Here is a 72,089-nt window from a genome sequence, read left to right as displayed (position 1 = left end):
TTATCTATGAGCGAAAGCAAGAACAAGATGTCATACTCCATGCCAACCATGGATCTACTGGCCGGCCTTAAGACACAATTGCACGAGCGCACTTTTCTCGCTCTCGTATTTGCCATTAGTGTACCACTAAACACTTGAGTGGCATTCGGTCAATCTTGGGCTTGGGCCCGCGTCCGCAATGGGCGCGTCACATACCGACAGTGCAATGATCCGGTGCGCGAGTGAAAATAGAAATAGAAGCCCACAGTTATCTATTGACCAATGCTTTCACATTAATGATGCCGACATGTTACATTTCATGTTACATTGGGGATTGTCTCATTCGTATCATATTCGGGTTTTACATCAACTGTACAGTGAACTGTAACAGCTGGGAATGGACCACCCGGTAGCCCGTCCGGCCAGAGAAAGGCACTTTTTCATGTCGTGCCATATTTCAGATAACTGTATTGTGACCGAGCATACCTCTGTGGGCATTTGGAACTGACCTTTAAGAAGCGAGGGACCAACAAAAGCACCCACTTGGTGACTCAAGCCCCGCGTTACTGGATTACAATGTCAAGCCTCTGTCATAATGCGAGCCATTATGACTGCGAGTAACACAGCATTACAGGTAAATGCCACGAAAATGTCTGTGCGTCTATTGGCACAGCAGCACATGTTCATTCCCTGCATTGCCGCTTCGTCCGACATCGACATGCACAAAGTACTTCCAGCATTTTGCACCCAGTACATACAAATTCTACGTCATATTTTGGTTCATAATAAACTGACTCCAAATAAAGAGCCCGCGCAATTAACGGCTCCCACTAACATTACAACTAATCAGTGATGACTACGACCTCACCACCTTAATATCTTCGGCGGAACACCTGATTTCTCCAGAGCTCTGGCATACGACATGCACACCCTACATACACATATACACGACGGCCCCACCATGGGAATGCAAGGGTTATTGGCAGCACGAGCGGCCCCGTCCTTTACAACGGCTCGTGAAGACCACGTGGGCGATGAGAGAAATCAGTCACCCACCGGACCACACTAAGAACACCATGAAGGTGGGACCAGCTGAGAGACCAAGACTACACAGTACTGCATGCCTGATCATGAAATATGCAGCCCAATATCAAGGTGATTACCATTTGCACTGCTTTAAGGGTATGCCATACATTTCGCTATCTCATTTCAGATCTTTGTTCTCGCCGCTGTTCTGTCGGTGGCCGCGGCCCAAAGCTACAGCCAGGCACCCGCCTCACGCCACGCTCCCGCTCCGGCGCAAAGCCACTCCCCAGATTCGCTGTAGGGCCGGGTGCCTTCCTACGCCTCGTCGTACCAGGAGACGCTGTACTACGCCCAGCCGTACCAGTTTGCGTGCGCCGTCAACGACCATTACAGCGGCTCAGTGTTCTCCCAAAACGAGCACAGCGATACCAAAGTTGTACAGGGTTACTATTCGGTTAACCTGCCCGAGGGTCCGGTCCAGCACGTGATCTATACTGCTGACAACCAGGGCTACGGCGGCTACAACGCCGAGGTCACCTACGACGGGGGTGCCCAGCATCCCCAGCAGGGCAGCTACGCCCCAGCCCGATCATACGCTTCTGCCCCTCCCTCTTACAAGGCTGCATCCTCTTACCAGCCGGCCCGCCCTTACCATCCAACTCGTTCTTATAAACCTGCTTGTTCCTACAATTCCGTTCCCTCTTGCACGCCTACTGCTCCCCCTTAAAAGCCCACTGTATCTTACGGAGCTTCTTCCCAGTCGTGTTAGGAAGCATCGAAAGAAGAGGAAAGTGTTCATGACAAATTGTGTCCTCGTTTGTGTGTATTCTACGCCTATTGTGCAAGACATCAAATAGTAATATACTGTTACGTACGTGATTTAGCAACTAAATGAAGAAAGGAGGCAGCTCGGACCGACTGACAAATAACTCGCCGTATTCAGGTCGCTTTCCAGAAAGTACAACAACCGAAGGGATCGCAAAGGCTTAACGAGCACGCATTTACGGTACACTTATCTTGAAGTGCTGTCCCGAAAAAGCCACGCGAACGTCGCTCTGCGGCGAACATACGGACAACGATACAGAAGTAACTCCCTGTGGTTGAACGTTGTGCCTGACATTTTCATCTCTGTATTCCGTGATGATTCCATAACATTCAACGGGAATCTTAAAAGAGGTGGTGTAGATGAATGACATGGCGGGATTTGTTGTACACCATTCTGATTTTGGGGCAATATCGCGAGCACAAGCCACTTTAAACTAAATTTGTTGCTGTCACGTTCTTCCACGATTAGGTTGATCATAGCTCAGGGTATAATCATGCCTTCATGAACGGAGTTCAAAGAATTCATTCTATACTATAACTGTTTGCGTACCTGCTCCTTTGGACCCTAACTATAGTCTCCATGCGAAGGCTTTGCACAATTAATGCAGTTTAATGGGATTTTTTGTTTTTTTCACAGCCGGTGTCATGGAAAAGCACAAATCAGTTCTTAACAGCCCAGTATCTAGCGATCAGTGGCGGTAACTATGAGAACAATGAGAACAATGCACCACATGAGAACAAGTTTGCGGCAAACAAGATTAAAACAAGCACCTGCATTTGAAAGCGCAAAACAACTTATAACCAACACGCAGATGTTTGACCGCAACATGTGTTTCCATAATGACTTCTGAACGGGCAACGTACCGCACCGAACTTTGTGCACCTGTACGGAATTAAATAACCTAACTTTTGATGCAAGACAAATAAGTACACCTCGTTAGCTCACTGACCTATTGGAAGACAACCCATGCCTGCCAGCGAAGGCAATTCCTTGGAACTTGGGAATCGCTCATCCTGATGCGACTACAAAGAGTGAACAGTGACGACGAGTGAACACATTGCTGAGATGGCCTCCTATACACTTCGGCAATTAAACATAAGATCATGACTAATTCATTTGACCTTGGGTCAGGTATGAGGCCTACGCCAAGGTCAAAACAAAACTTTTAACATAGAACGGGGTTGATAAAGTTGTTTCTGCCGACCGTTTTGATGATTGTGATGCAGGGACGTCAATACATCTTATTTGGACTTCGTGAAAGCCAAAGGAGGGCGCTGAACCAAAATGATCCCGTTCAGCCGTTTGATGCACCGAAATCATGCATCGAAATCATGCCCCTAGCGGAATGTTCACGACCATTCGACTTAAAAACAAAAACAATCTTGCACCATTATGATGACCGTGACAATCATAAGGTCATATAAGACCACTTATCTGAACAAAACACTTGTGACCTTTTCCTTACAAGAGATATCTGGGCTGAAGGTGGTCGCATGATGTCTGAGGGCACCTCGGCCACCGACTTTTATTTTAACACTGTCTGACCTTATTCGATTCATAGGAAATGACTTAGGAACTCAACATTTGACAAAAGTGAGCGCAAACGCAGAGCTACCTACTCTGCGAATTCGGTATATCAAATTCTCTTGCTTTTTGATACATCAAGGAGTAAAATTGCCCCACACCTCAGTGTCGCATTCAACCAGTCGCCCTGACAAGAGTTGACACTGCTGAGTATAAATGGGGTATGATCGCGTAAGTAATGTACACAAAGTGTGCTAGAACCTGAGTATGACGTGTTGTTACATAACTTTGTTCTCGCCGCCATGCTGTCACTGCCTGTTGCTGACAGCGAGGACCCAGCCCAGCCCAAGGGTAAGTCCCGACCTCGCACGACCCTAACCTACTTATCCTAACCCTACTTCGTCCATGAGTTCGCTGCGCACTGTAGTGCCGAGGGCCGCAGTACCACGTCCAGCAGCGTCAGTTTGTCTTACACGGCAGACAACGCAGGCTACGCAGGCAACGCCGAGGGCACCTACATCCCCATTGGTCATCATCAGGTCATCAACATCACCATTGTCTTACACGGCAGGCAACGAAGGCAGACAACGCCTAGGTCACCTACGTCCGCGAATGGGGGCGGGGGGGGGGGGGGGAGCAAAACCCAGCACCCAGCCTCAGCTACTCAGGCACTACCCAGCTCGTCCAGCCAGCCGGCGTGCACGGCGACATCGGCCACTCCTCCCTGGACAATGCACTCGTGCGGCGTCTCGGCCCATATGTCCCGCACGGCGTACTTTTATACCCGTCACAGACACGTGCACTGATGCACAAACTACGTGCATCGTTAGTTCGGTGCAACTCAATAACAACCGAAAATAACAGAGAAGGACATTCCGCATCATGCTTTGACGCACAATATTACTCTGTAGTTGTTTTATCCCATCCTTACATAAAATAGAGATTACGCATTGAAACATCGACCCCTAACAATATAATTCAGCGAATGACCGCCATGACTTCCACATTTCCATTCTTTTCACGAGAAAACCTGTCTCTGCGGAGCTCTGGCATACCACTTGCAAACCCAGCTTTGCATGCACATACACACAACAGTCCCACCATGGGAATGTGAGAGCGATTGGCAGACCGAGCGACCCCGCCCTCCACAACGACTCGCATAAAAGACCACGGGGCCAGGAACATAGCATCAGTCACCCACCGAAACACACCGAGGGCACCATGCAGGTGAGGTCAGCTGAGAGGTGAAGACAACACATCACTGCATGTTTGATTATGAAAGGTGCAGTCCAAGATCAGGATGGCTGCCATTTGTACTGCTTAAAGAGCATGTCATAAAGTACGGTATGTCATTTCAGATCTTCGTTCTCGCCGCTGTTCTGTCGGTGGCTGCAGCCCAAAGCTACGGTAAGGCACCTGTCCCACACTACGCTTCGGCTAAGGCGCCACGCTACGCTCCTGCTCCGGCGCCAAGTCACGCCCCGGCTCCGTCGTACGGCCAGGCGCCTTCCTACGCCCCGTCGTACCAGGAGCCGCGCTACTACGCCCAGCCGTACCAGTTTGCGTACGCCGTCAACGACCATTACAGCGGCTCAGTGTTCTCCCAGAACGAGAACAGCGACACCAAGGTCGTACAGGGCTACTACTCGGTCAACCTGCCCGACGGCCGGGTTCAGCACGTCAAGTACACGGCTGACAACCAGGGCTACGGCGGCTACAACGCCGAGGTCACCTACGACGGCGAGGCCCAGTATCCCAAGCGGGCCAGCTACGCCCCAGCCCGCTCCTACGCTCCTGCCGCTCCCTCCTACAAGGCTGCTCCCTCTTACCGACCTGCTGCTCCCTCTTACCAGCCGGTTCGCTCCTATCAGCCCGCCCCCTCTTACAAAGCTGCTCGTTCCTACAATCCTGCTCCTTCTTACCAGTCTGCTGCTCCCTCTTACAAGCCCGCTGCAACTGATGGAGCTCCTTCCCAATCGTACTAGGAAGAGTCCTCAAATGAAGAAGTGTATGTGTCTATAATTTATGGTGTTATCGTTCGCGTGTATTTTACGTCCGTGGTCCAATGCATTGTAAGCAATAAACTGTAATGTCCACGACTGAGGAGCTTTATACGGCCAACAAAGCAGCTAAGACGGCAGGCTAACAAACTGAAGCATTCAGATCACCCACAACAAAAAAGAGTGACAGCGACTGGGCACATAACGACCAGACAGCGAACAAATGCACACGCACAGAGCACTCGCATCGAACTGCCGTGAAGCAGTGCTGCGAGCACTCCACTGTGACGGACACACGGGTTAGTATAATGTTACATCACTAGTACGGGTTAGCATGTAAAACACAAGACACCGCGGGCGTTTTGAACACGAAGACGTGATGAGCTCATGAAAGGGATGGTCTCGAATCCTGCACCCATTTTGTATTCATAAGGTTGCGATTATACAGATTGTTGCATGTTATGCACGTTTAAGTGCATCTCAACCCGCTAAGTAAATGAATCAGCTGCAATCTAACACAGGGGAGGGGGCGAGGATATGTGGGCGTAATCATCGGGTGGCTAGCACCTCCGGATCCCACCTGGGGGATAAAGACGGGTTTGAGTCTCGGTCCTGTCACTTCTTCTGAGCGTTCATATCGCCCCTGCAGCCGCTGAGGCTCCATACAAGCGTTCATATCGCCCCTGCAGTCGCTGACGCTCCATACAAGCATTAAGATCGCCCCTGCAGTCGCTAACGCTCCATACAAGCGTTAATATCGCCCCTGCAGTCACTGACGCTCCATACAAGCGTTGATATCGCCCCTGCAGCCGCTGACGCCCCATACAAGCATTAATATCGCCCCTGCAGTCGCTGACGCCCCATACAAGCGTCAATATCGCCCCTGCAGCCGCTGACGCCCCATACAAGCGCTAATATCGCTCCTGCAGTCGCTGACGCTCCATACAAGCGTTAATATCGGCCCTGCAGTCGCTGACGCCCCATACAAGCGGGCGCGGTGGCGTGTGTCGCGTTTTCTGATATTTCTCCCTTGTCACGAAATATTTTTAGATCTACATCACGTACAACAGGGGGACCCACCTAGTCCACAACAGAAATAAATGAGGTTGAATATCTAACCTAAGGTGATGACATTGATTCCAGCCTTAATATATTATCGTGGTATCTTATTTTCAACGAATGCTTTGCATTCGTTTTCTTCGGCGATCATTTTGCACAGCTTTCAAGGTATGTTTCCTCTCATGAGAGACTTCCTTTCACGTTCTCACATCCAAGCATACAATCAGACAAGCTCGTGAATCTTCAGCGGACATTTTATGATGATTTAAGATGCAGTCCCAATCATTACTTCAGTTGATATAAACATATCCATCTTTAAATTCAGTTCATGGCAATAACTTAGTATAAAACTGAATAAGCGCGCGTAGACATTTGTTGTGTGAGATGGTCGCAGACAACGATGTCACCCGCAACACGAAAATGTGTCGGTGATTTAATTTTCCCGACCGAGGACGCCGTCGCAACTTATACCCTGACCACCTGTCTCTGGCAGACATCAGTGACCTCGATCCTGCAAAATTATCCCGGCCCATGTCCGTTATGACCTTTACCAAATACTGTTGGGTGCCGGATCGTGGGAAGCAATTTAAAGCGGCATTTTATTCACCATGTTTCCGTGCATGGATATTAGAATGTACACGCGCACGGGCACGAAAATTGCATCGAATTATGCGGGGAGAATGCCAGCACATTAAAATATAAGATGACATCGGCCATACTTCAATCCTGTACCTTCCTAACGGTGCTTCTGACAGAAACATTTCAGTTTTTATCATACAACCTAAAATTAAGTGATTAAGTGATTTAGGTGATTTTAATCAGTGATTAAAATCACTTAACATGACCTCATACTAGCCTGGAAGGAAATGGTTGCGTGTTTGTTTTAAACCGACCAAGCTTTATTCTGTAGACTAATGAAGACCAACACAGAAGGGGCAAAACGTGGTTTGGGGAAAGTTTAACGTGACTTTACCAACAGCATTACTGAACTCCGTTTCATGCGCAAAAGGTTGCAGTAAATTCACTTGATTCATTGGTTACCAATATTTGGCTAGGTGTTTCCTCTGTATATTGAAACAGTCTGAAGATTGTTAAGTCCAGCAAGAGACCTACGGTAGTTGAGTAGTCTTAATCTCTTCGGAGTTGTCATGACATTCCAGTTTGAAACACAATGCAAAAGCAGCAAGGCTTTAGCTGTTGGGAATTTCCTAGAATTACTGCTGTTTGAACAGGGGATTGGTCCTTCGTAGCAGGAAGACGGCCAGTAGGACTAAGCTTTTTGGTACGCCCAACATCTTGCTATTTGGCGCCACGCTGCGCAGCCACACATTATGCTCGTACTCCTGGGAATAAGTATGATATGACCACATTAATAACGGATCAAGTCTGTCAAAAACCTGGGCTTCGCGTTTCGTTGCAGAAGTTGGTGCTCCCTGCCATTCTGTCCCTAGCTGCTGCTGACATCATGGGCCCAGCCATGCCCAAGGTTCCGAGTTTGCCTTATACAGCAGTCTTCATTTCATTTCCGTACACGAGACCGCCCTCGCCGCCGTGTCAGGGGTCGCGGTACCACATCCAGCCGTGCCAGTTTGGGCACGCGCATAATGACCAGTACACCGAGTATTCTACAACCAGAACAGCGAAACAAAGGTCGTGCAGGGCTTCTTCCCGGCCAACTTGCCAAACGGCCGGGTCCAACACGTCTTTTAAACGGACTGACAACCGGGACTACAGCGGCTGCAGCGCGAAAGCCATCTGCGACGGTAAAGCAGAGAGCACCTGGGCACCAAACTACTTGGCCAATGTCCCGCTCGTTCAGCCGGCAGGCCTCCACGACCCCTCCGACCCTGTTCTCCAAGCGGGATACTCCTACGTCGTCGAAGCCCTGCTCCTCCGAAAGGGTACTCATACGGATTCTAGGGTCTTATCTCCACATCGCGTGGCACCAACGCCGCCCTGCGCACGCGCATGAACATGACAATCAATCGCGTAGTTAATTCGTCGCAGCTTATTAATCGCGTAGACGTTCAGGTTTTGCACGTCGTGAAAAACGTACTCGCTTTTCTTTGATTGTGGCGTAGCAAACATTACAAAGACCACACATCTCGTACACGTTCCTAGCATGTCACATATCGAGGATAATTATGAATTTTATGCCTCGGACGAAGCATTGCACTGTTACGGAGCTCTACCAAACTGAACACACACCCAGCTCTATATGCGCATGCGTATGACGGCTCCAACATGAGAATGTCGGGGTATTAGCAGACCGGGTGACCCTACCCTCCACGACGGCTCGTATATAACACCACCGGGCCGGGAACAGCGCGTCAGTCACCCGCCGGATTACACTGAGAGCACCATGAAGATGAGGTCAACTGAGAGACCCGGACAACACAGCGCTCCATGATTGTTAATGCCAGATGCGTCTTTAAAAATCCAAGCGGTCTCCGTTTGCGCTGCCTTAGAACGTGTTATACAGTATATCTCATTTCAGATCTTCATTCTTGCCGCTGTTCTGTCGGTGGCTGCAGCCCAAAGCTACGGTCAGGCCCCAGCCCAACGCTACGCCCCTGCTAAAGCACCACGCTACGCTCCTGCTCCGGCGCCAAGCCACGCCTCGGCTCCGTGGTACGGCCAGGCGCCTTCCTACGCCTCATCGTACCAGGAGCCGCGGTACTACGCCCAGCCATGCCAGTTTGCGTACGCCGTCAACGACCAGTATAATGACGCTGTGTTCTCCCAGAACGAAAACAACGACACCAAGGTCGTACAGGGCTACTACTCGGTCAACCTGCCCGACGGCCGGGTCCAGCACGTCAAGTACACGGCTGACAACCCGGGCTACGGCGGCTACAACGCCGAGGTCACCTACGACGGCGAGGTCCAATACCCCAAGCGAGCCAGCTACGCCCCAGCCCGCTCCTACGCTCCTGCCGCCCCCTCCTACGAGGCTGCTCCCTCTTATCGGTCAGCTGCTCGCTCTTCCTAGCCGGTTCGCTCCCATCAGCCTGCTCCCTCCTACAAACCTCCTAGTTCCTACGATCTTGCTCTCTCTTACTAGCCCGTTGAAACTTACGGAACTCCTCAGTCGTATTAGGAGCGTCCACGCAATAGTAAATCTGCGTCGAATGGGCAAAACACCGGTCATAATATACTGTTCCGTAAATGATATAACGAGTATGTGAAAGAAACGAGGGAGTTCGGATCGGCTGACAAACAAATTACCGTACCCGGGTTGTTTTCAAGGAGGAACAATGACGACTGAACCAATATCAACGACTTAACGAGTACGCGTTACTATTTATGTTGTACTGTCCCAAAGAAGCACTGCGAGCGCTGCCCCGCGACGGACACACGGGTTCGTATCGTGTTACAACTCTTACACAGGTTAACCATAGAGAAACAGATAGCACCGGGAGTATATCAAAGAACGACAGGTGACTGACCTAAAGGAGTCTGATTAACAACCTTAAATGCCCTAATTTTAGGGCAACAGTTGGATAGATTACTGTATTTTATGCACGTTGGAATGCGCCTGAGTATACTTGGAGCAAAAGTGCGGATGTTCGAAACGTCAGTGCATACGGTAATTGTTTGTAGCTGGATCAGTCGTAAATGTTTTATCCCTTAATCAGATTTACCTTATTTTTCACGCATACAGTCCAATTGTGGATTATTGGCACAAATTCGTCATCGCTTTCACCAATTTCAGGCCACCAAAATTTTAAGACAGCTACAGTTGGCAACACATACATTTAACGCAAATGTGTTTAACTGTAACAGCCGCGCATCTTTAGCATCGATAGCAAATCTCGGGCAGGAGTTCCTACAATCTACTAGTTCATGGTTTGTCAGCATAACATAGTTATCAGTTTTAGTATTGCAGAATTATTTTACAAAACTTGAATGTTGTGCTTTATGATTTCATTTCTGCTTAGGTGAGTAGGACATTCCTTTACGTCCATAGAGCATCTCAAAAGGTGGAATACATGATGGGATTTGTTGTGAACCATTCCGATTTTGAGACATAAACGTGGGAATTATCATTTTTAAAGAACATTTCGCTTTCCGTTTCTTCTATGGCTATACTGTACAAACTGAAAAGTATAACTATAATTTGATGGGAGAAGTTCGCAAACTTCCTGTCATTGTATCATGTCTGAGTGAGTATACATTTAGACTCTTTCGAGGATCTTTGCCAGATATTTAATGGTTTCAAAATGCAGTCACAATCGCGAGTTCCGTTCACATCCAAACTTAAGCAAGTGAAATTTCTGTTCATCACACTGAACACGTTGCACCGCTAGCCTGAAGAGGCGGATGTTAAAATGAAATGTATGAGAAGTTTGCAGCATTTTACATATTGCACAGATCTTACATCTACGTGCAGATGCACACAGACACTGACACACACACACACACACACACACACACACACACACACACACACACACACGCACATATATATATATATATATATATATATATATATATATATATATATATATATATATGTATACCTAGTTATCTACTGTTATACTGTAGTTGTGCGCGGTTCGTCTTTACACACAGTCGATGTCATACTGGCAAGCTGACGCCAAACGATAACGGATAGGAAAAATCGCGCAGCAATTTGCAGCCTTCATCATCCCAAACAATTCACGCCTGTCCAGCGGCTGTGCACTCACCAGCATATCTCCGCCTGCGCTGTCATCCACGACCACCGGCAGGTCGGCGGAGGAGACCGCGCCGGGCGAGAGATCCAGCGACGACAGCATCTCCTGTGAGTTCTCCTCGGAGCCCGACAGAATGACAGGGTCGCTGTCGTCCTGGTGCGGCCAGTCGTCGCCGGGGGAGACCCGCGTGCTGCCGCTGTCGGCGGGAGGCGCGGTGTTCGCGACGTCACCGCCCGCTTCCAGTGCCCGGCCGGCATCGTCCGGTGCGACAGAACCGGCTGCCGCGTCCTGTCTGGACGCCGCTGAGGGGGAGGCACCAGCGCGCTCCACGCGCTGACTGCTGCTCTCCTCGACAGTCGGATGCGAGTCTGTGCCCTCGGTGCTGTCAGTGAACGTTACAGATGAACTGTCTGCCGAGATCTGACTGCTATTTCCGAGTAGAGATTCCGCGTCAGCGTGTTTGTCCTTATCTCGCGACATTTCAGAATCGCTGCTTTCTTCCGCCTTTGGGCTTTTATCGTCAGGAGATGGTTTTGCCGCTGCCCGTTCGCCGACAGCTTCGGTGCCTACATCGGCGGCCGTCCTGTGGTCCGCGTCGGCTGCCTCATGCCTGGCTTCCGCCGCAGCCGTGTCCTCCACTTCCTGAGAGGACGGCTCGTCTTCCGGCACCGCTGCTGCGTTCTCCGCTTCCTGAGAGGACGGCTTGTCCTCCGGCGCTGCGCTGCCGTCTCCCACCTCCGGAGAAGTCGGTTCATCCTCCGGTGCCGCAGCGCCGTCTCCCACCTCCGAAGAGGTCGGTTCATCCTCCGGTGCCGCAGCGCCGTCTTCCACCTCCGGAGGGGACGGCTCGTCCTCAGGCGCCACAGCGCCGTCTCCCACCTCCGGAGAAGTCAGTTCATCCTCCGCTGCCGCAGCGCCGTCTCCCACCTCCGGAGGGAACGGCTCGTCCTTCGGTGCCGCAGTGCCGTCTCCCTCCTCCGGAGAGGACGGCTCGTTCTCCGGTGTCGCAGCGCCGTCTCCTGGCTCCAGAGAGGACAGCTCGTCCTCCGGCACCGCTGCCGCGTCTCCCGCCTCCAGAGAGGACGGCTCGCCCTCCGGCGCCTCAGCGCCGTCTGCCACTTTCGGAGAGGTCGGTTCATCCTTCGGTGCTGCAGCGCGTTCTCCCACCTCTGGAGGGGACGGCTCGTCCTCAGGCGCCGCAGCGCCGTCTCCTGCCTCCAGAGAGGACGGCTCGCCCTCCGGTACCGCTGCCGTGTCTCCTGGCTCCAGAGAGGACGGCTCGCCCTCCGGTACCGCAGCGCCGTCTCCCACCTCCGGAGAGGACGGCTCGCCCCCCGTCGCCGCAGCGCCGTCTCCCACCTCCTCTGGAGAGGACAGCTCGTCCTTTACTGACGTTACGGATGCTTCCTGTTGTTCTGACATGTTGCCTCTGCGATGGAGATAGGTATAAAACTTTTGTTGTTGTGGATAGGTGCCCAGGTCGTGCTGTATCACGTGCCGGGAAATGTGCGCAAAACAAGCGGGAGGGAAATGGCGGCATAAACCGTTGTCTAAGGCCCCGGAAGCAGCAATTTGTTGAAGATGCACAAAATTGGCAAGACGTGCAAGTCATGTAGAGTGCTTTGTGAGAACTCGTTCGCACCAGCGACAATAACGAGCATCTGAGCTTGTCACAAATGCATCAAATAACGTCTCGCAGTTCATATTCTCGTTTTAAAGGCATTATACATGTTTCTGTCCTCAATTATCAAGCAGAGTTGTATATATTTTTCGGTTGCAAACAATTCGAGTGGTATTGCCGCCATTTATGACTTCCGTTTTTTTGTTATTTCTTAACGTCGGAGAGCAAGCATTTTTCAATACTTGTCGAAGAAAGTGAGTATTAAATCAAGGTTATTGCCCAATACTATATGACGAACCACTTGACGTCGTCATCAGTTTGAAGCAACTTAGGTATTCTACATACACAGAGATCTAATGTGATGACAACATGAAGCATTAATACAATAGTAACACAACGCTTTGTATTATTAACGCCCCAAATAAGCTTTTTGAGTCGCCAACTTAGAGATGGACAACATTACGTCCGCTTATTCTGCGAAAAGTGCGCAGTGGAATCACCACGCATTTAGATGGTTTCATCTACATCTTGCATACGAAGCCGCTTCCGGACATTTAACGCCACCATGAAACTTTGACCACCTTGATCTTGATCTACCTGCTCCTGGAACTAGTTCAGTTTGGATGAAATACGTACGATCCCTTTAAGGCAGTAACATCCACCAATGCACCAAATTGTACCTGCGTTTCTGACAACAGGCAAGTGCAATATAAACCAATCTCACGTACCTTGCTCGGGGTGTCGACTAATCCTTGGGCTAATCACAGCTAGCCCGCGGTGTGCCGTCTTGACCTCGAAGACTCCCACATTCGCGATTTACTTTATACCAAGGGGAATGCAGATGTCAAACCTCCTCATAGTTATAGACGAAACAACGTCCTTTTACAGTCGCAGACAAAGACGCTTTTCAAAGACCTTCAATCAGTCACACAAAGAGTTTACTTCCACGTTTCCCTCGAAAGGCTTCTATGCATTGCATGTTCGGTCTTACATTCACTTTGAATCATCGATTACACGGCAGTCGTCCCGATCGACGCTGTTTCCATGGTAACGGTCGGCAGCACCGACCACTACCGGATGGGGGGATTCGATCGATAATATGCCTTTACACAGAACATATTTCAACCGCATTTAGTTGTAAATCATCCTGCACAACTCACTCATATATGGCAAGAACAAGCGCCAAGATATCCAAACGTCGCAAGAGTTGCAGCCATGTCTTCCGAATCACAGCTACTACAGCAATCAACAGGCCGTGGAATGCCATCTCGTGCACCATATTTTTGTGGGCTATAAAACTGGTTATTCTATATACCAAACACTCCTGTCAGAGGGCTCATGGGAAGGGCCTTTGAAAATCGCGTTTGACTGTGATTGGTGCCAATCATAGAGACGCTCTATATGGATGTGAACGCTGAAAGACGTCGAACGCACCCGACAGCATCACCTTACGCCAATGATCGAAACATCCCTTGAACATCTTGCATAGTCAAGCAAATGAGCTGTTACGTCTGAAAGTGTACTTAATGTAACCAATTGATCATAACGTCACATTTCATCATGCTTCTAGGTTGCATCATTGTCGGTCTTGCATCCACTTTCATCTTTCCTTTGACTCTGTTGGACCGGGATGTTAGTCGGTAGGAAATTAGTGAAATGTATTTCGATGTACTGGAAATGTTCAGGCTGACAGAGGTATGTGTGCATGAGCATCCGTTTATTTTTCAAGACGCCGAAACACATGTCAAGGATGAGTTTAATGTGTATTTCGAATTAAGAGTAAGGCTCGCATTTCATAGCAACAATTTATGCAGTCTATCTGCCTTTTACACACGGATGTTTATCGTTTGCAAGGGCGGATCCAAGAAGGGGAGGGGCAACTGGTCCACGGTCCCCAAGATCACCAAGATCGACCAAAAATGGCATGTTTCCGGCATTTCAAGTAAGCCTTAACAGTTTTTTTCAGAGATGGTTGTGTTAAAACACTTCTTGCACTAACATAAAAATCGAAATCCGGTAAGTGCTTCAACAAGACGACTTTTAGAACTTGACCTTACAAGTCGACGTTAGACCCCGAGACAACGGTCTGGATCCTCCCATGATCGCTTGCATTGTCAAAACAAGCACAAATAATTTAAACAATATCCTTCAGCGTGATCAGAATTCATGCAAATATATGATTTGCGCTTTTACAAAAAGCATGACAAAAATGCGGCGCAAGTACATCTGACGGCTACCGCTCTTATCAGACAGCTCATCGCCATCAAGCACTCAACGTGTTATCCTGGGGATGAAATCGGTGTTGTCGCATGCGGTCCGTGAACAACGCAATCAAATTACATTAAACATGAAAGACGGGCGCTTCAAAAGCCCTCCAGCGATCCGGCAGAGGGCGTCGATTATGATATGTCCGTACAAATCAGCTAGTAAATGCATATGAGAAAGGCTAGATTACACAAACCGTGTCGAAGGCTGTCATGTCGCACCCACACACCACCTGGCGTGCGACACAGAAAACTGAACTTACAGTTGAGCAGGAGCGCCGCGGGTCGCCGTTGCGAGCGCCGCGTCACCACAGTCACACCGAGCCAGTGCGCCAAAGCCGCTTCTCACCGCACGTGGGCACCGCTTCACACCGGAGCCGTCCGGTCCGCGTCGCCCGGCGACCATTGGCTCGACGCGACGCGTCGCAGCCCGCATTCGCACCAGCACGAGCGCCATGATCCGGGTGGCGACGGCGCAGCGGGCGTCCGAAGCCCGCGGTAGATCCGCCCCACGGCTGTAGCCACCGGGCGGGCGCCGCTTCGACAGCGTAACAAGCGCTCCTCACATCATCGCCCGTCGCCCGGCGCCCGTCCTCTGTGCGCAAAGGTCCTTCAGGTACGCACTCCAATGACCGGCGTTTCGTCTGTGTCGCTATGATGTGTGAACTGCATGGTTGTGATCGGCGGGATTGGTAACCCAGTTATGCGTGGTCGTGGACGCTAGTCAACGGTGTCACAAACAAGTGGAGCGCTGGGCCCATGACCGCAAATGGGTTCTTGATATGTTCGATTGGGGCCAGGACCGAATGTGCCTGTGCGTGCTCGCATGGGCCGCCTCATGAGTCCCCGTCACTGGCTCAACTCTCACGGACTGCTGCAGGAATCCCGTCGTTGCGCGTGCTCGCCCAGCCCTCCGAGTCACTGTATGTACTCGCACGGGTCGCTGCAGGAGTGCGTGAGCGTGCGTCCGCTGGCGGTGAGCAGCGCCGAGCGTTCGCCGGGCTCGACGGCTGCCTCATCCGAGCTGGTGCTGCCGCCGGCGGTCAGCGGACGCGGCTTGCGCAGGCGGCGCAGCGAGCGCAGCTGGGTGGCCAGCGTGCGGAACCGGCCGCCGCGCCGGCCACCACTCGGGCCCGCCCCGGAGCCGTCCGCGACCGTCTGAAAACGGGCGCGCAGCTCAGCGACCACCGGGAAGGCTCAGCGGGCGCCGAGGACAGTCTGATTCACGCTCAAACCCGGGTAACGCTGAACAACGTGACAATGCGTGCGCTGGTGGCCATGGCAACCTCGTCGGCTGGAACATGCATTACCGTTTGATGATCGACGAGCGGACGAGAACCGACCAGCCAGAGAACTGCGTGTGCGTTACAATGTTCGAGAGTCGGCGGAACCCAGGATGCATTATACTATGAAGCGACCACACACAGACTGCGCTTCTTATTTGGCCATAGAGTCGTTCAGGAGTGCGGGGATCCAGGAGTCGCCGAGCCTGAGCGTCGGCGTCGGCTGAGCAGACCGTCCGAACTGGTGCTCACCTGGTCGTCGCTCGTGTCCAGCGAGCCCTGTCTCCTGATCCGGCGCCTGTGGCGGCGCCCGCTGCTGGCGCTCCTGGTGCTGCTGATCTCGCTCTCGGACGACTCCTGGTACAGCTCGTGGCAGTCGCCCACTGGGGCCGATCTGGTGGAAGTCACGCGGTCAGCGTGTGGTCCGCCACCGGGGGAAGGGGGGAGGGGAAGACGGAAACGACACGTCCCCCTGCCGCGACATATGTGATTACGCCATGAGTTTGCACGAAAAGAATCGACTTGAAACACGACGTCCCCCATCCAACCTTTAAAGGAAGTGTTCCAGGTTAATATAGCGAGTTGAACTGATGTAATCATCTTGAAGACCTTTAGGTGTTGTTCACAACCCTAGTTCCTGAACTTAACATCCGCAGAAATGGGGGGGGGGGGGGTGGTGGCAATATTTCGGGGGGTGTATTTCAAAGTCACCTCGGCATTAGTAACGTCACAATGACGTCATTCAAATCTTGCCATTCCATAACCTATGCGACTATCAGCGCCAACAAAAATAGAATTGCCGAAGCGTTCATATCTGGCGTTTGTGAGCACGTTTTCAAGATACAACGGCCGTCAAATGGCTCCCAATCAATGTTGTGCAAGGTCTGATGACGTAATCAAACCATGACGCGCTTTGGAGCATGTTTACTAAACAGACAACTGTGCTGTCCCGAGTAGTCTTCCACTTAAAAAATACTAATAGTTATGAGTGGGCTTGTTTCATCATAGCTTATGCTTGCTTCAGTATCTTCAAAAAGCGAAACATTCCCTTTAAGCTGTGGCGGGGTCTATACGGCCAGTATGGGCCGTATAGTGTGCAATGTGCAGTTCCTGGAAGCTCGTGGTGCTTATCAAACTACGCGGCAAACGCTTTCACCACATTGTTCGATCCTCTCATAACTGCTACAGGTGAATCTGATCGGAGAAGCAGTTACATGGTGTCCAGCTCATTAAATGTTAAATGCAACCAGCAAAGTTCTATCCTACCGGTGCATTCCGCTGAATCGCTGCCGAACGTCATAACACCGCTCGACCTCAACAACGCTAGAGCTGTGTGCAGGTAACGGCACATTCTTTACGAATAGCAAGCTTACAGGGCTCACAGCTTGCACCAAAATAAACGGGGGGCATTGGTAACGAGGTGTGCAGCAATGTCAGGCAAAACAGCCCGACGAAAGGCGAGCGTCCATTCCAGTCACGTGGGCTGAGGCACGCTGACGTCATACTGCCCCTCGTGCCTCTGTCTATGTCCTGACCTCCCCTACGTCCGGTAGGTGATCCATACGCCCACAGGGCACGCTAAACACTGGCTCCACGCGTCCAAACGCGCTACAGTTGTGCTTGAGGGCCAACCAGAGGAAGAGCTGCAGCTATGTCGCTTGCTGTATCCCGGACGACGCGCTCGTCTTGACGTTGCACTCACACCCTTGCTGGCTGAAACTTCCGAGTCGGCTCCCAGCGCGGCGTGACTTTTACTGGATCTACATCACCACTGGATCTGCACCATCTGGATCTGCACTTTTACCGGATCTGCATCTACCAGCGCCGTGATGCGTCAGGCAGCCGTGGCAGTTACGTGCATCGAGAAAAAACGATCTAAAGGATACATAAAATGCTCATCTGCAAAGGTCTACAGTCGCACCCACCTACGTTCGGCGAGCTGCCGCGGTCACCACTAGATGTCGGCATTGGCCCAATACGCCAGTCCTAACCGGCTGTAATCGGGCATGGCGTCGTGCGGTGGGTTGACACAGCTGTCATACATCAAACTGGCGAGTTTCCGCGGTCACCCCTAGATGTCAGCATTGGCCCAATATGCCAGTCCTGACCAGCTTTATTCAGGCATGGCATCGTGCGGTGGGTTAGCACGGCTGTCATACATCAAACTGACACATGGGCGTTGGAACAGGGGGAGGGCATGGCCCCGTACTTTTCAAGATGTGGGGGGACAGCAGTGTTAACTGCCCCCCCCCCCCACACACTTTTCAGATTAAGGTTGCATTTGGCTTACTTTGGTACTACATTTAACATGCATGCCGATTTACCTAGTTCACTATCTCCCTTAAGATGCATCACCTTTTTTCGTTTGCTCATCGGCCATCACTTAGTGTTACAGACGCAAGGCCGACGCCGCACGGCCCGGAGACTGCAACGCCGGGCGTCGAGGCTGTTCTTGCAGCATCTTGCGAGTGCGCGTGTTCAACACCATATTACGTAGTTCTCTTGTCAGCAATCAGCTCTGACAGGATCTTTAACATTTTAAGACGAACATGGGTTAGCCATGTTAATGCTAATTAGGAACCCCATTTCATCTACAATCTACAGTCAGGGACAACTCAATATCTCTGAAGAACACAGAAAAAAACACGGAACTGGAGTCTATGTGACAACCATCGAACTACCTGCGGTGATCAGGGATGTTGTTGGGTCGGTGAAGGTTCCTGTGCTGATCCGGGGCTAACTTTGCGGGTCAGAAGGCCTCCCGTGTCCGGAATGGGAACAATGTGATATGATATATCCTTTTAATGGTCTCCGGATCGACCAGGAGATCCCGCCCCGCGTCACCAGAATGATAGCCAGAAGACACTTCGCGATGGAACTGAATGGCCCTTCAGCCCTTGACCGGAAACGGTAATGTACCTCTGGTGTTCTACTCAAGAGGAAATCTACTTGCATGGAAGGAAATAAGAGAACTTATTATTGTTGAGTAAATGGATGTCTCATTATTGTTGAATAGGGTAGGTCGAAATGAATTTAAAAAACGAGCAATGTCATGCCGTGTTTGCCTGAGGACATTCATTTTTTAGAATGTATTACTGAAACAAATTACCTCAAAAGCCTTGAACATGCCCAACCGCATCCTGGAGAGCAAGGACAAGGGTGGTCTGGGTTGCGACTTCCGTAAAACCGAAAAGTTTCGGCCACTGCAAGTGCCACCAGACAGCGGGCGCCGTGTTAATCGGTCTTCTGGATAGATAAATAGCTGCAAAAACACGCAAAATAGAGATTTCACCTTCACTCTTCCAGTTCAACCACCACATTCCAGCCCCACTTCGCGGTGCTTTAAGGGCCAACCCGTTCTTTTCATCAGTCAAAAAACTGCTTACGTGAAATAAGCGCTCAGACCTGCCTTCTAAATGTAAGATCTGATGTTATGAAGCGTTCAAGGATAATTTGTCCAGGAGCGCGGTCATTTCCGTCCACCCGTTGGCCACAACTCTAAGATTTTCGAGCGCGCATGCTCAAAATTACGTCACATAACTTGTATTACTAATCGACTAAAGTGTTTAAAGGTAATCACTTCAGAAGCGTCACTATTTTCGTCCATCGGCGGGCCACGGCTAAATATTAGCTACCGGGCTAACGCTCCGCGGACTATGGAGACTGCAACGCCTGGTGTCGAGTATTTGTTGCTAAGATTTGCGAGCGCGCATGTTCAAAAACACGTTACATAAATTATATTACCAATCGATTCTGACTGCATGGTGAACATTTTCAGACAGACATGGCTTGGCCATGTTAATACACATTGTTGACCACTCGATCTGCAATCAAATTTTCATCTTCAAAATTGGATCAAACATATCGATCTACAATCTACCTTCGCGATGTCCTCAATGTCTGCAGAACCTAGATACAAAATAGTTGACAGATTCTGAATTCTATCGATTTAGAAAGAGTTGACTAAACGTTGTAAATTAAGAGCCTTGGTGATTTATTCCATGTAGTCTTTGAACGCCTGATTTCTGCAGTTTATTTACCTCAAAATACAAACAGTTGAGCTCACGGTAGCTCCTGGTTTCTGTCCTGGTTACGAGGTAAAAATAACAGCAAAACAAAGAAAACCGTGTCGGGGGGGATCACCATAAAGTGGGCTTTTGTCAACCTTGTGATCGCTCTTGGCAAGGCTCTGGCTACGCACCTGCCTACACACAAAAGCAGATCGAGCTGTAAACATTGCATGATGAAAATCAAGTGGCCGTTGGGCCAATTCGCACATAAGGCAGGGAGCTTTCCGGAGGCTATGTTTCTGCGATGGTGTGGTGTTAGGGAAGATAATTCGGAAAAAAGATGCTGCTGTAGGTGTCCAACGCGTGTGTCGTACACCATACAGTAGTAACGCTGGTACAAAAGTATGCAGCAAAGCAACCGCACGATCAGTTCGCAGTCAGTCATGCGGGAGACATCCGGGCCAGGGCAGTGGCCACCGACGGCGGACAGGAGCAGGGTCCTGATAATGAACGTATGGCACGTGGGCCTCATTATGTGGTTGATTCGTAAAACAGAATCTCCAGTTTTATGGTTTTTGTCACACTGTTTCTAGCAGTTTCAAGCTCCCGAATTTGTTTCCGCCTAAAATGCTGTGACAAGTCTTATCTCTTTAAAAGCAGCCAGCGAAATAAAGGCGCATGAAAATCTGTCGCACTGTGAGCCATCGATCCATTTTCAAAATTCTCACCAGCCTATATCCAGGCCGTATTTTGGCATCTACACTGTGGAGGCAGATGCTTCCTCAATGACCCAAAATGCATACCCGCTCATGGAGTTTGGTCTCCCCAGGAAAGACAATGTTAAAATGGACGGATAATATTGGGAAGATGGATAGCCTTATGTGTCGGATGACAGATGAGTCGAATAGGCGAGATTGTGCCGCAGTAAGGAACAGCTCTACAGCCATGACATTTGAATAAAAAGCGATAACAACCTCCATCCCTCCCCCTCCCCGGTCATCGGGCTCGCTTTCCAGAGAAAGCTCCTGAAGTACAACCTGAGCTTGCCCCCCTCCCCCTCCCACTTTTTGAAACGTTCCTACGCCTCTGAACTGACATGCATTACCCTTGGCTCAAGCTTCAGTAAGCGTACATGCAATACATTGGCGTAATAAAAGCAGCTCGTTTATGTAACAGTTAGCTTCTGTGTCACCGTAAGTTTGGCTTGGCTCGCGCCTGTATTGCTAGGAGCGAGGTCGAGGTCGAGGTCGAGGTCGGTCGAGCGAATCTTACTCGAGCTATCATCCAATTTTGTATTTGAACGACCTGGCCAGGCCTGGCCCGGTTGTAACACCGTTGAAAAGTCAATACATCCTTCCGAGCACTGATTGCAAGGTCATTGCAATACGATTGCAAGGTCACTGCAATGTAACTAGGTCATTGATTGCAACAGGAAGCACAGTTCTATGAAAACTGTTCTGTAAAGATTGCTATGCATTCTTATACAAGCTGTTTGATCAGACGGAGATTTCTGCAACATTGCAACATCACGATTCTACCTGCTCATTGGTTAAAGGGAGTGTTCACATTTATATAGGGTTTTGAACTGAAATAGCCATCTTGAAGACCATTCTGTGCATTCCACAGCCCTGCCCTTCTAAACGCCTCGGCGCTCTAGTGTTTGGGCTACACATCCGCGAAAATGAGAAGACCTTATCGGGGAGAGTATTTCAAATTCACGTTGACATTCATGACCCCATAATAATGTCATTCCAATCCTGCCATCTCATATCCACGCGGCGATCCAGACCAAGAAAAATATAATGCTCTAGTCATTTTATTTGGCGTTTGTGAGCACTACTTCTGGATATACGGCCGCCAGTGGGTTCTCAATAAATGTTGTGCAAGGCACGGTGACGTGATACAAAAATGACGTGTAAAGGAGCAAACTTGCCAAGCAGATAGTTATGTTGTCTAGAGCAGTCTTTTCCAGTTTAAGGTATACCAATGGTTATAAGTGAGCTTGTTTTATCATATCTGACGCTTGTTTCAATATCTTCAAATGTGGAGCATTCCCTTTGAAGAGAATGTTTTGAAATATGCTTCCACCTTTGGAGCATATTTCAAAAACATGCTCTGGTGAAGCCTTAAAGCAAGCTAGTCTATTAACAGCACTGGGTAGTGTCGCTGCAGCACCATCAAGACATAAAAAGGATACAAATACAAATTAATTTTCAGTTCAAATTACGCTGTGAACGTTTTGCAACAGCGCTGCAATTCTTCCTGTCGCGGAAGCCCCAGAGTCTATTCCGAGTCTGCGACAACTGCAGTTGTCGCGACCATTGTCGTTATGACAATCGACGTCATGACGACGGCATAATTGGTTGATGTTTACACTAATGCGTCACTACAGACCATGCGATGCATGTGATATCCTTTCCCAAAGCAAAACTGCGTCCCGAAAAGAGCCACTGTGGTAAACGTCATGTCGAAATTCTGAGCGATTCAGAGGGGTGTCAAAAAAATGCATTCGGACATGTCTGATCTATCAGTAGGCTGAATATTTGTTCGGAGCTGAGAAGTAGAAGAACCTCATAACATCGCTTTGTCCACGCGAGCTCTCAGGGTTTAGAGAACAAAAACCCCGTTGATCGGCGTTGTAGTCTTCGTGGGCCGCGCGGTGTCGGCTGGTATTAGGCGGTGACATTTGGATGGGCGAAAACGGCAACATCTCCGAAATAAGTACCTCTGAATGTTCTAGGATGCCAATCCGTATTCCCAGAAGGCAATACGGAAGCGTTTTTCATCTGCGCAATTTATTCCTTTATAATAGGAACGGATTAGCATTCATAGCACTGCGAACCGGCGCTGGAATTGGGTGGTGAAACTAGATAAGTAAACACAGAATCTTTCATGTTTTGTTGCTGGCGCAATAATCTGTCCAAAGAACATCCTCCAGGTTTTGCATGCCTAGTTTACGCCCCAGTCTTATTTTGAACGGTACGAATTCATTTTGAAAGACTTTCGGAAGAATTGTTTGATGACGGCTGTTTTCGCTCGTCAGCCGTGTGCCACCCGGTGTCGGCCAACCCACGCCGCTCGGTGTAATGGAAACTCCAGTTCCCGTCATCGGTGTTCCTGCCTCTAAGATTTCGAGCACGCAGGCTCAAAGCTTATTTGTTTCACACGTTGCACTGTAACAAGGATGGACGCAGGGGAATACCTTTCTTAGCTACCTTCTAAGTTGCCTTCTAAGCTCGGGTATGCATGTGCAAGAGCACCACGAGAGCCAAAACACCAGCACGTAAAGGCTCAGCGGACGCTTCCAGCTCCGCTGCTGCCATCTTTCGGCGAGTTGAAGTACTACATGAGAGTGGTAAGGTAGCAATTTCGCACACCTACTTTGGCAACACCTCAGCGTCATAGAAACGTTCCATGACGCTATCAAATAATGACGCATTTAGAAGCCTTTTTACTAAATTGAGAGTTTTGCTCGTGTAGCGAGTGTTTTCAGCTTGAAAGTATATTGATAGTTCAAGTGAGATGATTTCATCATATCGGAGGCATGCTTTAGCATCTTCAAATGTGGATCATTCCCTTAAAGGTTGCATTGGGGAGAGGGGCTCAGAAACTTCGAAAGTGCACAAATTGACACCTCTGGATGGACTTCCCTGTTTGTGTTGGCCTCTCATTTACATGTCATTTTGATGCGCCTCATTTAACACTAAAGAAACTCCCTAACTTTTTCCAGGCGAGGGGCCCAGTAGGTAGACGCTGGGGCACGTTATGTTTCCCGGTCAAATGCTTAAACACCGGTCCGTCCCAGCCCGGTGCGTCTGCCGGCTGCCTTTCTGGCAATACAGAGGCGTGCCTGCATGTATATTGGTCGCCTGCCTGACGCCGGAGGCCCCTGACCCGGCAATTTGGACCCGGATCGACGCAGGGATCCTCATTGACGAAAAACAGATCTCTTATCGACACAGGTGTCCAATAATTGGCAGAGAGGCTCCGGTTCAGAATAACGGGCCCCAGGCTGAAATGAGGTGGAGGCATCGCAAATCACCATACATCCACTGTCATTGCCAGAGGCCTCCGATCAACGCAAGAGCCTCTCTGGCATTCAGGGTCCAGTATCTGTCCCTGTTCAGCAAATGATGCCCCGGCCAACTCGGGACCCCCTGCCGACACATGACTCTTTGTAGGGCACTGTGGGCCCCTGACCAGCACAAGGGTTTCATCATTCCAGGGGTCCCGACCAACGCAAATAACGGGTACCGGCCTTGTCCTCGCCTGAGAAATGGGCTCCGAAAGCTCATACCGACACGGAGCCGGCTGTTCGTTTATGGGGTTTCTGACAGAAATAGAGGCCGTCGTCGTAGGGTGTCTCCGATCGGTGCGAAAGGCTTCCCGACTGACTTTCGAGCGCCCGACTCCGCAACCCGGGGTCCTTAATATAACCTACAGCTGCATTTGTGCTTTCCGATGTGTGTGCGATGACGTGTATACCATGTGGTTCCTGGAGCGTAGTACGTAGGTGGGCCGCCCGACATCTAGCGGCCGTGATGTAAGCTGTGTCGAACGGGTGTTCGGGACCGCGGAATAAAGAGCGTGGATTGCGAGGCAGTAGTCCAAATACCGAACACTGAGAAGTCACCGGACGTATTACCTTCCAATCAGACACTTGAGCGTCAGTTCTTAAGGAAACTTAAGCATCGCTATAATTCATTTCCCCGCTCTTCCTCGGCGGAAGATGTTGTTAGGAATCATCAACAGTTTTGTTTGGCTCGATCATCGAAACCAGGTGTCGGCAATCAACACAGAGTCGATTTTATGTGGCTTCAGACGTTTTTAGACGTGTATGGCTTGAGGAGTGAAGAGATAAAGTTAATGTGCGCGATTATTAAAGGCTGCCACGGAAACCTCCGACTAGGTGCCGTAAGGCGGGCTGCAGACTGCAACACAGTGCTCTAGTTGGGCATATTTGACATGGCTAGTGCTGTTTCGGCTGTCGTCGGAGGACTACCGCTTATGGTTTAGTCAGCTGGTGTCGATCGTCGAGTTTTTACAGCTAGTCCATCGGATATTCACGTTGAATCGAATCGGAAAAGTCAAATGGCACATTTCAATGGCACAAGTCAAATGACACATTTCAATGGTCTTTCCGAACGTTGCCGGCTAAATGCTCACGTTTTTTAGTGCTAACATTTGACCAAATTGTTCTCAATTTCCCAAGGACATCGCATCTTGTCGCGGCAAAATGGCGCAGCTTGCCGCAGTCTGTGAACTTTTAAACAACACTGAATAATCCGAAAGCACTCAGACCATAGCAAAACTACATCAGAGTCAACTAGACATAAACATCGCACAATCAAAGCATGTACTATGCAAGAAAAACAGAACATACCGAAGTAGACACGGCATGAACGCGGAGCTTTTACAGCGTGACAGCCCAGCCAGGCGCACTCAATTGAGCATGCCATCGCAGTTTTCATTCTCTTCGTTCCTTTCATATATGGAGCGATTAGCATAAACTTTCTTTGAAACTGATCTAATTTTGACTTCCCATTTGTAATGCCCTGCTTACACTTTGGCTCTCGAGAATTGGGGGGCGACAAACTTACCATTGAGGGAGCGAATTCGACATGGGGGGGGGGGGGGGCAGTGGCCCACCCAAAATAATACAAATCGACACCCGTGGTAAGTACCCATGGTAATGGTGAGTACCACTACCCTCGCTTTTGTTATACTGCACATTCAATACAGAAAGAAACTCGTGAGTGATGCGGCACATTTTGTATGGAAATGCCTGGGATCCGAAACAATAATGCGCGCGTAGCACACATTTCTGCCCCAGTGCCACACTTGCGAGATTTCCCCAGAGGGCGATAACGCTCGGTACACCGCTTAAGTGCATGCCTCGTTAGTCAGTGTCCGGTATATAGCCGGCTGGGGAGAAGCACACATCATGCTAAAACGCCCGGCGGAGCATAACGCTGTGTTGTGGCATTGCATGACGCCCTAGGACTATTTCCGCTGACATCATTAGTTGAGAGAGAATTCCTCTTCTAGGGCTCTGGGCTAGGCGTCTTAATGAGCGTCCTTCCAGAATCTTCAGCCCCACAGCCATCCCACAAGATGTTTGGTCAAATTTCTATTGAAAGATTGACGCTGTTCCCACGTCATGATAATCATATTGGCGTGATCCATAGCACATCGCTGCAGCACACCTAATTGGAGCCAGCCTTGTTGGTGAGGTACAGTATTGAGTGCCGCTGCTGATGAGCCTGTCATTCGCTTACAAGCGGGGTAGGGGGACTTCGCCGGCGTCATGGGTAGTTATGTGCACTCATGTCGCTGGCTGAATGATTTCGATGTTTTTTAGAGAAATTTGTGGAAAACATCGAGAGAAAACAAAATCACTAAGCAATGTAAGCAAACATTTATGATCAGACTCAGAAATAGGTTCACTCAGGGGATCGTGGACATTCATTACTCTTCTGGGAAAGAGAATGCTAGCATATGGTGCAGACACATCAAGGCAACTTGCTGATATCACTAACACCACTGAACACAAATCCGAACGTGAATGGCGCGAGCTCAGAAACAAGTACGCGAAGGGAGAGGGAAACAAAGGAACGAAAGCAAATGCATAGCATATGGACACAGTCACGGAAACCCCAGGATGACCCAGAATCATTTCTCGCATCCCCACCCTGCAGAGCAGCACAGCACGCCACCTCGCCACCAGCCTCACCTGGTCAGGTCAATCGACTCGTTGGAGGAAGTCCAGGCCTCGGAGCGCGGCGGCTTGCTGCGCCGCTTGTGCGTGTGCGGCGTCCACGTCTTCTGGCGAGCATCGCCGGCGACGGCGTTGGCGGCAGCGGCCCGCTCCGGCGGCACGGTTGGCACGCTGCGCCACTTGACGGCGGTGCGGCGGCGGCGGCGGCCGGCGCGGCGCGACGCACCGCCCGCCGCTAGTCGTTCGGAGCTCGGGTAGTCGTACAAGCAGTCCGAGTCGGTGCACGGTAGTTCCAGCTTGCCGAAGAACTGGCGCGAGAAGCGGCGCACTGTGCGGTCACTCAGCGGCGACTCGGAGCGCGAGGAGGCCGGGCTCGGCCGCTGCGGCTCTTCCAGCGATGAGTCGGACGGCAGTGCCGGCGGCGGGTGCACTACGATTTGCGGCGGCGGCGGCGGCACGGGCGGCGGCGGTGGCGGCGGCGGTGGTGGCGGCGGCGGTGGCAGCGCTTCGGGCCGTGGCATCTCGGGGTCCGTCGACAGGCAGTCGTCGTTGCTGCCGAGCGCCGAGTCGTCTTCGAGCGTGGCCTGGTGGAGCAGAGCCGGCCGCCGCGGCGCGGTGCCCGTCTCCTCCACCAGAGGGTTGGTGGACGAGCAACGCGACGGCGCCGGGCTGTAGGCCGAGCTGTAGCCGGACGAGCTCAAATTGGACTCAGAGTTGCTGTGCGCCGCGTCCGGCGCGAACGGCGCCAGCAGCAGACCGCTCGTGTGCCGCGTGCTGTCCGTGTCCGAGTCCTGTTCGCTCATGTTGCGCGACAGCTGGCGGCCAGGACGCGACTGAAGTTCCAGCGAGTCGGCGCGGCTCGCCTCGCGCAGGCATGGCGTTTTGCGGAGCATGCTGAGTGCGTGCGGCGCGCTCAGCTTACGCTCGCCGACGACAGGCGGCGCCAGCGGCGTCAGCGGCGCGTCGTCTGTCGGCGAGGCCGCCAGGAACGTGAACGACGGCACCGTCACCTCCAGTGGCGTCAACGGCGGTGGGGGCGGCGGCGGCAACGGTGTCGGTGGCGAGGTCGGCGGCGGCGGGCTGCCCTCCGCGTCACCGTCTTCCTCCGAGATTATGATAGCCGGCGGGCATGGCGGCGGCGCAGGCGGCGTCACCGGCAACGGCAGCTCCTCGCTCTCCGGCGACGTGTTGGTCGTCTCGATGATCACCATCGGGATGGGGAAGTTGCAGCTGTATTTTCGGTTGAACGTCGGCGACGGCGTGCGGTTGCTGGCGTCAGCGTTGATGTCCAGGGAAGCGCTACTGGTGCGCGACTGCTCGTTGCCCGACATGGACATGGTGGTGGACGCGTCCGAGTCCATGTCCGACACGCGGTGCTCCAGGTGGATATGGATCGGGTGGCGCGCCATCCGGATCGGCGTCGGCAGCGGCGACGGCGACGGCGTCGGCACCTCCGTGATGGGCGAGAGGCACCGGTAGTCGTGGCTGGGGATCTCGAGCGTCACCGACTGCGCCGAGACGGCGCCGCCGTTCTTCCCGTTGCCGCCAGCGTACACGGGGATCTCGAGGCTGTTGGCGGCGGTCTTCTCGGCGGCGGCGACGGCGCCCGGCGACGAGGGTCCGTTGGCCAGCGGCGCCTCGTCGCCGTGGTCCGAGTTGGCCGGACTGGACGGCGTCGAGACGGAGCGGCCGTTGGCCCAGCCGCGCAGCATCGACAGGATGCTGTCGGCGCTCGTGATCTTGGCGATGGGCCGGTGGCGCGGCGACGAGGGTGTCGACAGCGACTGGATGAGCGCCGAGCGGCGCACGGCGTCCGGCGTCAGGTCAGAGCCCGTCGACGTCGTCTCCACGGCGTCGTCGGGCGGCACGCAGGCCAAAGCCCGGCCACGCCGCTTGAACGAGAGCGATCGCCGCGACTGGCCGCCCAGCAGGCTCTGTGGCTTGTAGCTGCAGCTGGCCTCGCTGACACAGCTCAGGTCGGAGCCGGACGAGGTCATCATGTCGCGCGACACGTGCGACATGAGCGACGCGAACTTGACGCGCTTGTCAAACTTGCTGCCCATGATGTCATGGAACGAGGTGTCGGCCAGCGCCGTGTCGTCCACTGACTGCGGTCCTCTCTTCCGCTGGTCCTGGGGTGAACACCGGTATTCCAGCTCATTGATGCTTAACGATCGACAGTTTGGGTCACGAACAGCAAGCATCTCTGTACTCAATCCCTAACGATGGTCACATATACGCAGGGACCTGATGTTGTTTCAGATATCAAACTCGTGTATCAAATTGCTTTTAAACACGATAAAACTGGTATCGAACCCGCCAATACACCGACAACTGACGATCAACGGAGTGAATCATAAGCGCCAAGAGTCTGTGTCGCGTGGCGACGCCGCCCCCCCCCCCCCCCCCCCCCAGATGCGAAGGCTCTCGCCAGCTACCGGCGCAAAGCCGTAGCGCCCGTCTCACCCCGAGTTTCATCTCGGCCAGCTGGATGAACTCCTCGTAGCTTCTGCTGCGCTCGCTGAGCGGGTCGCGCGGCGTCACCAGGCCACGCAGGATGCCCCGCGACTCGACGTCCAGCTCGTGCGACTCCGCCGACGAGTTACGCTTGTAGTAGGGACAGCCCAGCGGCGAGCGCGAGCCTGCGCGGGGCCGGGCGGGGTCAATGCACGAGGCCGCCGGCCGGTCCCGACACAGCCAGCCGCCCATTTGCAGTCAGACGTAAGCAAATCAAGCTCAGAACGGACATCCTTGTCGGCTGCAAGCGGGGATCCATATCGCATGTTTTGGTAATTTATGACCGGCACTGGCAGACATTTAGTGTGGAGCGCAGTCTGTTATAGCTGGCGGCCGGCATATTGCAGGCGGTCATGAGCCAAATGCGCCTTGGACCAGGTTGGCCTGCCATACACAAGAAAAGGCACCCTACTAAATCCAGGCACCAAACAGTAGCGACAACACTACCCGAGCTGACCACAGGTACCTGCGCCGCTGCCAACCGCCGCTGCTGCGCCGGCAGCCGGCCTCACCTCGCCACCTCTCTCCTGACCTCACCTCGCCACCTCTCCCCCGCGCCGCGCCGTGCCGGGTCGCGCCGGGACGGGGCGGGGCGAGCGCGCGGCCCCGGCCGTCGGCGTCGCCTCACTTACGTCTGCGCTTGAGCGGCGCGCGGAAAAAGTCCTCGACGCTGCGGCGCAGGTCGTGGCCGGGCGACGACGCCACGGAGGAGAGCGACAGCAGCGAGACGCGCGAGGTCTTGCGCAGGCTAAGCCGCTGCAGGAAGCTGCGCTGCGGCGGCGGCGAGCTGGCCGGAGAGTCGCGCAGTAGCGCGTGCGACGCATGCGGCGACGGGATGTAGCCTAGGGGCGGCGCGCGGCCGTCAGCGCACGGACGGTGGCCGAGGCTGGCGCGCCGCACAGCGCTACACGACCAGGGCTACGTCGCTGCTACCGGGCGGGGCTACTCGACCAGTACGTGGCCGACAAACCTGACTCCTGGAGTTATACACGAGCCTGCTTTTATTGTAGCCGTGATCAGCGGGTTATTTCCTCCGCATGCATGGTGTGTAGGACACGACAATCGGCGTAAGATAACCAGTTTCTGTCATTGCGCTGGCAGTGCGCAAGACGACGGCCTTAAACGTTGACACCCTGATCTTCCACACCGCGGCAGGAATGCGCTCGCTTTCTGCAAGCAATGTTTGTGCGAGACGCAGACGTAAAGTACAAGTTCAGGCTCAGAGCAACCCATCTGCAAGTTTGGCGACGATAAACGATACAGAAACGCCAGAGCGCACTCGCGTGCACTGAGGCCAAATGCTGAGGCACTGAACGTCATTTTATCTGTGTGGGTACATGGGTCCATGTGAACTGTGCTTCCCATATGTCCGGGCGAGAGCGTCAAGCGTGCGTACATATATTCGTGTTTATATATTAGCATCATCGCAGTGCTGGCACCATGCTGTTTATGTTCTACGTGATGCATCATGTTACCAGCAAGAAACAGCACGCGATTCATTTGGAAATCACGAGCTGCCTGACAACGTCCCTGTCCGTGAAAGGAAAGACGTGATCAACTGAACATTGCATCCAGTTGTAATATAAAATTATTGTATGCTATACAACGCCTTGAAAGCATCTCAAATCAGATGACAACTGTGTACTGTTATCTTTTCTTGAAAAACCGCTGGATCAAAATTCGGACGGATGAACATGATATTAAGATCTTACGTATTTCGCAAGCCATCCATGCCTACAACTACAACAGCTGTCCCCAGGCCACAGGAGCGTCTCAAATGCGTGCGCTGTCAGCTGCCTTCAGAAATACCAACAAACTGTCGGGAGGTGTCTGAGAGAAGCACCGATCATGATACTTTCAAACGGAATAGCACACTTCACGCAATGCAGATCAGCTGCTCGAAAATTTCCGTTAAAAAAACTGAGCACGTGGTCTGTTCGGCGCGCACGCCAATCTTCTATCCAACCCCAAGTCTTCTATCCAACCCCGCCCATAATTGGCCGGTATTGCTGGGAGCTAACCACGCTAGAGCTTTACGTCTACGCAGCACCTCTGCACCGGAAGAACGGTGTCGCGTCGGCGCCAAGCACACAAGAACGCACACACGGCACACACTACTTTCAGCTGTGAGCGAACTATGTTCGTGCTGGCCTACACGCCTCACACCTACTTGTGTGACGCTACTGGGGTGCGCACGGTAATGCCACACTGGTCGGCTGGCTGTTACCTCTGGCCCTGGCGTCAGGCCGCGCGCTAGCGCTCGGCGGCTGCGCGCTGTTGATGGCCGCAGCGGGTCCGGCAGGCGCGCGGGGAGCTTCGCAACACCCGGTCAGGTCATGAGGATGTACGATGGACAAGTGTTGCGGCCAAGGTATGTGCAAGACTCATCAAGTGTCGCGCCAACGGCATATGCCTGACCCATCAAGTGTTGCGCCCTCGGTATATGCCTGACCCATGAAATGTTGCGCCCTCGGTATATCCAAGACTCATCAAGTGTTGCGCCCTCGGTCTATGCCTGACCCATCAAGTGTTGCGCCCACGGTATGTGCCTGACTTATGGGGTGTACGGCGATAGAGAAAACAGCGGAAGTAGTCCAGTGATGGTCAGTTTTTGATTGAAGTGTAGGCAGGGCACAGACACGGTTATGCGGAGTGGGGCGGCGCATCTCAGAGGGTTGAGTGTAGGCAGGAGGCACAGGCGGCGGCGCGCAATACAAGCTGCACGTCGCGAGCACCGCTTACTAATAAAACACAGACTGTGAAGACCCTAGAAGTCAAGGAAGAAACCGTAAAAGGTCCACCCAGCAAACGTACAAAACAGACAGAGGCATTCTCAAGAAGACGTTCTACGGGCACAAACGCAGAAGCAAGGGTCTCGACACCTCAGAGAAATGCGACTACCTTTACCAACTATGTCAAATGCGCTAGGTTGCCATATGCAGTTTTACGTATTTGGTCGCCATCTAACCACCAAGTCGCTTACGAAAACAGGGCTACTATTTTATGCAATGTGTATCATAACTGAGTGCATTCGCCGTAAATCGACCACCACAGGCCTCTGGAGCAGCAGGCTTTCCCAATATTACAACCTTTGCGTTTGTATCGCCATTGACCTTTCGGGCGTACCACCGGACGCCCCTAACGCTCCGTCATTTGTCTTCGATTATCAAGCTAAAAGCCTGATTGCGTGACTCGGGGACTTAGACATAACGACAGGATCCCAGCCAACCCGTTTTTTGTTACCAACTACCCTCAGTAGACCTTTGTATTCACAACCTGTCACGTCTTCCCAAGCACCCCGCGGTGTTCCGCCGTTTGAGGTGATGAAACCCTGAAGATTGGAGTCACCTTGACCATTAACGTGGAAGCAGCACTGATGTCAGACTTTTCCACTTCAATTTTAAATGCAGGTAGATCGATAAAAGTATGCACAGGCCCAAAGACGCACTGAAGTGTTATACGTTCAGCTTCAAATAAACACGTCGGTCTTGTCAAAACCATTCGCAGCATGAAACCCTCTTCACTTAATGAGTATCACCTGAGTGAACAGAAATATGAAATACTTATACTTAACGTTTAGTTTATGATGACAGTTCAGCTCCAGAACTATTAACACATCAAGTTTGATAAGATTTTGCTTTGTTGAACCAGCCGAATCAGTCAGATTCATCATCCACTTCGTTGTGGTAATAGCGACTTGCTTTTTCACTTCGTTTTTACCTTACACTGATGCCTTCTTCCTCTGAGCCAGGCGACTGTTGGCATTCAGTTACCATTTTTGACCGATCCCACCATTTTGGGCCTGGCTACCGTTTCTAATAAATTTCATTTCACATTGTATTGGTTACATTCGCGACCTGCTGGTGCCGACTCACCACCGTAGTATTTACTCTTCTCGATCTCCTCGGCGAAGAAGTGTTCAATCCTCTCGGCGAAGTGTTTCTTGATGCACCAGATGATGCCGATGACGACCATGACGACCGTGACGGTGATGAGGCCCAGCCAGAACGGCTCCTCGATCATCCGCTCGCTGAGTGGCTTGTACGGAATGTGCAGCACCCGGGTCTGGCAGTGGCGTCCTGTGCACCACAGGCCGCCATGAATGTTCATGTGCCACCCCACGGGCTCACAGTGCAACCTCAACTTCCGTGCGTAACGCTAGACGCAACGAACGGACGTCATAATATGACGTCATCACACGCCGACGTATCACACAATCCTTCGCCACTGTACAACGCCAGCGTAACGCAAACACCGCGTTCGTGGTCGTTGACGTCACACCACTAACGCGATTGAGTAAACGAGGCGGATCTTTACCGGAGTGGCATCACTTTACCCCGCATGAATATCACATAAAGCGGGCGATGACGTCATCCCAGTTCACAGCTGAGAAGGCAGGCTCCGGCGGCACGAGCCCCGGCTTTGCAACAGCTCTCCGCTATCCGTCCCGCGTACGGCACATCGACCAACGAGCTGACAGTCGCATCCCACGGAGCGCGGCCCGGAGGGCGGCCACGCCCGCCGGCAGATCACGTCACGTGACCGGTCGACCGGCGGACCGGCCCATCACGTGCGCCACTGACCCGACCACCAGCCGTGGCAGTGGCAGACGAAGGTGCTGTTGGCCTCGGCGCACAGGCCGCGGCCGTGGCACGGATTGTCGGCGCAGGGCGAGCGGCGCCGCTCGCAGCGCTCGCCCTCGTGCAGCGGGTCACAGTGGCACCGCACGCCGGCCGGCGTCGCCTCACACGTGCCAAACAGGCACAGCGACATCTCGCACGCTGGGATGTGGCAGAACAAGCCTGCCGGCGACACGGGGGCTGTGTCGCACGCTGCGGGCATGCACTGGAATGGTTAGGCCCAAAATGGTGGGGCCACATGCATACTTACGGCCCGTTGTCATTTAACCTTCATTCACCACAGGTTCTGTTCCATGAATTACTTGCATTGGGCTGTTTGCCTGCGCACACTGGGCAGTTAACAAGACGCAATTCCTTGACCTTTCAACAACTTACGAATGCATTGGCAGCTGAAACTGTACCAAACGATCGTCCGAAAATGGAACCAAACATAATAGACTGAAACAAAACTTAGCCATCAGGGATGCAGCCGACGAAAGAACCAGAGAGGCTCTCCTTCGACACGGATTTTTTCGTGTTTCACCACAGATCGCTTCCAACTGAAAGTTATAAATCAGCATGATGCGTGCTCACCGAGATCCGGTCCCGTCTCTCAGGAAAATCCTGGCAGCGCCCCTGTTAACTATCACCAACTTTTCCGTCTGGATCGACTGCAGTGTTACTTCCCGGCCGCCGTCGGCTCGGCGGCACGCTGCGAACCCTCACGCCCGGCTGGTGAGCGCCGGACCTAAAGTTGGCGAGCCCAGCGGCGCGGCGGCACTCACCCGCAAACTGGGCGGAACACGCGCAGACGGAGCGGCCGTCGCCCGGCACACACTTGCCGTCGTTCACGCACGGGCTGGCCCAGCACGGCTCGACGGCACCGCCGGACGCGCCGCTCTTGTTGTTGAAAGCCGCGTCTGCAACGTGGGACGAAGCTAAGTCCCGCTGTGGGAGGAGAGCGGGCCGGGAGGGGCGCTGAGCTGGCCCGCCTGATTGCTTTCAGCGGGCGGGTAGTAAGCCTGCTCGGTAAGCCTTCTTGGCCAATGGCTGCTGGTACTGCGGGGGCGTCGCCGGCTTCCGTGACTGCGGGGCCCGGTTACGCTGTCACGACACGCGCCGCTAGACGGCCTGACGGAAAATCTCTCGGCGGGCGAAAGGCTTCAGAACACTCTCCTAACAGGCAGTCGAAACATGAAAATTGAACTGCTATTGTTTTCTGTTAATTTCTGATGATTGCCTGTACAACACAGCTACAAACAATCAGAAACTCGATTTTAGATTACAGCAGTGTTGAAAGATATATCATTTGTTCAGATCAACTAATTCAGGTTGCATGAAGAGATCGGTTTATTCGTGTCGTGGAATTATATTGGGTTTGCATGCGCTGAATGCATGTATACAGACGACTTAAACGTGTGGAAACCAAATAAAGTGTAGCCGTACACGGCATGCGCTCGTAGAGACGACAGCCGATGCTTACGTGATGGACAAACACGCCAGCTGAACGATCTGGGCTTGCTCAGGTTATAGTAATCAACTGCTGACCTGTCGCTGACATAATCTGAGTACCGGAGGCTAGACAATTCAAAATATACATACGTATGGCAAAATGTAGACTAAGCGGGGTGATTTTCTTTTTAAATTAGTGGTCTTATCTCGCTCATTTGGGTCATATTTGCTGTCGCAAACCAGACAAACGGAAACCCCAGGTGATCGCTAGTTCATATTTCTTCATAACTGAAATTAATAAATCGCAGATGAGCAGATCATAATTAATCAGTCGACCGCAGATAAACCGCGACATGGGGCGACAACACATGACAGCGGGCGTCCGTGACAACACCATTCCGCTCATCATAAATTCCAGCTTGATCTACGGTGAGACCGTAAGTTGCTAAATAGCACGACGAAACCCCATGCACACTCCGTGCCACTACCGCTGCAAACAATGGATTGTGCCTGTGAACGCCTCACATAAACTGACTCCGCCGCGTGCTCGTAACGACTGAGCAGCAGCCACTGCGCACTTAGTCCCGGTCAGGTATTCCGCCTCATACGAGGGCGTTCTTCGTATGGGCTCCCGTCTCCCAGCGTTTCCCAGCGCCCATCGCCACACCCACCACTCCCCAGTGGTCCGTGCTGGTACGCCCCCGTGGCTCTGCGTGGGAGGCAGCGGCGCAGGCGAGGCAGCAGTGACCTCTGCGTAGGAGGCAGCGGCGCAGGCGAGGCGGCAGTGACCTCTGCGTGGGAGGCGGTGGCACAGGCGAGGCGGCAGTGGCCGGACGGCGCGTGACCCCAGCCCAGCCGGCCACGGATACGGCAGCCGTTCCAATCACGAGTCTCGGTCGCGTGCCAGTACTAACTGGATCACGGAGGTGCACCGCCGGCCGCGCCAGCCAACAGCCGGCGCACGTGCGCGACAGGGCGGGGCGCTGTGGCACGGGGCACAGTGGCCACTGCAGGAAGGCCCGTACATCCGGGCATCCAATGTCACAAGTAGCAGACGAGAATATAATACAAACCGTCGAATCTTCGTCTTTTTATCAGCAATCATCTTGGAATCAATCGAACTTTCCACAACGGGTTCGTTCTACGAAATTGAGATTTTCTCCTCTTTCTTCTCTGAACATTTTCGTTTGTACCTTAACTTTCATCCTGTCTCCATTATCTCACTTTCCGCTTTCCGTGCGCGTGCGTGCGTGCGTGCGTGCGTGCGTGCGTGCGTGGCGTGCGTGCGTGCGTGTGTGGTGGCGTGTGTGTGTGTGGTGTGTGTGTGTGTGTGGTGTGTGGTGTGTGTGTGTGTGTGTGTGTGTGTGTGTGTGTGTGTGTGTGTGTGTTGTGTGTGTGTGTGTGTGTGTGTGTGTGTTGTTTGTGTGTGTGTGTGTGTGTGTGTGTTGTGTGTGTGTGTGTGTGTGTGGTGTGTGTGTGTGCTGATGTGTGTGTGTGTGTGTGTGTGTGTGTGGGTGTGTGTGTGTGTGTGTGTGTGTGTGTGGTGTGTGTGTGTGTGTGTGTGTGTGTGTGTGTGTGTGGTGTGTGTGTAAGCCAACCATGCATGTAACCTCGGCCGTGTCTCGCTGGCCATCTCTCCCCAGCCCCGGCCCGCGGCCACAGCTCTTGTTGCGGCTCTCGGCCGCAGCTGCAGGCCACAGCTCTTGGCCGCGGCTGCAGGCCGCGCCCGTCGTCAGCAGCCTCACCTGGAACGGCAGCGTAGCTGACGCTGACCGGCAGCTGGTCCGGCGCGGTCGAGGCGCGGCGGCGCCGACGTCGCCGCCGCCGCCGGTCGGCGCCCGGCCCGCGCACCTCCGTCACCGTCAGCACGTGCAGGTATGAGCGGATGGTGGCGGTGCGGCGTGTCGCGCCCGCGCACAGCCACCAATGGGAGCCGCCGCCCGGCGCGTAGTCATCCGAGATGTGAACGAAGCCCTGCAGCACAGAGGACACATTTGGCTGTATTAACATGCATATTGTAGGGGCTGAACGCAGCGTAAAACCTTCTTTAGTTGCGTACATAGAACGTTGCGGTATCTTGGGCTACATTTGGCACCTTTTTCGGCTGTTCGTCCTTCACACTTTTATATTCCTGCACGATTTAAGTGTTACTGCCAATAGGTTCCATATACTCGTCGCTTTGCGTTTGGTGAGGCTGAAATGATTTTCTTTAGAAGCACGTTTTAGCTGCATTCTAGAGCGTACAATATTCCGTTTTGGGAAGACCATTTGTTTTACTGATGGCTTTTGAGGCTTTCAGACAAGTGATAGACTGCGTGACAATATTCTTATGAGGGAGCAAAAATAAAACAAAACAAAACACAACAAAGACAAAACAAAATAAAGCAAAAACTAAAGCATTCATAAGCACTTGTAGGCCAAGATGGCTCGTGACTTGCCTGACAAACATTAGGGCGCAAATCCATGCAGATCCGTTGTGATTTTAAACCGTCAGCCTTCGTGAACGCCAACTCATCGCGAGTTACACAGCAGATGGCTGGCATGCAAATCGGCCCGGGTGTATAGTGATTTACTGGCGGTTGGCCCATTCCGTGTAAGTGAATCACAACGCATCGTGATATACCTAGAAATGCTTGAAAAGTGAATAGTGATGCATCACGTCATGTGCTGGACCGCAAAGAGGACGGAAGGAGGCACGAATCTTGCACGAGCTGTGGGGCTGGAGGCTCTGAGCCCTGCCAATCTCGTACCAGGTCATGCCGTGTATTGCACGAGCTGCGGGGCTGGAGGCTATGAGCCCTGCCAATCTCGCACCAGGTCATGCCGTGTACTGCACAAGCTGTGGGGATGGAGGCTCTGAGCGCTGTCAATCTCGCACCAGGTCATACTATGTATTGCACGAGCTGTGGGGCTGGAGGCTCTGAGCCCTGCCAATCTCGCACCAGGTCATGCCGTGTATTGCACGAGCTGTGGGGATGGAGGCTATGAGCCCTGCCAATCTCGTACCAGGTCATACCGTGTACTGCACGAGCTGTGGGGTCGGAGGCCTTGAGCCCTGCCAATCTCGCACCAGGTCATGCCGTGTATTGCACGAGCTGTGGGGTTGGAGGCTCTGAGCCCTGCCAATCTCGCACCAGGTCATACCGTGTATTGCACGAGCTGTGGGGTTGGAGGCTCTGAGCCCTGCCAATCTCGCACGAGGTCATACCGTGTATTGCACGAGCTGTGGGGCTGGAGGCTCTGAGCCCTGCCAATCTCGCACCAGGTCATACCGTGCATTGCACGAGCTGTGGGGTTGGAGGCTCTGAGCCCTGCCACGCATGTCTGGCTCTGTTATGTGCCAGAAAAACAGCGTGTAAGAACATTCCAAAAGCCCAAGTCGACTCCACTGTACGTTCTTTACAATCGACAGGGAAAGGAGTTCTGTAGTTAGGTTTGCTCTGAATACAGAGGGGTGCAATAGAACACATGCCCGTGGTTTAGACCGGGGACAAATAAACGAAAATTATTCAGAAAGTCTGGTAAGATCACGTCAGCGACTGTGTCATAGTGGCATGCACTGAGAACTGCTCCCAAGTGTGCTATTATTTTTAAATACTGTAGTTTATGCATGCTTCATGTTATACTCCATGCGCCCGTCATGCCCATCGCCCGCGCCTCGACTGGCTAAGATGTGGCCCACAGTGGGCGGGCGGGCGCCTCCTCTCCGCTCGCGCCGTGCCGATGCTGCTGCCCTCCCTATCGACCGGGCGGCAGGCGGGGCTCATGCAGGTGGTCTCCTGCCGGCCCCTGCGCTCCCATGGGACGGCGCCTTTCATGTGGCGTGCATAACAAGACGGGTGAACGTCATCACTCGCGCAGCCGGGGAGTCCAGTGCCATAATATGGTATATCGCTCGGTGGAAAACCGTGGCAAAGTACGTGTTTGTCTCGCTTGGTAGAGGGGCTCAATCCATGCAAAGGGCGCAGTAGGTACCAAAATACGTAAAAGGCCTCGCTGTGTTAGAAAAATGCGGACGAAATTTGCATTCTTAAATAAATCGCACTGGTTGTCTAGTTTCACTAAAACTTGGTGGGTAGCTTGTGCGCTTGGCATCAATGCGACAATCTTGTACCGTTTGGATATGTACGTAACCATGGCCCATGCCTGAAACATCGCACTTTTCAAGGGCCTAGACTACAGACTAAACTAATTGGCATACGAAGGATTCATTTTAACATGCGAAACGGAACACTGATATCATCAGTGTGACAACGTAATTACGTTAATGATGTTATCACCGCTGATAACATCAGTGCTGGAAATAAGATCAGAACGAAACAGACCCGAGGCTGCTTGTCTTGAAAATTAAGAGATGAGCGCTTGGTGTCTTAGCACATGCATATCCAAGCAAAAATCTAGCTATTTTAGTGCAAATACCCATATCGATGTGAAACAGTTGCTCGAAGCGGACCGGACGTCTCCAGTTTCCAGGAATAAGCTCAACCGTACCAACGGTGTGGCTGCTGGCCATCCCAGCGGCCCTAGGCGCTGGACATTGTGTGTGTGTGTGTGTGTGTGTGTGTGTGTGTGTGTGTGTGTGTGTGTGTGTGTGTGTGTGTGGTGTGTGTGTGTGTGTGTGTGTGTGTGTGTGTGTGTGTGTGTGTGTGTGTGTGTGTGTGTGTGTGTGTGTGTGTGTGTGTGTGTGTGTGTGTGTGTGTGTGTGTGTGTGTGTGTGTGTGTGTGTGTGTGTGTGTGTGTGTGTGTGTGTGTGTGTGTGTGTGTGCGCGCATATGAAAGTGCCCATAAGTTTGTTACTGACGCATCAAAGTTGGATATGACGAGTACGCGTCACCACTAAACTTGATATGCAACCCAATGCTTTGAATCCGCCGATTTTAGGATCATTGCAAGGTATAAGCGCCCAAATATTGTTCTCATTCGTGCCAAAATGTTTAATCGATAGCATAGGCCCAAATGGGATCCGTTTGCACTGTTCGCGACTATCCACAGGTTCAGGTCGCTGGTCTGACGTGACTTGGGTGTGTGACCTCATGTCTTTGGTGTGACCTTAGACCTGAGCTTTTGACGACATATGACGACAAGTTGTGAATTACATCGTGTACTTTACAAGCCCGGTTACCACTTGCAAATAAATCAAAAGGAAAGTGGTACTAACATTTGATTGCACAACTGGGTAGCAAAAGAACCTGGGACAAAAAGTCACTTGCGTTCAAACAGGCAGTTATTGACGGAACTTGTAACTGCTGGGTGTTTTGTCCTCACCCAATACTGGCTTGGCGCATCCCATATAGAGCACCAATTATCAAAAATCTTAAAGCAATATTGCTAAAGAGTAATGAAAACTCAAGCCCTTTAATTATGTCAAGCTGGAATAATGAAGAACACTAAGACACGAGCGAAATGTATAAGCTGGAATATTTTGCCTAGTGAGCTGCTGAATCAAGCATCTACCAATACCAAAACCGTTAAGCCTTGATAAAATCTTGCAAAAGCACATCTCAGACCGGGCTACTTCAACATTGAATTTCACCGGCGAAGGTCACCTCCCAGCAGTTTATCGCGGCGCGGACGTGCTATCGATTCCGGGAACAAAGGGCGCACGGGTCGCGGTACCACCTGCTCGGGCGGACTGGCCGCCACTGCGGGAGTGCGTACGTCGCGTGCGCTGCCGCCAATCGGCAGCCATTATCCGGTGCCACCGGTCGACACGTGATGACCGGCAGAAATAATGCATGGGCGCGATTCCCCCGCTGCTGCGAATCGGCGACCGCCCCCAGCATGACAGCTCCGGAATAATGACGGGAGCACCGGCGGCACTATGTCCTGACGCGCGGCACGCATCCTGCTACGGCCCGGCCGCTCTACGGCGAGGGCGGCGTGCTACAGTGCCGAGGCCGCGAGAGCATCAGGGAGAGGCCCGGCACGTGACGAAGCATATCTCAAAAACATACTCTAGTGAGACTTCAGGACTAGTTGTATCTTAAGGTAGGACTAGGTAGTGTCGCCGCAGCACCGTCAAGACATGATACAGATATCTACTTTAATTATTTTGGGGCCCAAATTACACTGCCAACGCTTTGTAACAGTAACACGCTTCTACCCTGCAGACGCCACCACCGTCGTCATGACAACCATCGGGTGCACCTCTACTCGTGCGAGAAAAAAAACGAACGTTTGTGGCTGGCCCAGCGGACAAGGGCCTATTACCGGGAGGAGCATTGGTTGAAGTTTGGACCAGTTACATTACATGGATCATGTGATACTCCCATTCTCAAAGCCAGAAAGCACTTCGAAAAAAGCCAATGTGGTAAACGCCATATCGGGGAACGCCGCATAAGGGAAAATCAAAGCCATGGTATAACGCTTCGTTGAATTCGCGGGAAAATAGCTTCACGTTTGCTAGTATTTTTGTCTAAGCAGGATGTTTCAGGCTTTCGTAGCATATATCACACGAACATTTTGACGCATTTTGATACAGCACACACATAATGTGCTGCAAGCATAACAGGGCACACGCGTTTCAAAAAGCAAGGGAAACCTAATCTATTGCTATCTTAGTGGTGAACAGGGAGCCAAATGAGATTTCTCCAGCGGGGTCGGCTACTTCAAAAATCAAAATTGTGATCTTTTCAGAACGATATCGAGAAAACTGGTATTACTGATAAAATTGTGCGTGTCTGATAACTAGCGCAAAGCCTAAAAACAGGCGAGATACTCCCTTTAAGGTGACAGAGCTTGTAATGCTTAACCGCTTTCCTACCCAGCGTCCCGCCCATTTTGCTTCTTGAGCATTAGCATAAGATATGAGTCAAAATGGCAACACATTGTTTTCCGTTTGAAAAGCCATACTTAAAGGAGTCGGCTTCTATCTGAGTAGCAATCTGACCTTAAGTACAGCTTAGGATACCTCCTAGAACTTGAACACCGCCAGCCCCAGCATAATTCTCGCGTCTTTGCCGGTGCTCCCCCCCCCCCCCCCCCTATCTCTGCCCAGAGGCACAGGTGGGCTCGGGTCAAACGCGGCACCAGCGCCGGAGCTAATCAAGGTAATGCCGACTTCGCCTCCGACCAAACAAGCGGCCATTGTCGCGGGGATATTTGTCGCCGGTCTCGCAGTGGCTGTGACAATAGCTAACGTCGATGGCCGGACCCCTACCTGGGACATAGCGGGCAGTTGGGGAGGAGGGGGGGGGGGGGGCGCTGAGGTTGACCGGAGCCGGCCCCAGACAGGAGGAAAGGTTAACAAGGACGATCCTTCCTGCTCGGAATTTCTGAGGTAGCTTTGTGTGGCCATAAGAATACAAAAGGAGTTCTGACCAGCAGACAAAGCGCAGGGATAGGTCCGTACAGCTGCCAACAGTGCAAAACTTGCTCTAGATGGCTGGTGACGTGGATGAGTCACTCTGTACAAACGCAAAGGTGCTGGAGTTCGGATGCGGCCGCTTTATTTAAAAAAGAGCTATTGACGGAGGCCGGGACGGTCGTGTTAAGCTCCAGAACAGCTTTGGCCGGCTGGGTTCGCGTAGATCATTTGTTGGATGGCTGGCGAACCACGGAAAAGGTCGGCAGCAGCTCACAGCTGCCTTGCTCATGATACGCACTCGGGCCGAATTTATGGCGCGCCGTCGGCTAGTTCTCCGTCTGCAGTTTACGAGCTGGCGGTAAGAGGAGAAGGCGGGCGCAGGAGAGCAGATTCGCGGCAAGAGCGGCGCTCATCTGGTGCGTGGAGGCGGCGGCCGCGCAGGCACCGCGTTCGAATTGGAGCCGAAATAAGCTGCGAAATACTCGGCGACAGGCGCGTAAATGGCGCTATTCGGCCGCACAGCGAACCCATCCCCAAGGACGACGCAAAATGAACAGAGGAAGCGGACACGATGGCGGACTGATCCCGAACCAGAAAACAGATCTATCTCTCGATACGACAGGAGACTGCCCTGCCATTCGCCGTTCCCAAGATCAGCAGCATCACGTGGAATGCAGTTTGGTTTAAATTTCATAAGCTTACAACCAGTGCCAGCAATCAGATTAATAAATATACACACATATAGATAGTCGAATACAGAATGCATACATTCAGAATAGAACCGTTAAAAATGCATTACTGGACTCGCCATATAGTGTATTTAAGTAAAACCATGCTGTGCATTTTTGGGGCCGCAATAAAAGCCTATACGGATGACAATAATTTGCCAACATGATTCCCCCGGCTTCGAGTACATGCAAAGTTTAAATTTTCTGACTTTCAAATTTGTTGACAGCCGGGCTAGCTCGGCTACTGGCAGTACCAGCAGCTGGCTACCTATAGCCACTGGTGACAGGTAAGAACGAGATAAACATGGAGAAACTAGAAACAAGCAAACATCAAGCCGAACATTCAGCAGCCGGCTATCAGACATATGCAATGGCCTGTTCACACACGCATGCACGAACGCACGCACACGCACGTGCATCAGTCACCGCATTCACACCGCCCGGCCCGCACACACACACGCGCGCACGTGGCTTACCCCCGGTCCGCCGCAGGGCGCGTCCACCAGCGAGCCGACGAAGACGAGTCGCAGCGCCACGTTGTGACCGGGCGCGGCCGCCAGCCTGTGCGACACGCGGTATTTGAGCGGCCCCAGCAGCAGCACCTCCGGCAGCCGGCGCGACTCGGCTGACGTCACGGACACCGGCAGCCGCTCGTCGACGGTCGCCGCTGGAACGAAAGGCGCGCTGTGACGGCGCGGGCAGAGGCGGCGACGCGGCGACAGCGGCGCTCGCGGCGACTGGCGGCGACCGGTGGTTCGGAAGGCGGTCACCGCTACGGGTGACTCGTTCCACTGCGTGTGCGCGCGATGTGGAATGCTGCTGTCAGCAGCTGACGCGTCGTCGACACGGCCGGCAGCGGACCACCACCGTCCTTCAGAACGCTCAGACGACGGCTGCTCGGTAACCGGGGGTCCGCCGCCCGCCGTCCCACCGAGCTCCATCGCGCTCGGCCGGCTCGGCCGCGTGCGGTGGCCGGGGCGAGTCTGGCTCCCGGCTCAGGCAGCTCTCCCACCACCGCGCGGAGCCGGGGCGGCCACGCACCACTCACCGGCTCTGAACGTGAGCTGATAGCCGCGGGCAGTGTTCAGGTCATCCTCCGTGTGCAGGTGAAGGCGGACGTAGGGGCCGGGCGCCAGCACCACTGACCCCTGGTGGCCACACAGACGGCGAGAGAGCGGCGGCGGCGACCTCAGGTCGGCCACGCTGCTCACCTCCAGCCAGCCGAGCTTGCACGGCAGGTCGAGGTCGGACACGTGCAGCGTCAAACGCGAGGCACCTGAAAAGTAGGCATGCGTAACGGGTAGCCTGCAATGGACGGCAGTCACAGACGAGCGCCCTGAGGCTGTTTTATGAGCAAAGGAAGCCCCTATACCTGCACATCTTTTTATGACGAGCTTAAGACGCCGGGGGTCATATTAGCGTCCAGAGGTCATGCACCGCTGGTCTCCGCGCCCGGACCCCGCGTGGGAGCCGAAAGCCGTAACCACCCGGCCATTACGCCCGCTCTCATTCCCACGCGAATCGTAATGCCATCACGCCCATTAAAGCCATGACTTACAACGATAAAAGCCAAATTACGTCTGAGAGCTCTATTCCGTCTGCCAAAGGTTGCCCCAGAACGCCCACGCCAAACAGATTTTGACGCATTTGTAAGCCAGCCCGTCACATGGTGCAATATGTGCGGACCGAAATAGCATATACACTGGCTGACAAGCCTTCCAACTGATATTGACGAAGCCAAACACTGAAACTTGCCATGCAAAGTCCGACGATGAGACTTCAAGTTTTAAGATAGCTCGTTCACAGGTTTGTGCCATGTAGTAAATGTTTTTGGCACGCAGTTACGAGCATAGAACAAACATGCAAACACACGGGCTGCGACGAAACTTTGCGAAGTCCATGTTTCATGGGGTCCAGTTCCAACAGTTTCAGCGATCGTAAACTCATGGATATGCGGTTTCAAACTGCACAGTCAGCTTGAAATTGCGCCCTGCGACGCCCCACACTCATAACTTGCGATATCTGTCGTAACACAGCAAATCAGAGCAGTGAAAAGTTTACGGGGCTGGAAAAGTTTGACACTTGTGCGGTGATGATGTTTGAGCCGCTAACAAATGCGATTCATCCCCTATGCCAAACCTGCATGGCCTAAATCAATATAAACGTGTCGTTGTGCTTAGGGTTGTCTTTTATCGCCCGGATTCAATACTGATTCTATTTGATCACCTTTGCAACTAGGCTAGATAGGCGTTAGATGGTATCGAAGCTCGCTGCGTATAGCTGTACCAATGGACACAATTAATCATTCAAAGGGCCGATGCATGTGTCCATACGGCACTTAGGTAGCATCCCCAGGGCTCTCATCTGGTCCTCGCCCGATCCTGCCCCTCTGACCGCAGCGCTGTACCCAGCCCGTTCCCAAGCCAGGCTGGGACTGCTGCCGAATCTGACCGCCCTAGCCGTGCAGGGCTCCTCAGGCGGCTAGATCTGACGCCGCCGCTGCACTGCTAACAGAAAAGCGAACAGTGGCACACCTTACACAATGTTGCGGCGGGTAATAACAGACACTGCCATACGAATAAGTCCATAACGCAAACGTTAGCTGAATGAGCTGAGGCAAATGAATTTCTAGGTCTTGGTGAAAAGTTAATAATTTCATCATGCTGTTCACCTAGACAATGCTTCCATCTAATATGGACCAAAAGTCCACAACAAGTTATGCCACTTTGATCCCATGGAATCTCTGCTTTACAGCATCCTCAAGGTGCACCATTTTCTGTCCCTGCTCCATGGTATCTTTCGTCTCAGTCATTCCGTGCCGAAATAATGCCGACCGGTGAGCACCTTGGAGCAGATTCAGCGAGGCGAAGGCCCCGCCCGGCTGCTGACACAGGGCTTTGTGGCAGGGCAGGACGGGAAGCGCCACCGACAAGATTGCTGATACTGGTCAAAACGATGTGTTTCTCAACGTCTGTCCACTTCCAGACCCACAAAGCAGGCAGCACGTAGGAATAAAGGGATCATGGGGGTGGTCATGAATTGAGTATCCATTTCATTCCATTAGTCATTTGTTTATCATATATATCTTCATGCGCTGTATGCTATCTAAATGAATTTGCATGCGTGGGTGTATGGGGAAAGGGTTAGAAACGTATTCACATGTGCATTTTATGGACAATCAGCATTTCCGCAGCAACAACTGTGCAAAACTATGGTATCATCATAAGGTGTCACAATTTGATAACATGCCCGGGAACAAACGTTCTACGGCATTGTATGGAACAGTGATCCCTCCGCATTCCTGCCTCATGAAAAGGTTGAGCCCAAACTTTGCATTGCATTGTGCGGTACAACGTGGGTGGTGAATTCAGGGTATGCCCAAGAAGTGCTTGATGCATTCCGAACCCAAAACCACGCATGGAAACCACTTGGGACGTATGCGACACATGATATGTGGATAACCTCTCACAGAGTTCTGGTACTTCGCAATGCACAGACACGTAACCTGAGTCGTGCTGTCAAAGAAGCCGTTTTTGTTACAGCAATGAAGTTCGCCTGCTATGGTGTATTACTGTCCATCCAACAACCGGGTTGCAGTATCTAATTTCCACCCTAATGGCTAAATGTCGCACTTCTTGCATCTTACAATTCGATGCAAGTTTAGAATATGATCAAAACCTTAAACAAATTTGTTAAATCAGGCTTAAAAAGGATGTTCCACACTTAAAGGTATTAAGCAGGCATCAGATATGATGAAATAAGCTCACCTATACTTTTGATACACTTCTGAGTGAAAAAGACTGTTCTAAACAACAAATATCTATTTTTAGTATTTAAGTTCCTCAATGCGTCATTGTTTGCTCACGTCATCGTACCTTGCACAATATTGCTTAGGAACCAGTCGACGAACGTCATGTCTGGAAATCGTACTAACAAACGCCATGTGCGAACGACTTGACATTTACATTTGTGTCGTCTTGATCGCCGTAAAGCTAATGGAATGACGAGTTTTCAATGACGTTATTATGGCGTCATGTACGCCTCGGTGACCTTGGAATCATTTCCCTGAAATAGTCTGGACATCTTCGCGGATGCGTAGCTCAGAAACTAGAGGGGTTTAGTTTTTAGAACCATTCACTACCATTGTAAAGCCACTATCAATTTTTTCGTCTTTTCGCCGCGGCCCCGCACAAACATAATTTGTTCAACACCACTGATGCGCAGAGCAACACTGCAATGACATTTCAGATAGCCTATGGAAGAAGTGGATGAAATGTCTGCAAGTTCAGTGGCCACTGACGGCTCAGCATCTGAATTTTGATTTTTTGTTCCGAGGATTGATCACAGGTGTACGCACATAGTACCATTCTGGTTCACGTGCCTCGCCCCATTACCAAATTTCTGTCATGCATGAAAAAGCACGAGATTAAATATTAAGAGGCAAAAAACCAGGCAGACGCGTAAAATAGGAGCATCGAGAACATGCGACGTTGTTTTACGACAGAAGGCTGTGTAGGCCTGCAGCGCGCTCACTGAGCTTTCAGTGACAACTTTTGAGCCGTGCCCTTATCCCTAATGTAAAGTTCTGCTATAAAAAACACTGGAATTATGGGATTGTAGATTTATTTTGCATGCCTGAAGCGCTTAAGCAGTGCGTGCTTGCTGATTGTTGAATGAACAGGCGGTGGCTGCTGGATAATCAACGTTTAGGCGGAATATGGCGGTAAGGACCAATACACGCCTATACTTTAGGAAAGCGTTTCACAATCTTTACAAACTGCCGTTTTGATGGTGGAAAGTTGTGGTAAAATATTTTGTAACTCATCTGGAAGCAGATATGAATTTATCACCTCCAGTTATATCCAACTTTCACGTCTACGTGCAATGTCTGTTAGAATACGGTGTATGCGGTTATTTATGCTCTCTGCGAGTTAATTCGTAGAAAAGTAGCAAAATCTCAAAATGTGGTTATGGGATTTGATTTTCTGAGATCGTACATTAAACTTCCTCAGCACTATAAATGTCTCAAACAAGTGTTTCACTGTAACCGCGCGCAAAACATTTTCTCTGGGCCTCATTAATGCTTGGGGTCTGAGCGCCTTTGTTCTATGCTAATTTTGTAAGGCAATCAGCCCAGCAAAAGATCACAGACAAAAGTGACAACAGAAAAAGGTTTTTATTCCAGCCACATATTTCATATGTAACCATGGGAGAACATCAGAGCGTAAGCGATCGATATACATCTGAATAACATACCGTTGTATGCTTGGCGCTGTCCAGCGGCGTTTGCGTATAATAATGCGTCTAATTTAACTATCGAATTTTAGCATTTAGACGACTTTTTCTCCCCAGGCACAGCCAGAAGTTAGCGCAATGTATCTCGTTCGCGAAGCCATTTTGAAGATGGCCGGTATTTTCCGCGAGACCGGCAGCGTTTCTGCACATCCGTGATGCACCACAAGTGCAATAGCCGAAAGTGAGATAACGTCGCAGCGTTATCAGAGACGCTAGGAAAGAGACAGCGCAAGCAGATAACATGGACATTTGCTGTGCAAACGCCACGTTAACGGGAGAGAAAATATCTTAAAGGCGTCGATTTCACAATGCGACGTCAAATAAAGCATCGCAGCAGTCATCCTTGTAGCTTTAAGCGCGTGTAGTTTATCAACCTCTAACCCCGCGCTATTTGGCGTCCTTCTTCCTACGGGTATGTTGCTAGCGTTAAGTCATTGGAGAGCATAAAGAGTCGAACAAGCTCAGACTCAGTCACCGGATCTCGACTTAACTTGGACTGGGCACAGAATTGACTGCGCCCTTTTCAATCCTTGGAACTTCGTTGCCTTCCTCATACCGCCAAATATTGCATAATCGGTGCTAGAAAAGTAGCAGAGAACTCAGAATATCGCATGCATTATTTATCCTGCCGATGTCCCACGCGTAGATTCTAGCTTGGTAGGACAGAAAATGACTTTGTTGGCTCCGAATTTTTCTCACGGTCTGTGTAATGTTGCACAATCGCAACTGCCAACAAAAAAAACTCCGTCAAACACTGTAGGAGACCGTATCGTGAATTCGCCTGGGCTCATCCAAAAACCGACCGGCACCTGCGAGCGTCGGGTCCCTTCCGCCGCCTCAGCGGTGGCCCTTGACCCCCGGCGAATCGGGAGACCCGCGGTCACGTGACGCCCCCCGGTGCCCAGTCAGATGTAGAGCTCGGAAGACGCGAGGGCGAGGTCCGAGGGAAGACCCCGCACGATCACAACACAAACACACTAGGTGACTTATTCACGTGAATACATTTCGATATTTGTCAATTAATTTGTGTAGTTCACGACGCGTCTGAGCGGTGTCGGCGGCGTCCCCACCTGCCCGGATAATCGCGTCAGGAATTTGACACCGGGCGCGGACGAGGGTACTGAGTTCACGCGCCCCAAAGAAGGTGAATTGGGTCCACGCTTCGGGCCTACTGGGCGGGTAACCGAGTACCTTGAACAGGGAAAACCTCGTCCTCCATAGCACGTGTGTCCATGGTAGACTCCAGCAGCGAGTAGAGAACGAAAGCTATACTTTCCAAGGATGAGGAGATCGGTGATAGGCCTCACTAGCACCTTATTTCTCATGTCCTTATCTCTCAAGCTCACCGAAAGGACAGTGGCATTTGTTCAGTGTAGGAACACACAGCACTTCCTCATCGCCAGTGAACAGTGGCGACCCCTGGCCCAGCTTCAGGATCACTTTGGTGAGCCAGTGATCTTGCCTTGAGCCACGCGTCTGTTGCTGCTCATTTCATTTCAGCACGATCTCAACGAGCGCCCAGCCGGGGGTCTGAGACAACCGCGTCCGGGCGGGTGGGGGGGGGGGGGGGAAGCTGGCTGTCCCCTGGAATCTCCATGTTCCAGACGCCGTATAAGAAAAATAAAGGACGCTATTGCTAAGGTTTCGTCAAATCATGAAGAATGCACACCACATTTTTTACCTTAGTTCAAATGTAGCGACACTAGAGGTCACGAAATGTCAAAAAGGGTTATTTCGACAGATGCAGTTAAAACCTATGGTAACACCTCAAGACGAATATTCAGACCACGGAAATAAGCACTAAGACTGTGAGAAGTCCATTCTGACTATTTCTGTTCCCCCACAAGGATCAGGTACGAGCTCAACGTTTAAAGTTTGTCGACCAATAGCCTCCAAGAACAATAATTTTTCACAATGCGATGCTGACTCACTTGACTGTATTGGGTACAGTTGTGTGAAAAAAGTTTCAGGCTCGTAAATACCGTTTTAGGTTGACCTAGAGGTCGTCTTTTTAAACTATTCAAATTATCAAATTTGAAGTGCTAACCGGACTAAAGTAACCAGTGCAATGCTTTTCTGAGGTCAATTATAATAGATTGTACATCAACAGGTACCCTAGATCGCATAGCTCTCGTCTTCATTATGCATAGTGTCTTCGACGCTTGGCAATGCATTCGCAACAAACTGAGAACAGGCACGTCGGTATATGAAATTATGCATCATCAGCTTCACAAACACGTTAAGAAGGTACTTACACGCGTCGCACTCGTTCATTCAGCCTCTCCACTACTAACAACATAGGTCACTGACCTTGGATAACCTCATATCACCTTGCGTGTCCTCACATGACCTGGTGTGACCTCGCTATGCATCACAATGATACCACGACATGTTTTCGGCGTAGTGTTTGAATTCTGCGTCCAAAATTTCATCCTAATGCTGCCGATTTTAAGCTCAGCATGCGTATTGCAAAAAGTACCTATATGGGTCACGACCTAGGCCAAGGCCATCTGCTCTGCGATAATATGGTGGTTGTGCGTGTGAGTCAGTGCTCTGTACCTCATATAAAAGCACAAAAGCTACCCCCAAATCTGAACAAATTTGCATTATTTACAAAAAGCGACAAAAAATGACCTGACGTCAGGTCAGTTACCCACCATTTTCCGAAAAATCTTCCAACAGGGGTGTAGGCACTATCATGTTTTATTGCTATAGCAAGGTCGAATATGGAAAATAACTCACGAAAGAGGAATGTGTGGTCCAAAATTTTAAGAGACTGACCTCTTTGACCCGACCTAAGTCACCGATCTTGGTAGATCAAAACTTCCAATGAACAAAAAGGATGTCAAATTAATAAATCAACAGGTACTGCAAGTCTTGCGCTGCTGCGGGGCTTGACCTGTGTTCGAAGAACCATACGGGAGGAAGTTAACTTTCTTCCGCCGGACGCGGGTTAAATTTGTTTATAACTTGATGGTCCGTTCTACCGAAGTGGCGAACTCGTAGATGTGAAAGAGGAATTTCGGGTGCACCTGTTCCCAATTGAAATGCTGCAAAATGCGGGCTGTAGTGATATCAAGTGGGTACGAACATTTACAGCCAGCATTTCAAAACGCCCACTGGGGTGGTCTGGGCCACGCAGCTTTTCAGCAGGTCCAAGTGCACCAAAGCGACCAATTCATCCTCGTCAACCTCTGAGCTGATGGCCCTTCAGGAATGCTAAGTTTTACCGGAGATTTTCTCAGAACAACTTGGAAAAGCTTGAATAGCAGAATAACAGAACAACAGAACAACTTGGAAAAGCTTGAATAGCAGAATAACAGAACAACAGAACAACTTGGAAGTTTCGTCGTGCCTAAGCATCCCTGATACCCGACAGTCTAGTGTCGTTCGTTATACTTTGCATGACATCGGATGCTCTAAAACAAAAACAGGACACGCCTATCTTTTACCTGCTGAATAACAGTTGATCATTTTCTCTCGCATGCCAACACCACCGTGCGACATTGTGATGTTGCGCTTACTCCCGTTGTGTAATAAACAGCGGCCTGACCCGACATACACGGCGGCGCGCATCGCAGCCGCTGGTGGCCAGGTGACGCCCGCTTGCCGCCGGCCGGTGCCGGCCAGCCGTCGCAGCTGGCGCGTCATGCGAGGCGAGCCGGGGCGGACGCCGCCGCCCGTGTCACGGTCCCGCGCGCCTGCCGATCGACCGTCGGCTTCGGCCGTGTAATCCGCCAGATCCCGGCGGTGCGCGGCTGCCGCTGCCCGGGAACGCCGCCGAAGCGGCGCCGCTCGGCCTCGGCTGGGGCGCAGCCGACACCTCACCGCTCGCCCGTCTCGCTGCGACGCTCGTCGCGGGCCGCGCGCCGCGATGGCACCGAGTGGTGCGGACGCCGCGGCATTAACGGCCGTCGATGCGGCGCGTGCGTCGCGCGGGCGCGCCCGGGGCTGTGACGTCATACGGTATGCACTGCACGTCACTGTTGGCAGGCATGGGGTCGCTTGTTGTGCATTGTTCAGGACCTGAGCAATTTCTGATCGATGGCACGATAATTATCTGCCAACGGCGGTGCTTTGTTCCGGACTTGGTAAACATACGAGGTACTCCGTCTTGACGTGTTCTATGGAAATGCGAGATCAAATATACGTAATAACTGCGATCGAAAAACATCCGGACGGTAAAGCAATCGATCTTTTCACGCACCTTAAAAGTGGTGGTTCATTATACATCGACCGCTGAATGGAAATCTGGTCGATGCTGCAGTTTCCAGATTATGTTATGCCCACACAACGCATAGCCGAGGCCTCACCTGGCGAGTCTGGGAAACCAGAGGGACGACGTTCGATTCCCCGCGGTGCCCGCCCTTCCCGCCAGGGTGAGAGGTAGGCGACGCCATAAAGCCTCAGCAACTGAGTGCGTCGTAAAGCTCCAAGGACGTCTCACCTGGCGCGAGAAGATATGTGGTGCACTCCTGCTGCGTCGGGAGATATTCCGGGTAGCCCGGGCTGCTGACAGTGCCCTCTATAGACGACAGGATCTCCCCGGCGCACATGCTGACATCTATTGACGACCAGGAGAAGTTGACGCCCGGCCCAGAGGTTGACCAATCAGATGAAAAGGTGACAGTCGCAGCGTTTGATGGGGGAAAGATAACTGGCCTGAAAGAACACACTGATCTCAGCCCAGCACACGGCGGGTACGGAACCCTGCACAGCACACGGCTTGAAACACAGGAAAACGGTTCAGAGAGAATGGCTGTTGCAATTCAATGGATGTTGCAATTCAAAATGCTCCTGGCGAGCGGAGCAAATGAGCCGCAAACAAGCATAGCGGTCAACAGGTACACGGAAATCCCTTCCTGCGCCTAAACGGCAATTTTAGCGCCATGTCCTACGAGTTAATTTGTCGATAGTGACCGAGGAAGGGAAGTAATCTTGCTCAGCTTCGTTAGGTGAGTAGGCTGAACCATGGTGTATATGCCTGGCTTGCACTCAAACACAAATCATTACTGAACTTCCTCACGGATTTCCTCCATAACATTTCATTCCTGGGGCTGTTAGTAAAGCTGGCGTCAAATTCGGGCTGCATTTAAACTGAAGTGGGGGATGGGAGGAGGGCACAATGTACATAAATTCACAAGTTCACAAATTCACAAATTCAAAAGTAATGATGGTACGATATACAATTTTTTCCGGCTTGGCGTACACAATCAAATGATGTTCATAGTATGCTCAGGCGACATCGATGCCAATGAATGCGAGCGATAGAGCAAACGTGTGTAACTTGGCCTGGGCTCATCTAACCCCCTAAGTTAGGTGAGGGAAACCCATCCCCGGTAACGGTTTTTTGGTGGAATGTGCACGGATAGCAGGCATAACTTCCAAAGTCTTTCAGAACTCTATATCAACATTTTACAACACTTTAAAGGCGCCGACAGCGCACCACAATTACGGAATTGGAGCGCTAAATTTCCAAAAAAAAAAATGCAACATAGCTTTGCCACCCAGGGGATGACATTAACCTCAACGTGATGTATCAGGAATATATCTCACAATCCCACCAGCGCACACGCCACCACCACATGAGCTTACGAACACACCCGAACGCTTCGCCGCCCCCCCCCCCCCCCCGCCCCGCGCCCTCCATTGCGCCTACACCATTCATCATCGAAACCCTTTGTCGTTGTTTTCTTGTCGGCCCGTGTTAAGTCGCGCCAGCTGAGCGCAGGTCGGGCCCGCATTTCCCGCGTGCACCATTCGAGCGCGACAACATCGGCTGGACGCGAGTCCCAGGTGCGGGTCCGGGCCGGTGGCGGGTCGGCCCGATCGACCGGGCCACGCCCGCTGCCGGCGACGGCCCGGCCGGTGACGCCGCCGCGCCAGCCGACCGCATCCGTCCGCATCGGACGGCGCCGATCGCATCGCATCGCGTCGCACCGCATCGGAAAGGACCACACCGTACGGCGCCGCACCACAACGGGTCCAAGGCTGGCCACGTCAGGGACGCTCCGACTCTGGCGGGTGACGTCGGACCACGCACGAGCCGGCCACCCGATTGCAGGAGCGGGCGGACCGATCACGCATGGGAGCGCTCGAGCAGACCCGAAGAGCTTCACTTCACGGATCACAGTGGTCAGCGGACCAGGCCTTGGCGCACAGACGGGACACCCGATGACGACCGAGCGAGGTCCAGACAGGCCGACGGGACTCGATAGCGAGAGAGCGCTCTGGGCACGCCTGCAGGAGCCGATCACGAACGAGCGACATCTGGAGGTACTGATGGGAGTGACTCACACCAGAGTGCAGCCACCAGCTGAAGCGCGGCTGGCAAGCCGATCCCAGCCGACGGCGCCGCCTGCAACGCGAGCCCCCCACCCCCCTCGAGACCGCGAGCACGCCGGCCGACAAGCGTGGCGCCGCCGCCGCCGCCGCCGGCGCCCCGCACCCCGCGTCGCTGCTGGGTTATTCATGACGCTTCGGTCGTCGCATCGGGCCCGGTCTGCCGCGTGAAAAACGGCGCGTGCCCTATTCGATTGACGTGCACGATTGATTGATCGATCTACGTCCGACCCTCCACTCCTCGTGCTTGCTTCATCCTGCATCCTCGTGACGCCCCGCTTGTCCGGGCAGGCTGCGTGCGCCAGCCCACGAGTGGGCCGAGAAGCCCCTGCAGAGAGATCCCGATCGGGCGCCCGCCGCATGCCCCACGGAGGGGTCCCTGCGTGGGCTGAGGCTCGGCAGTTTACCCCAGAGGGGTCCCTGCGTGGGCTGAGGCTCGGCAGTTTACCCCAGAGGGGTCCCTGCGTGGTTGGCTAAGGCTCGGCGGTTTGCCCCTAGGCGCGTGTAATCCTGCCCCATCGTCATCCATTCTCTTTCATCTCATAGCCCTGAAATGATCCCTATTGGTCGAAACGGCTCCAATCAAAATAACCAAAAATAATAATAACATCAAAACGATTGGGATGCCGTCGCGACAACACTGACGGTCGGAGTCAGCATGCTGTGGGGGCGAGTTCGTTATGGGGGAAACGGGGCGGCGCGCGCGCGCTTCAGCAGACCCGAAAACGCTCCCGTGTAACGCCACGGATTTGTACTGACATCGTTTGTATCAGTCCCGCCAAAAATTGATCGCAGTTTAGGGGGAAAATGCCCAACGCGGAGTGCTAATGAGACCACCGCGGACAGCCGGGCTTTAAATGGAAAGCAAGAGGCGGAGCGCTGTAACGCGTGGCAGCATGTAAAGACTCGTGAAGTCGCGAGCTCTGTTGCGTCTGCTGTGTTCGCTGTAATGCGTGACAACATGTAAAGATTCGTGAAGCCACGAGCTCTGTTGTGTCTGCTGTGTCTGCTGTAACGCGTGACAGCATGTAAAGACTCGCGAAGCCGCGAGCTCTGTTGCGTCTGCTGTGTCTGCTGTAACGCGTGGCAGCATGTAAAGACTCGTGAAGCAGCGAGCTCTGTTGTGTATGCTGTGACGCGTGACGTGTAAAAACCCGTGAAATCACGAACTCTACTGCGTCTGCTGTGACGCGTGACATATAAAGACTCGTTAAGTCGCGAACTCTGCTGTGTCTGCTGTAACGCGTGACAACATGTGAAGGCTCGTGAAGTCACGAACTCTGCTGCGTCGAGCCATCGTGCGGAGAGCGAGTACGTATGCGCCTCGTGGGCGACAGCTGGGCAGGGACGCGGCTCTGCGCGGCAACAGGGACGCCTTCTGTGGCGCGGCGTTCATCAGGGGCGCGTGCACCGCCCTGATCCGGACCCGAGTCACGTGGGGGCCGAAACGCTGTGGGAGTGGAAAGGAGGGTCGTCTGTCGTGCCCAAGAACCACTGGCCCAGTTCATCGTGCTGATAAACTGCAGCCGCGCGGTACTCGGGGGACCGCTGCGGCATGATGGCCCGGGGCATATTTACTAGCATGACGGCCCGCATCTGTCGGCATCCAATCAGGACATACAAGTGCCTGCGGGCTTGCTTGGCTGAGCAACCGAGTGTCTATGGACGATCTGTGTTTGCATTATTTCTGGATACATTCAACGGCCGACATGGGGTTCCATGGCCGACTTGGATTCTGACTGTCGGGATGCCTGGCGGTAACCAAGTGTGTTGTACTGACTGCTCCTTTTTCTTTCTTTTTCTCACCCTTTTCTCGCCTTTTTCACTACAACAAATGAATGAATGAATGAATGAATGCACGAATGACGGCTGCCAGACACCAGCAGCATCAGGCGCATACGCGTTTCTTGTTTTTTTTTTCATATTGGCCGCCGGCGACTGGACGATCAGCCGGTGGCACGTTGGCGACACGAAAATGTGGAGTCGCGACAGAGTAAGTTACGTTGATGTATGGCCGGGCAGAACACAAACATACAAATAAATGGGTAGCAAATACAGGCAACGAATCGGTGCACGAGGAGATGCAAAGTTAGCCACGACTTTGGCTACAGTTTCAACGACAGCGTGTTGTATACGGCACCGTTCTTTTCAAAATGCCGACCTTCCCGGCCTGCCCAACGGATACTGGCGCAATCGTACGTCGCACGAACCCGCGTTGTTCACATGAATTAAGGGATGGTGCGTCGGTCAGCACTTTGAGATTGGATTCCTGCTTCTTCGCACTGTTCCTGCTGAAATACAGGATAAAACGTGAAGGGCGTAAAAAAACGGGCAAGTCAACCTAGAACATGTGCTCATCTGTCCAGTCCATCTGCGCACGTGGCACGTGGCATGTGCAACCCCACTTTTGGTCCCGCATAACTCCTCGTTGAGTTTTCTACCGAGCTATACCGCTTTGTTTTGCTCCGACTGCTAGCTTCCGAGACTGGGCGCCGGTTTCGAACGGCTGCTCGTCGGCTTTGTCATCAGCCGCATTTTTGGACCCGGCCGAGCAAAACCAATGGGCCTGAAACGGTCCTTGGGTCACGTGTCACGTCTGAACGCTGGAACGCAGCGACTCGCAATCTATCCATGGAGAACCTCCTCGTGCGTCCATGGGTCGCGTCGCGGTGCCCCCCCCCCCCCCCCTCCAGCAATCCACCGTTCAGGCCGTGCATGACGTCACGCAAAACGGCACAGGCGGACAGACGTACCCTAAAAAATCAGTGTATGTAGATGCACAATAATGCGGCCTCAGTCTCATCTGCGACGTGACCTGGTTGCTGAGCTATTTCGCCGGGAGAGACCAGACGGCGCAGTCAAATGGCGGAAGACAGTCGCTGGCGGAAGCCACTCAGAACGCATGACAGCCAACTTGGTGCAGTTTTTCGTTCTCAGAATTCAGTGATAGTTGTTTATGATTACATTCTCGCGAAAGTACAGGACGCATGCATAATCAAATGTGTAATGAGAGACAGCCTTGGCGACGAGGTTGGAGAACAATGGGAGCTGGTGCAATTCACCAACCGTTTCAAACCACACATTACGGACAATTATGAAAGCTTGATGATTGTTTTTCTCACCTACATCGTTAAAGTCAGCTGGGCGCCATCAAACTGTTTTGTTTTGGAGCTAACTTACGGCACATCAAAGTCGGGCGTCTGCGTTTGCGACATTCGGAAAATCGCGAGCTCGTTACTGTTCCAACATTGGTGCTGATAGAACTAAGGCTAACTTTTTCTTTGTTTACATGAACATAGTTGGTCTCGAAACTAGAAAACGAACTAGGCAAACTAGACAGCATGGTGACTGATTTGGTGTTTCGTACCCGCGATTGATGACAAAAAGGTAGCTGAGGAAAAAAGGTGTCTACCACCGACCACGAAACATAACCTTCGAATTTAAAAACAAAGCACTTCGCGAAGGAATCAACCGCATCCAGCCGGTCACATTAAGCACATTTTCTCTGGTAACTCACAACGACAAATAAAAAGCGAGAGAATCCGGTTTGGTTTGTCTCCAAGTGCACCGTTCAGACAGTTGCCGACAATGTTACGTAAATTGAAGCAATCGTTTTTGGCACTCACCAGTACAAACTGCTAAGACAAAAGCTTGCAGCACAATCTAAGCACAGCATCTAACAGAAATCTTGTCATCGTCGCCAACAGCTTATTCAGTTTCAGATGGATTTTCTGATAGAGTTAATGAAATTTCCCGACATGCGTATGCAAAGCAGCCCTGTCAAGCAAACCATTGGCGTTGAATGAGTTCAGCCTGAAACTGAGTTGAATTCTCAGAACAGATCTACGCTTTAAAGAAAACGAGAAGCTACTCAGCAATGCCCGTCTTCTTGCATGGTTCATGCTGTAGCAACAACGTCAGGTCGCTCCCGGACCACATTGAATCTAGGAGTGTTCATGACTTACTATGAAAAGCTTCGTCTCTGAGGCTCTCTCACCACATCAGCGATCCAACGCAACATTCTTCCTTTCCACGTGACCGCAATACCGCCGCGGCAGCCCGGCACCGGCCGCAGACAGGTCTGCGTTATGAGCTCATGAGCCCGCGCCCTCTCAGTTACTGCACCGCGCGCGCTCGCCCAGGGCAGGGCGGCTCAAATTCACGTGTCAGCCTTCTGTATGGAGAAGAATGAGTCAACGGCGTTATTATGTAGCCCCGGGATAAATCGCTACCTGTCGCACGAGAGCATATCTAACAGTTGAGTGCGGGAACGTACGGCGCTATGGACAAATCGAGGAAAGGTTGAAATCAACCTGGGTCACCCAGTTCGCAAGCTGGCGCAGGATTTGATTTGGAGAAAAATCGCCGCGATTCGAGCCTCGTTTAAGCTTGAAAGACATTTTTTTATCGCCTGTACATCTACATAAAAATATTTCGTGGGATGGAACGGTGGTGTCAAGATGCGACTGAGAGCGCGCGTGATTGGTCTGCGACTCGCGCGAACGCAACGCGGGGCGGGGCTCCGTGGTGTACGGGAAAGTTGGTTAGGGAAACGGAGCTACCATGAGCGCACAATACTCCTTTTGATTATCTGGCAACGTCCTAGTGCTGCAATCTTCCAATAACAACAACAAGCTTTAATTTTCAGGTTTATTGAGTGCCTTTAGTAGGTTCTGTTAATCAATTCATACTTGGGGATGCAAAATTGTTTTTGGCACCCTCGCTGAAGTTTCATATGCGAAATGAAGCCCAAAGACAGGCCCGTGTTTTCATGAGCAAGTGCAATGATGGAGTCTCGTCACGATCCCGGACGCTTTGCACGTCTCCCGCTGCTATTCCTTATCTATCTTTTCCCGTGGACGTCCATCTCAGCTCATCGCTACAGCTGGTTGCAAGCTGGCGCTTCTTGTCCAGCTTGGATGGAACTTTGTTAAAAACAATTTTTACTATACTCCAGTCCTTAAATTCAAAACATGTGGAATAGCGCGTCAACGAGAATGTACTAATTCAGAAGGAAGGAGTGGAGAATGCATTTTTTCTGCACAGAAAACAACCAGCAAAAGACCTTGCTGGTCTGCTGAAGACTTTTGCAATGCTACAACAAAACTCGTGTAAGCCAGCAGAACTCCATACATCATCATCTCAACTTGAACATATGCAGCAGCACATAAGATTCATATGCTACACATTAAGTTATTTTATTTTTCAAGTTCTGGTCAAAATAACACGTGACAACAATTAACTAAATATTGTGACAGTAAGGCGAAGTAGGGATAATTATATCAGGTTTATTCCGAGCTCCTTCCTGCAATAATTAGTGAGGGTAGGACTGTGGTTCTTATATCTACAGACAGCTCTAGTATCCAGCTTCACATTTAGCGATTAAGTTGATGAGAGTACGTCTTCGCTTTTTGTGGTAAATTACTTCTGAAAGGCGTCCTTTCAAATGGAACAGCTTTCCCATCCCCGGGGTCAATTGCATCACATGGTGGGATAGTTGCCCCTTTTGTCATAGAGTGAATTGCTTTGTAAGCAAACTGAATGCGTTGCGGCATGTAGATCATATCCGTTCGTCTGCATTATTTCGCAATTCGCTGTGATTGATATGACAAATGACATGACAACTGTTTGCCGTTTTCGTCACGCAGTGTTTGTTTTACTTCCACCGCCACATCGGTTTCGGTTGCTCAGGTAGAAACTATGGGCCTACATAGGATATGTAAATGTGGACTTGTTGACAGGATGACACTAAGTCATGTCAATCATGTAAGTCAATCGCTGTTAGTAAATCAGCCAATGGCACATTGCCGGCACGTTATATCACAAATCCGACATGCTCCACCTACAGCTGACACAACATGTACCGCTTAACATCTTGGAAGAAAGTTTGCGCCACCTCGAAATCCCTTGGAGGCTGTGAAATCATTTGGAAGCTGGAAGCTGACGCCAAACGTTTTGCAGTTTATTCAGCAGACAACTTCCCCATCACACCGCAGAGAAATCAGTACAATTATGTCGCAAACCCTTAAACACGCATTTACACCTATCACCGAATTTTTCAACGATATGCGAAAAACATGCCACGCTTATCCAAGACACGTCACGTGTGAGACCTGAAGTACAGTGAATGGTAGAGGGAGCTGCTGTGCGGGCTGAGTAACTCAAGACTGCCATCTTTCGCATGGATTTTGACTAAATCACCCTACTGCTGCTTGGGTAGACGCAATTCACTCCTCTCTAATTGACTTACTTATTATTGTCTGAATTGCGCTTGAACATTGTAATTTTGTTCCGACTCTTGGTACTCACGGAGCACAAAATGCTTTCTGTAGTAGCCCGACGTGGGACGACCTGCCTGGGGTGTTGCGGAGCATGTGAGAGAACCATTTACCTGATATCTAATCTGAAACTTGCCGTGTACAACACTGATGTTAGAGTGTCATCAAGCATGCGAGCTGGTCGACGGCTCAACATGGCGCGCCACGGAGCCATCGCACCAGTTTAAACAAACGTGCGCCACGTGGATGATGAAGAGGTTTGGGACGTGTCAAATTTTCGCTACGGTTGGCGGCGCAGCAAGGGACCTATCCACTAGACGGCGTTATTTATATCCTCTCCCGGGAGCAGTGCAACACAACTTCGCATCTGTCAAGTTGCCATCTCGGGAAAGTAGTCCACCCCATCCACTCCCTCCCCCCCCCCCCCCGCCCGCCTGGCGAAGGTGAGAAAGGCGTTTGTATGACGGGAGTGAAAGTAAGTCTGTCTGGCTTTTGACTTTTTCCGCGCGGCGCGCTTCTGGTTCGCGCGCTTGGCGGCTGGCGTGCATGATGACCGCGGGTTGGTGAAGTCACTGGAAAACAGTCTGTGACCTCTGCCTCTCTGCTGATTTCACCGGAAAGCCGAGGTCACCTCTGCCTGATCATCTGTCACGTGACGCGGGACTGAAGTTTCCTTTTCATTTGGGACGGGTTTCAGCCCCCCAGATTTGGGCTTCTCCAAGCTTCAAAAAGAAAAAAAAGCCAATTCTATGGAAAAACCTGTATTTTGGCATATTTTGGAGGTAGTTAAGGTCATTTTTCACTTTTCAGTCCCCTCGGAGTGATCATTCCCGCTGCATTGAAAAAGTAGACTGAAGTTCTACGATAACTTGTCCGAGAATTTGCTCTTTCATCTTGTGCAGTTGAAGTGCGTTGCCTCTGTCAGTTCTTCTTATATCAGCACGTTTCAGATCCTGATTTGGGCTTATTGGACCTCCACCCCCTCCGCCTTCGCCAAGTGATGGCTGAGTGCGTATCTGTTTCTGCATAACATATGGAAACCTGATTTTTGATATAAACTGTGGTAACCCCCCTCCCGACTTTACCATGTTTGCCCCCCCCCCCCCCCGGCTCCCTTACACATTGCAGCTTACCAGCTGGTATTTAGGTAAATTCAAACCCACTTTTTAAGACATGTATAAAAAATGATGTCTTTGAGACAGGTAGAGGTGTCGATTTGTAATATTTTGTTTCAGTGCGTGATGAAAGTCTGGAGGCAAATCGCACACATACACCATCTCGCGTCCATCACCACCGCGTACACACATGCACCTGCCGCCCATCACCACCGCGTACACACACGTACCTGCCGTTCACCACCACCACGTAAACACATGCACCTGCCGCCCATCACCACCGCGCACACACGCACCTGCCGTCCATCACCACCGCACACACACATGCACCTGCCGCTCATCACCATCGCGTACACGCACGCACCTGCCGCCCGTCACCCAGCACCGCTTACACACCTGCACCTGGCCGTCCTCACCACCGCGTAACACAACGTCCCTGCCGTTCACCCACCACCACGTAAACAAATCCACCTGCCGCCCATACACTTGCACCTGCCGCCCGTCACCACCGCGTACACACATCACATGCACCCTGCCGCCCATCACCACCGCCGTCACACATGCACCTTGCCGGTCCCATCACCACCGGCGTACACAACAGCACCTGCTGCCCCATCACCACCGCGTACACACGCGCACCTGCCGCCCATCACCACCGCGCACACACACGCACATGGCGCCCATCACCACCGCGTACACACACGCACCTGCCGCCCATCACCACCGCGTACTCACACGCACCTGCCACCCATCACCGCCGCGTACACACACGCACCTGCCGCCCATCACCACCGCGTACACACGCGCACCTGCCGCCCATCACCACCGCGCATTTTTTGGCGACACGCAAATTGGCGTTGTCTTCTACCAGCGCGAATCGTGCCTCGGAATCAATGAGGTGGACATGTTTGACAAGCGGAGCTATCGGCCATATCCGGAACGGTGACACTCGGTCGGCCCGCGTCACGCGAGACTGGTGCCTGGCGCCCGGGCAATCGGGCAGCACGTGCCAGCTGCGCTCCAGGTAGTACTGCATGATGTGCAAAGCTTGTAGCCTTCCTGACGCTGTAATTTGCGGTTATCGCATGACCATAGGGAATAAACGGTTTTGGAGGGAGGGGGGGGGGGGCGTAATCTGGAAAATCGGGTTAAAGCATTGATAGTTCTTCATCATTGTACGAGGTCCACAAAACTGCAGCATCCACGATGCCGAGCTCTAAGCTTGTTTCACATCGACATTTGTCTACTCGGCGATTTTTGTGCATTAGGACACTGATAGACGAATGATATATTCTGGATTATCGGTGGTCGCCATGCATGCACGCTAATTACCGTTTTGATAAAAATGCGTCGTGACATGCAAGTTGCCTGATCATGGTGTCGGACGAAGATGGACCGTGAGCCATTGGTTACAACGTGAAGGACTATTGCCCGTGAGATAACAAGAGGAAAGGCTTTAACGTAATGGCCACTACAATGGACAGCAATACCGAACTATGACGCAAGCAGCAAGATCAAACACCATTTGACGCTCTTATACACCAAAGAAGAGCGCTATATCAATAGGATTAGTTGTAGGGAAGGGGAGAGCATGGCGGAGGGACGAGACAAATATAAATTCGAGCTATACAACTGACACATTGAGAAAAAGAGTGAAGTCGTTTACCTTGAACGCATGCTTTGAAATAATGTGCTGTGGTGTTAGTTTCTTCAACGGTGCTGGCACAGTAGTTTTTAATGAGATATGTAAATGCGTGGCAATATGCAAAATTGGTATATCAGAAATGTTTAAATCCAAAAATTCAATGGAGAGGTCCACATTTATAGCGGGTTTTAAACTGAGATTTATATTTTATAGGTCAATCAGTGCATTACACAGCGCTGCCGCTTAAAAAAGCGAAAAGTTAAACCCCTCGAATTTCTATGTTCCACACCCGCGAACTTGTGCGACCTTTTTTCATGCAGACTATGTCAAGGTCCCACATGCATGCATGATGCCATAGAAATGTTACGGGAATGCTGCCACTTCATTGGTCACGCGGTGCTCAAGGCCACGAAAACTACTGTCATCGAAGAAATGGTGTTTGGTCTACGTCAGCACGATTTCTGGCATCAACGCAGATAAGTTAGCCAACCATTGTATTGCGTTTCATGCAAGCCTTGAACACGATTTTGTTATTTGGATTAGAGCCCTTTCGGCCAGTAACGACCATTTCGGGGCCTTGGGATGAAGGAGAATGGATGACGGGTGGGCAGGACGACATGCGCCTGGGGGCCCAATTGCCGGAACAAAGCACACACAGGAACCCCTCCACAGGGTACGTGCCTGGCGCCCGGACGGGGTCCCACCAGAGGTCACCTCGGCCCACTAGTGGCTGGCGCATGCAGCCTTCCCCAGACACACTGGGCGTCGCGAAGACGCAGGATGAAGCGAGAAAGAGGATGAAACGGTGGATGAATCGAATACGAATCACGTTTTGTAACTTAAGAATAACGCTATAACCGAGCGTGTGAATGCAAGTAATCCATACAAAATCACGGGCGAGTATGCAAGTGCACATCTAGAAATAATACGTGGTGCAAACATCCCCCCGCAATACACGCTCATTAGCACACATTACGCATCAAACGATTGTGGCGGTGATAATGGAGGAAATACGCCCTGACACCGCAGCTGGTGGCGCTACTGTTAGTTATGGCCTCTTCGCGGTTTTTGATCAGAGTTTGTGTCGGCATGGGCCCTGTTCACAACGCACAGCCCGTTTAAGCTACCTAGGTGACTTTCATGGGCGATCCTAGGTTCGCCCTACTGACAATGGTAGTAATGCCATCAAATTCATTGGATAAAATGCTTTTCCTTGCCGCCCAACTAAAATGTTGAAATGTTGTCCCGCAGACATTGTCCGGCAAAATTTGTTGAGCACCCTTAACTCCCCTTTCTTAACCAACCTGGGCCTACTTCCGTCAAAGCGCGTCTGCTCTGGCTGACGTCATACGGAAGTGGCAAGCCCGTAAGCTACCTAGGCGGGTTACATATTCGCTCGGTATCTGAGGAAAATGAAACGGTAACTCCAGTAATGCGATGGACAGCCGATGAAACGAGGAAAACTGCATGTATCTTACGGTATCTTGTTGACAAAGCTGGCGAAAGGGGCAGCCATGCGACAAGTGGACAGATGTTTGCGTTTAGTATCATTTGGTTTGCAACGTGATTGCAAAGGATCGTGTTATACGTACTTTAAGCATAATTTTGAATTAAGCAAGCCTTGCTTATCTCAGTAAATTGCCTGCTGCACCGATGTCGCTGTCATACCATCCTTCACATGCAAAGAGGATGGTGGCTGTCTATATATGTGGTATGCACCTTCCTTGGTACTCAAATGGGAGTCGGGTGGTGTTCAGAGGAATAGATTGTCTTGAAGTTAAGGGGACATTTCTGGAACATCAGCTCAAAAGGGGACTTGCAGTTTTCTATGGTTCGAGACCTTCTATGGTGATCGAATATCACGGCTATGCTTAATTTTTTCATTTGCATGGTGCTCGAATGCCAGCTCGAATATTTTGATTTGCAATATTTTTGTGATGGTCTTTGAGTACAAAGAATTGTGATCAAATTAGCTCATACAGTGTTATAATTTGTCGGGGCATTGTGGTAAGTATAAGTTCTACCCTGCATGTTTAAAGACATTTCATTAATTCTATTGGAATTATTTGATTTCCTGTTTTGACATTAGGCAAGTTGTTCAGAACACATCCAAAAAGATATTACTGATAGCATTATTCCCAATTACTTTCGTTTCACAGGGAGAAGCTCCTAGTAAAACTCATCCACCTAAACATAACAACTGCTTTTTAGGGTGCTTTAGACTATTCCGGTTTCTTCTAAAAACTGGTGGACAAGTTTGCACAGTTAGTGAGTGTAAAAACACCATTATTTGAACGTCTCACCTGTCTCCGTTCATAGCATGTATAAGATTGCCTAAACGAATTCTTTTCTTCTTGTTCGATGAGGTTGTTTGCTTCGTTGCATGTTTATGTTCTGGATTCATACTAATGCACTCAGATGATAAAACTATCATCGGGTGCAGTGCTAAAAATTGTTCAACATCTGTTTGAAACAGCGACATGACATGCGGTACTCTCGGTCTTTGGTTAAAGAAAACTTAATATTGAGCACAGCTATGATGGGATATTTCTATACAGATTTTTGTCCAACAAACTTAGGACATGGTTCTGTTATTGTGAAGTGATGAAACTGATGTATTTTAGTGGTTGGATTGCCCACCCACATATAATGGTGCATTCTTATACAAACGTAGCACTGTATATAGTCTACTGGATTGTGCAGCGGCTATATGATTTCTTGATTAACGATTGTTTCAACCAAGTGGTCACCACCGTTTTCATTTATACATCAGTGGAGGCATAACCACTAATACAACTACATTTGAGCAATTATTTTCCCTAATCCTCTGTACTAGACAGAACAATGGAAATATCTATTCTGCCGTACAATTAAATTACATCAGACCTTGCATACGCATGGTGCATCCGAAGAACTCAGTGCAGCAGTATTGTTACCCAGTGACAGAACATGTGCAAATCTGCAGTGTTGAGCATCAGTATAGTTTTGTACTTTGGGCGAAGTTCCTAAGATTATTTATATCCCTGGAATAATAGGCTTGCCAGGTCGAAGTTTTACCTCACGTATAAATGATACGGTCTGTGTTGTCTCTCACTTGCACCAGACTGATGAAGAAAAAACGTACCGAATGGCAATGCAACTTGCATGGTTCGGTTACATGCGCTACAGGGAACCACAATACGAAGGCGCTGCTGCAAATGGATTAGGTGGCTGCCTCTCATGATCGCTGAAGACGCTGCTAATCTCCTTCAAGCCTGGTACATCGAGGCGTAAACGAGGCAGCAGAAAGACAATCCGAAGGCTCTCTTCAACAGTCGTTGCGGAGCCGGCCAGAGTGATCACTGGGCACTCGATTGGGCGGCTCAAGTACCGCTGGTGCCGCGTTCTGAAGCGGTGAGAGCGCCGCTACTGCTGCGTCCCGTGACCGCATCCGTGGTGGTTGTGCTCCATAGCAGCGGGGAGGGGAGCACCGGTCACAAACAGACGACAAGCCGCGATAAGCGTGGTGCCGGTCGACCGAGGATGACACTTGCACTGCGGCCGTTCGCGATCACCTGAAGAATGTGTGTGCTGCGGAACCCCGCACCAGTCGAAGTCATCCTGACTGAGACGTCCAGGTGGCGCGCCGAAGAGGCGCCCCACTTCGCCATCTGGCCGATATATCAGCACCAGCTCCCCGTGACGGAGCTCGAGCACCTCGCGGTCGACGTCCGCTCCCGCGCTGTCATCCGCCACAGAATTCCGCTGAATCGGTCGTGACCGGCCGCCACGCAGTGGTGGCGTCGCGCTGGAGGAATGACATTGCGCTGTGCGTGTGAGATAGTGACAGCGGCGACTAGGCGCTCGGGACCGCCGAAACGCGCCAACTCGAGCTCGGCGGCCTCTACCGACGACGTGGTGATGACCTGCTGGGCGATCTGGCGCGGCAGCGTTGGCCGCCGACCGGATCCTGCTGGAGGCGTGCCTACCGCCGGCGCGCGGCGAGGGTCTCGGCGCAATGCTCGTGCTGAGGGTGGTCGTGCGCCTGCACCCGCACCCTCACCCCCACCCGCAACAGGCACGGATCTGAGCACTGCCGCACAGCGACCTGAGTTATCGGAAGCCGCCGTCACCACAGCCATCAACGTTGCCCAGCGCCAGGAGACGGCCGCCAACGAGGTGAGCGTCGGCCCGTCACGTCCGGCCTGCCTGTTGGAAGACCTGGGGCTGCTGGAGATCAGCCCGACTCCTAGCCAAACACTGGTGAAGCTGCAGCCGTGCCTTGTGCGGGCAGGTTTTGGACCATGTCTCGTCTAAGCGCGGGAATGGTGTCGCCAGTCTTAAGTCCGGTGCCTACCGTGTATGTCCCGCACCCGTCGCCGACGCGGCGGTGCAGACGACCGGGAATGATGGCAAAACGCGTTTTCTTGATTTTTTCTCGAAGGATCGCAAACGCGCAAAACGCAAATGCATGTACACCTGCATTGCCTTACCGCGGCCTTACTCCCCCACCTCAGATCCCCCTCGCAAGTAGCGCCCCAAAGTACTCCGAACTCAACAACTGGGTTAAAGATGAAATATTTCTAAATAATATTTCGGGAGGGAAAAACCCAACACTGGGCGCACATAAAACAGCCTCTAATGTGAACAACGTCACGTTTCGTGACGGGTACAACAACGTCAACGTTTCGATACAGTATTACAATAGTTTCGCATGAAGCTTCAACCGATAAATTTGGTACAAATTCGTTTCCACGGTCCACTCGACGCGAACAAATCAGCGCCATTAACCTTGACGGCAAATCATGGCCGCTGCGTAGGATCATTTGCATATTTCATAGTTGGCTACAGCACCGCCATTAGAATCTCCCAAGGTGGGATTTGTGGAAGGCAGTTCACTTATATTTTTAGTGAAGAGTTCCAAGTTCCAATTTACTTGAAATCCCTTTGCTGTAACCTATCAATCCAAAGGATGCGTAAGACCCAGCAAAAGCTTAACAATAGACCAAATACGCCACCTGCCAAAAGCCACATGACATGGTTTAACCGAGTTGTGCGTTGTGAACAGTGCTATGGTGCCGGCGTCCTGGCCCGGCATCCCCGACGCCAATCCACTCGTAATGGACCCGTACGAGACAGAGGCTATCTCAGTCCAGAGTCTGATTCGTTCCTATTTGTAGTGGTAATTTCGGAGCACGGCGGCATAACGGCGACATTAATGGCGCACGGCAGTGCAACCACCCTGTGAACAACCACTTCGAAAATGCACGTGCGGCGATTTCCGTCAACTGCTGACAGCACCTGATCCGACGCGGCCCGCAGCGCGTCGTTCCCTTCCCACCTCAATCAGGGGCACCTAGGCCACGGTCAAGGCGGACACACCACTTGACCGCGTGCCACGCGCTGGTCTCCCACCCCTCCCACGGCAACACCTCGCCAAGGCCGGCCGCCTTACGCACGCCGGTTTGCCGCCAGCGTAGCGTCGCATCAGCGGGAATAACGTGCGGCAGCATTAGTGGCACATCGACCGGTGCCTCGCATGACGCATGGGGTGTTTTGGTATGTGTGCGAGTGGGCGGGTGTGAGTGAGTGAGGGGCGTGTGCGTGCGTGCGTGCGTGTGCGTGTGTGCGTGGGCGTGGACGTGTGCGTGTGCGCGTGCGCGTGCGCGCGTCCGTGCGTGCCTGCGTCCGTGCGTCCGTGCGTGTGTGTGTGTGTGGGGAGGGCGTATGTGCGTGTGCGAATAGGTATGCGTGAGGGTGTGGGTGTAGGCGTGGGTCGGGGGCTCTGGGTGCGGGTACGGATTAGAGACGAAACCTTTTCCAATATATCAGCCCGCAACTCAGCAGGGTGATAGCTAGTGATCCAGCCTGCAGGAGCGCGCTATGCTACAATGCTGACCCGCCCTCGCAACTCAGCGGGGTGATAGCTAGTGATCCAGCCTGCAGGAGCGCGCTATGCTACAATGCTGACCCGCCATTAGAGACGAAACCTTTTCCAATATATCAGCCCGCAACTCAGCGGGGTGATAGCTAGTGATTCAGCCTGCAGGAGCGCGCTATGCTACAATGCTGACCCGCCATTAACCCACGAGTACTTATTCATTGCGATATGTATTTTATCAGTTAAGCTTAATTTTAGACCTATTTATTTAAGTGTGCATAAAGCATAAAATGGCATGTAAGGGTCCTCTACTTCATAACGCAGCGTGGCTAACACCAGTGATTCCGAGGGCAGCAACTAAAGTACCTGCAAAATGAGGTCTGTAATGCACCCAAGTACCTATGAAACACCGATAACAGTTTTCAACTACAAATGACAAGGAAGAGGGCGGAAACGGATCTGGTCTTTCACCAAAATGCTCCAAACATTTCTCTCTTCTACCTTCCCTCAAAGACCAAGAGTCATGCTTTCTAAAATTGCATGCATCAACTGATAACGTTGTACGGACAGGGTAAAGAATGCTGGATGCCTCCAGTCCTAGGAAATGTCAGCCCATTGTCATGTAAACAAGATCAGTCATCATTCGACTGCGTCACAATGACAAATTTCTCTTCGAAAAACCAGAGCCAGCCTTCTATACGGCGTTTACTGTCCTGAAGTGAATACAACATGCCACCACATTACAACCACATTCGCATGGTAGACTTGAAATGACCCACACTTCTCTCCTACCGCTATCCATGCTTCACCCCACAACTATCGCTGCGCGATTTTAAGCAATGCGACATGAAAGCCCGTGCAAGCAAGGATGACAATAATAATTTGTCCACGAATATTTGTCCCTCTGGTGACATCACTGGCTCTCAGCCAAGTCAACAAAATCCGTAACCTTTCGCTGCACGCTGCAGCAAAACTGTTATGAAAACAAACAAACGTTACAAAAATAATTTCCATGCACTCTTTTTGCAGTTCCACAAAATCTGCAGCATGCAACTTTTCATGTTATTCGAATGCCTTCTTAACGTCATATGTTAAGATGATTTTTTCACGCAGAACTGCATACACATACAATATTGGAAACAAGTGAAATAATCGGTACAAAAGCCTCTGTGGAAAACATGTTGAAAATATTAACAACCACAGTCAGGGAAAAACGTGTATCTTAAATGTCCTGCGGTCGTGATCGCAAATTGTATCTTCTGCAGACAGATATGAACAAAATCTATGCCACCACTGTTTCATCTTCGACAACTTTTGCGCATCGGACGCGCCAGTAAATGCTAGTCGTAATGACAAGTGAGTGAAGCCAGGGCAATGAAGGGCTCACAGTTTCCCATGCGTCCCATTAATCATAGCTATTGATTGTGATTTATGAGGTATGGTCTTTGTGTAAACCAAGAAAGATGAAGTGCATCACACGCTCACAATCACAGCCAAGCTAGAGATAACAAACTCTATGCAGCCACTTTTTCAGCTTCGACAACTGTCGCGTATTTGATACGCCAGTAACTGCTGGCTGTACTGAGTAGTGAGTGGAGCTGGGTCAATGAGAGACTGACAGTTTCCCAAACATTCCATTAATCATGGATTTTGATTGCGAGAAGTGAGGTATGGTTTTTGAGTAAAGTAAGGAAGTTTGAGTGCACCACAGCTTTGCACTAACAGTTAAGGGCAGTGTGTAGCCACGTTTATACTAACAACTCATCTAAATGCTGCCTAATGAAATCAGGCTATAGCTTTGAAAATATAGGTTGTTTTTTCTCGCATTTTTCAGTGAGATGTTTTTGCCTAAAGCTGTTAACTTTGTGCAACTTAGTTTGCTGGTGTGTTATGACCGCCATGACTTTCCTGTCACCAGTGCTGCAAAAATAAAAGCATGTTTG

The 72,089-nt window shown here is 51.6% G+C and overlaps 1 protein-coding gene across 1 annotated transcript; it reads right to left on the bottom strand.

Moving 5' to 3' along the window:
* Positions 1–15,526: 15,526 nt before the first annotated feature.
* Positions 15,527–53,565, bottom strand: LOC119097243 (uncharacterized). Its single transcript, XM_037220294.1, has 14 exons — positions 53,354–53,565; positions 44,660–44,887; positions 44,088–44,278; positions 37,429–37,551; positions 34,911–35,073; positions 34,090–34,308; positions 33,382–33,585; positions 30,139–30,348; positions 29,456–29,631; positions 27,496–29,121; positions 27,223–27,375; positions 27,005–27,168; positions 16,514–16,655; positions 15,527–16,136 (listed from the first exon to the last, which is right to left on the bottom strand). Exons 1-14 carry the CDS (start codon positions 53,460–53,462, stop codon positions 15,897–15,899), a joined length of 3,948 nt encoding a protein of 1,315 aa, XP_037076189.1. The 5' UTR covers positions 53,463–53,565; the 3' UTR covers positions 15,527–15,896.
* Between the last annotated feature and the right edge of the window lie 18,524 nt (positions 53,566–72,089).

The sequence above is a fragment of the Pollicipes pollicipes genome, unplaced genomic scaffold (assembly GCF_011947565.3).
Source record: "Pollicipes pollicipes isolate AB1234 unplaced genomic scaffold, Ppol_2.1 Scaffold_4295;HRSCAF=5057_pilon_pilon_pilon, whole genome shotgun sequence".
Lineage (NCBI taxonomy): Eukaryota > Metazoa > Arthropoda > Thecostraca > Pollicipedomorpha > Pollicipedidae > Pollicipes > Pollicipes pollicipes.
The sequence above is the reverse complement of the archived record's forward strand: the minus strand, read 5'-3'. Positions and strand labels throughout refer to the sequence as shown.

Excerpts from the sequence above, each read along its gene's own strand:
- LOC119097243 (XM_037220294.1), bottom strand. The coding sequence starts at position 53,462 with ATGTGCGCCGGGGAGATCCTGTCGTCTATAGAGGGCACTGTCAGCAGC. Across the intron at positions 30,349-33,381 it reads GAAGAGTAAATACTACGGTG|GCTACATCCCGTCGCCGCAT; the intron begins GTGAGTCGGCAC and ends CGCCGCCCCTAG. Across the intron at positions 16,137-16,513 it reads TGGACACGAGCGACGACCAG|ACGGTCGCGGACGGCTCCGG; the intron begins GTGAGCACCAGT and ends GCCCGTTTTCAG.